This window comes from Ovis canadensis, chromosome 9 (genome assembly GCF_042477335.2).
Source record: "Ovis canadensis isolate MfBH-ARS-UI-01 breed Bighorn chromosome 9, ARS-UI_OviCan_v2, whole genome shotgun sequence".
NCBI lineage: Eukaryota > Metazoa > Chordata > Mammalia > Artiodactyla > Bovidae > Ovis > Ovis canadensis.
In genome coordinates, this window is record NC_091253.1 from 86,104,464 (window position 1) to 86,176,552 (window position 72,089).

Genomic DNA, 72,089 nt, shown 5'->3' on the forward strand with positions numbered 1-72,089 from the left:
ATTTAACCTGCTTTTTTAATGGCTTTTAAAATTTTATTTATTTTTAATTGAAGGATAATTGCTTTACAGAATTTTGTTGTTTTCTGTCAAACCTCAACATGAATCAGTCATAGGTATACATAAAACCCCTCCCTTTTGAACCTCCCTCCCATCTCCTTCCCCATCTCACCCCTCTAGGTTGATACAGAGCCCCTGTTCAAGTTTCCTGAGCCATAAAACAAATTCCTTTTGGCTATCTATTTTACATACGATAATGGAAGTTTCCATACTCTCAACATACATCTCACCCTCTCCTCCCCTCTTCCCGTGTCCATAGGTCTATTCTCGATGTCTGTTTCTCCATTGCTGCCCTGCAAATAAATTCTTCAGTACCATTTTTCTAGGTTCTGTATATATGTGTTAGTATATGATATTTATCTTTCTCTTTCTGACCTAACTCCACTCTGTATAATAGGCTCTAGGTTCATCTACCTCATTAGAACTGACTCAAATGCATTCCTTTTATGGCTGAGTAATATCCCATTGTGTGTATATACCACAGCTTCTTTGTCCATTCATCTATCGATGGACATCTAGGTTGCTTCCTTGTTCTAGCTATTGTAAATAATTCTGCAATGAACAATGGGATGCATGTGCCTTTTTCAATTTTGTTAACCTGCTTTTTTTAAACAATTGTTTATTTTTTAATGTTTTGGTTTTTTGGCCCTGAGGCATGTGCGATTGTAGCTCCCCAATCGGGGATCAAACCCACACCCCCTGCATTAGAAAGTGAAGTCTTAACCACTGGACCACAGGGAAGTCCCTAAAAAAGTTATATGTGGTAAAATAGATACAACACGAGGTTCACTCTCTTAATCACTTTTAAATGTTTAATTCAGTGGCATTAAGTACATTCACTGGAGAAAGGGACGACAGAGGATGAGATGGCTGGATGGCATCACTGACTCGATGGACATGAGTTTGGGTAAACTGCAGGAGTTGGTGATGGACAGGGAGGCCTGGTATCCTGCCATTCATGGGGTGGCAAAGAGTCGGACACGACTGAGCGACTGAACTGAACTGAACTGAACTGAAGTACATTCACAATGTTGTAGAACCATGACCACTATCTATTTCCAAAACTCATCACTCCAAACAGAAACCCTATAAATATTATACAATAACTACCCATTCCCCTCTCCCAGCCCTGATCACTTCTACTTTCTGTTTCCATGAACTTGTCTATTCTAGATACTTCATATAAGTGGAATCATACAATACTTGCTTTTTTGGGTCTGACTTCTTTCACTTAGTATATTTTCAAGATTTACCTGTGTTGTCACATATTCGAATTTCATTTTTATGGCTGAATGATATTCCACCGTATGTATATGCCACAGTTTATCCATTCGGCTCTTCATGAGCGCCTAGGCTGTTTTCACATTTTAGCTGTTGTGAATAATGCTGCTCCTATTAAAATGCCTAGCAACTCTGTGCTGTGTGCGCTTAGTCATTCGTTCATGTCTGGCTCTTTTCAACCCCATGGGCTGTAGCCTGCCAGGCTCTGTCCATGGGGACTCTCGGGGCAAGAATACCGAAGTGGGTTGCCATGCCCTCCTCCAGGGGATCTTCCCAACCCAGGGATCAAACCCAGGTCTCCTGCATTATAGGCGGATTCTTTACTGTCTGAGCCACCAGGGAAGTCCCTAGCAACTCTAATTGTCTTAACTACAAAAGAATGGTATTTAATCTGCTCTTATAATTCACTTTTGTCACAAACATTCCAATTTCTTATAAATATTTACATGGAAATTACATTCTTTTTGAATCAGTTCAGTTCAGTTCAGTTCAGTCGCTCAGTCGTGTCCGACTCTTTGCCACCCCATGAATGGCAGCAAGCCAGGCCTCCCTGTCCATCACCAACTCCTGGAGTTCACCCAGACTCACGTCCATCGAGTCAGTGATGTCATCCAGCCATCTCATCCTCTGTCGTCCCCTCCTCCTCCTGCCTCCAATCCCTCCCAGCATCAGAGTCTTTTCCAGTGAGTCTTTTTGAATAATCGGCTTTAAACAGAATATCAAGCTAGCCTAATTTTATTTTGGACTTTCCTGGTGGCTCAGACGGCAAAGTTTCTGTCTACAATGTGAGAGACCTGGGTTCAATCCCTGGGTTGGGAAGATTCACTGGAGAAGGAAATGGCAACCCACTCCAGTACTCTTGCCTTGAAAATCCCATGGACGGAGGAGCCTGGTGCAGGCTACTATCCATGGGGTCGCAAAGAGTCGGGCACGACTGAGTGACTTTATTAATTTTATTTTAACCTTAGTCCAGGATTTATTTGAGAAAGTTTAAAAAATACAGAAGGATCAAAATAGGCTTATTAAAAAAAAAGAGATTTAGAGAAAACAAGGATGGCATTGTGAAACAAAGCCAGGAGTAACACACAAAAATATAACATGCCAGAGATTATTGCAAAGTTGATAGGCCACAATTCCTAAGCTTCCCAGTGACCAAAGAATCAGTCATAAGAGTCATAGGGTCTATAAGATAAGCAAGCATTCATTAATGAGGTGCATTTCAGGGCAAGTGTACTGATGTCTACAACTTAACTTAAAATTCATAACAAAAATAAGGATGGACTAGGACTTCCCTGGTGGCCCAGAGGCTAAGACTCCACTCTCCCGATGCAGGGGCCGTGGGTTCAATCCTGGTCAGGGAATTAGAGCCCACGTGTGGCAACTAAGGGGTCACATGCAGCAACTAAAGACCCTGAATGCTGAAATGAAGATCAGAGATCCTGTGTAGCGAAACTAAGACCCAGTTCCGGCAAAATAAACAAATAAATAAGTACTTAAAACATAAGGATGGACAGAGGGTTAGGGGTATGCGTGATATTTGACAAAGCAAGTAAAGTAACACGTGAATGGTGGAATATCCGTGGGGATAGACAGTGATGTACTGTATAAGTCTGTCAGCTTTCCTGGCTGATTGAAAGTTTTTGCCTTTAAAAAACCCCAAAGAAGTCAGAAACTTTAACCAAGACTCTTATCCAAAGTTATGACCACCCTATTTCTGCTTAGAAACAGGCCAAAGTAAAAAAAAAAACAAAACCACACACACGTAACAATAATAATTCTTTTAAAAAGAGTCTTAAAAGAGACCTAGGTATCTTTGGGATGGATTTTTATTACTAACCCATGATGGGCTCTAAAAATGTTTATTAACAGTGTTTGTCAGTCATTTGGAAAAATTCAAATGAGATCAATCATAAAACGTATATACACGTCAGCGGACATGTTCATACAAAACTACTGCAGTGTTACGGAAAATCCACCAGGGGGCAGAGCAATGGAATCATGGAAAATGTGCACGCTTCTAATTTAAGTGAATAAGGGAAAAAATCTTACTTCTGTTAACAGAAAAGCTTTGCAGGCTTTTAACATGAAACTCATTATACAAGACACAGAACTAAATGTGCAGTCTAAATCCAAACTCCAAACTATGCCTGAGGATGTTTGCTTTTTTTAAAAAAATGGTTCTTATTCTAATTTGCTATGCTCATTGGCACAATTTCCCTCTCTTTCAAAGGTTATCTTTTATTTATGTGCGAGAGAATGACTATGCAGTTATCCTTTCTCACTGCTCACATGAGGAGCCAAGCGCATCCATCACCCTCAATTGGTCTCACAGCGCTTTCAGCCTCCCCGCTATCACCAGAGCCTCGGAGCTTCTAAATTCTTTACCACTGTTAACAGATCTTTAAATACTCAGCCTCCCAAATGCTTAACCTGCTGTGATGATGATTTCAAAGTGCCTATATAAAGAGAAAAAGAAAAAATACTCCCGCTGGGGGAAGGGATAGCCAGGGAGTTTGGGATGATATGTACATTTAAAATGGATAACAAACAAGGACTTACCTTGTAGACCTCTACTCAGTGTTATGTGGCAACCTGGATGGGAGGGGAGTTGGGAAGAGAATGGATACATGTATATGTACGTATGTATATATATGTGGCTGAGTCGTTCTGTGCACCTGAAACCATCACAACATTGTTAATCAGCTACACTCCAATATAAAATAAAAAGTTTTTTTTTAAAAATACTCTCTACTTGTACTTGCAAAGAGGCTAATATGTAGACTAGACAATTTGAATTATTCATAGAAATCAACATGCATTTTATATATAAGATCAAGCTCCTGATTCCATTTGAGCAGGCCTTGATTTGTCTTCTGTAATTTTCCAGAGGGATTTTTAATTGGCCTGCACACTGAATTAAGACAATCCTTCTCCATTTCCCTCCTCTGATGTATGCTTTAAGATGGCAACGAAAGCAATGATGAGTTAAGAAAATATCAACAGTTGCCTAACATTTTTTGTCTGGAAGGAAGAAGAGGATGAATAAGAAAACAGAAATAAGATTGGGGAGCCAAGAATTCTGTTTAGCAAATAGGCTGATCCTCTTTTTGGAGGATGGAAAATGACTCTTAGTAATTCTGCTGATGCATCACGTTACCAGGATGCTCAAGAGATTTTTGACATAAAGGAGTCAGTGACATGGCCTGCAGAGTATTCAGCTATGCATGCATGCTCAGTCACTCAGTCGTGTCCAACTCTTTGTGACCCCATGGACTGTAGCCTGCCAGGCTCCTCTGTCTGTGGAATTTTCCAGGCAAGAATGCTGGAGTGGGTTGCCATTTTCTCCCCCAGGGATTGAATCTGATCCAGGGATTGAACCCACATCTCCTGCATTGCAGGCAGATTCTTTAACACTGAGCCACAGGGAAAGCCCCTGAAGTATTTAGTTTAAAGATGCAAAATATCAACCAACTGCTCTCTAAAACTAACTGCACTGATACCACCAAAACTCTGTTTCAACATTAAAATCCTATAGCCTATTTAATGTTTAGATGAAAGTACATCACAGGCTTTTTTTTTTTTTTAACCTGACAAATGCCGTCCTCTGGGAACAGAAGGTGAGAACATTCTCACCATCCCAGGGCTTTTGAGTCTCCGTTTGACTCGTCTAGCAAGTCGACTCATTCCTTTCCTAACTAGGCGGGAACCAGACATATTGGTGTTATTTAGAATCACACCCTGCTTCAAATGCTTGTTCAGCTGCATTTCCAATATTTGGACCTGCTACTGTCAGTCACATTTCAATACGTGTTTAGGATCTGCAGTTTTTCCTCTGCCACGTCTTGGTCACAGTTCAGGCTGGAAATGCTGCGCCAGCTGGAAAATACACTGTAATTACAATAATAATATAATAGCAAAAGATAGCTTGTCTGACAATTAAGAAACTTAGGATCATCATGTTACAGCAGATTTTATTGAATAGCAAGAAAAATCAGGGATTAGAATATGTAGATTTCCTCCAAACCTTTTGATCTCAAACTATGAAAAATTATCTTCCTATTTCTCTCCATTTCTTTCTCTTTCTTTCTCCGTATCTTTTTCCCCCAAAACTTAAAATAGTCCTTTAAAAAAAAAAAGCCAATTTTCAAGTTTATTATAATTAAGTTTTATTCTATACAACTGTTTTTTAACATTGTATTCTGTATTTCCCTCCAGTTAATTTGGTTATTTTGTAAACCAGTCAACTACTTGCAGTGACTATATACCATCAGACAAAATATTGGCTTCTGCTAAGTATCACAGAGATGTTATTATACATGCGAAAAAATGTAATAACTGGGACTTCCCTGGTGGTCCAGTGGCTAAGACTCTGAGCTCCAAAGCTGGGGGCCTAGGTCTGATCCCTGTTCAGGGAACTAGATCCCACATGCCACAACTAAGAGTTCAACTAAAGATCCTGCATGACTCAACGAAGACCCGGCACAGTCAAATAAATTTAAAAAAATTTCTAATCTAATGACAAAACATAATGAGGTAGCATGACTTGCCCAGCTGATGAAAAAAAAATTACATCTCCGAAACAGACTGATAAGTAAGGGTAATTGACTAGAGTCTAAGGCTAAGGGGACAAGGCCTTGCATCTAGTCCCCTGGAGGGCCACATAATCATGCACTATCATGATCACGGTTTCTAGTGAGCCAAACATCTGACACGTGTAAGCCATAAATCAAAAGATGGATGAGGGAAGAGAAGGATCTATGTATATCCATCCATCCCCACTGACAGCAAGAGAGCTGATAGCTCAAGTCCTACTGAGGCCAAGCGGAGGTGAGAGGCCACACTAAGGAAGGCTGATACGAATACACGTGTACCTTGGAAATTTCAACTATGCCAACTATGATGAAGTGTCCTGATGACTACACTGGATGAACCCACACATCATATTGCATTTGTCCCAAATGACACATCATTTGTTTATTAAAGACATCTTTCTCTTATTTGTACTTAAAATTCTGAGCCACTAAAGATAGCTCTCTTTAAGGTTAACCAATTCATGTTCCTTGTTGCCTTTCTGAAATTATAAGAAGAAAAAAAAAATTAAATGTCAGCTAAATAAAACTAACAGTTAAGTATTTGGGTACTCCAAATCTACTTTGGGAAAAAGACGTGTATAAAATATAAATTTTCTCATACATCATACTTAAAGTTATAACCCTATTTTAAAAATCCAACTGTTACTCCAAGTCCCTCATTTTTTTCAGATTAAGAAACAAGAGCCAGAGATGATAAGCAATTTCCCGGTGCAACCCAGATGAGTAACAGGGTATGGTCATAACAACAGAAAGAACCGTGGTGCCCACGTTAGCCATTGCAAGTCGAGGCCTGGTATCAGCGGTTCTCAGCCAAATGGAAGAGGAATTCTCCACCCTGGAATCCATTCCTGGGTATGGCGTGGGGAGGCAAGGCCAAGTTTGGAAGCAGATAGATAGGGATTCTCACTCCTAGCTCTTTTACTTACTAGTTCTCCTTCTGTGTGATAATAAGAAAATTAATTTCTTGGAGTCTCAGGTTCTTCATCAATAAATTGGGACAATCAAGGATTTCCCTGGTGGTCCAATGGTTAAGAATCCACCTTCCAATGTAGGGGACATGGGTTCAGTCCTTGGTCGGGGAAGTAAGATCCCACAGCAGGATCTTACGAGCAACTAAGCCTGTGGGATGCAAACTACAGAGTCCACGCGCTCCGGTCCCATGTGCCGTAACTAGAGACAAGCCCGTGCACAACAAAGAGCCCGCATGCCACAATTAAGACCTAAGGCAGCCAACAATAAAATTTTTAAAAATTGGACAATCAGACATACTGTGAAGGTCTGATGTGAGGATTAGAGCCACACAGCATGAGCCCAAATTATAGCTGTTGTTATTTGTTATCACTAAGAGGCTTTGAGCAATAACAAATTTTGTGTGGGAAGATAATCCTGGGGACCCAGCTTCGGTAGGGCTTGTTCTATGGCTATTTGTTCCAGGAGAAACATAGCAGAGCTGCAGTGATTACCTGTCCTTCTCCTCCCTATCACCACATGCCTTTGTAACCCTGTTCTATGAGTCATTTGCTTTGAGCATTTGGTCTAGTCTAGGAGTCTGGTGTGTGATCATGAAGCAAAACTACACGGTCCACATGGGGACTGAGCTAGAAGTCTGGGTGATCCTTCATAAGGTGTCCTAAGCTAGTGAACCAACCAACCAACCAGTGCTCTATGGAGCATGTGTAATCAGGAAGAACATTTTGTATTCTACTGCAAACATTTTGTATTCTATTACAAGTTAATCACTAAAGGGATGTTGCCTGTAAGCTTTAATCATACGTAATGGCCCATCTCTGGGAACTCTGCTTCCGAGGTAATAAGCATTAAGCTAAAACATCTTCCTTTAGCTCACATGAAACATACTGACCAGGACCACCTGTGGATGATGGCAGGCAGGAAGAAATTAACACACCTTCTGGAGGCTGATGGAAACCAGGAAGTGTTTGACTTTACTCCCTCCCTTTTTTGCATAAAAGAAGCCTGTTTTCTAATTCAGGTAAGATGGTTCTTTGAGGGTCATGAGCCCACCATCATCTCAGGTTTCCTGCTTTCTTAATAAAGTCCTTATTCATTGCACCAACTGAACTTTCAATTATTTCCTGGTGGCGCAGTGGAAAAGAATATGCCTGCTAATGCAGGGGACACAGGTTCGATCCCTTGTCAGGGAAGATTCTGCATGCCACCGCGGAGCAACTAAGCCCATGAGCCACCACTATAAAGCCCACACTCTAGGGCCCATGAGCCACAACTACTGAAGCCCACACGCCCAGAGCCTGTGCTCCACGACGAGAGAAACCCACGCGCTGCAAAAAAGAATAGTCCCCTCTGGCCGCAAAGCAATGAAGACCCACCGCAGCCAAGAATAAAAAAGTAAATAATTAAAGCAGGACAAGCTTAGACTTGGTAACACGTGGAGGACGTGGACCACCTTCCTCTTCCCAGTTCACACAGACAACAAAACTGAATGTACATCACTATCTCATTTGTACCTCTGGGCTTTTTTTTTTGTTTTCTGTTTTTGTTTGTTTTTAGAATTTATATGTGATGTTTCTTTAAATCACATAACATTAAAATTTCTTTGGATTTTTAAAAATGTTTTTTGATGGATTCATTTCCGTCTGTGACCTAAGTGAATTCTATGCTTATAAATCTATTGACCAACTTAGAACAACTGGAGTTTAATTTTTTTCAACAAAAATACAAGAAAATATCAGCCGTTATGAAACTACAGGGAATGTCACACTGAATACATACTTTCATTAGCAATCAACAGTTACTACTTCAAACACTAGTTTTTTCCATGGGATTGTAATTTATAGAGGTGACGGAATAAAGATACAGAGAGGTCAATGCCATTGAAAGAACTGATTACTTACGTCTCCAGGGAGCACAGGGCATGCCATAGCACATGGGGCTACTTAAGGATCACTTGATTTTTGGTCAGGAGGCTGAGCAGGAGCAAGGGGTGGGTGTGGGGGTGGTGGTAGCGGAAAGTCTAGGCCGGAGTCCTCAGTGGGGTTTGCGTGGGAATAGCAAGGCAGGGCAGAGGGGACATGTTAGAATTAGCCGGTATGAACAATTCTAGCAGACTCTGGGTGAGAGGCGTGGTCTCTAGTTGCCTGGTTCCTGGCCCTGGGATGACTTAGGTTGGGGAAACATTGGTTTGGTGTGTAATTTAGGGAAGAGAGTGGTTGAGGCTGTTGCATACAACAGGCATACTCCTAGGCAAGTTGTTACTATCTTTGGGAATTAGCCCTGGGAAGTGCAGTCCTGTAGCTGGGGCTAGAAGGCCCCCCAAGTATTAAAGCTTCGTAGTATACATAAAATAAAACATGATTAATACAGTCATGGAAGTTTCAAGCAAGTATTTTCCCTTTCATACTACTTTTTACTCATCACTTAGTGCTCTCCTATGGTATTTAGAAATTAAATCTTCATTTTGTATGTCAATAGCAAGCAGCCTTGCTTTCAAATTTTCATCTGGATGGAATTTGCAGTGATTTTTATGTTGCCTTTCATAAAGACTTCTTTTAAAAAACCCTGAAGTTCCTGTTGAGTCCTTAAGTTCAAAAGCTAGAAGGACTCTTGGACATCACTCAGACTAGCTCTTTCATTTTATATCTGGGGAATGAGTCATTAAAAATTCTTCTGAGTCTTAATGGCTTTACTACTATAAAGTCAAATTTAGACTATAATTATCATGTAATTAAAAGCATTAGTAACCATTCTCAGCCCAAAAGTGGTTAAATTTCAGAGCGTAAGTAAATTTTTTTTTTCTTTTTCTTTTCTTGTCTTCTCCAAAGATAGTTCAAAGTGGAGACATTAGAAAAAAGTATCTGCAGATCATTAGAAGTTAGGAAAAAACTACAAAAATTATTCTTAGGACAGACTTCTCTCTATGGGATCATCCCAACATCACTAGGGCACTCAGCAGACTTCAGACAACATCAAGACCATGGACCACACCAGAAGAGCTTTACAGCTGAAACCAAAGCAAAGGCCCTCAATCAATAGGTAATGAATCTGTGTCTTCAGAAGGACTCACTCTATTCTTGACTCTTTGTTTTATTTTGGTTTTCCCCCTGCATAAGAGTAATAATGGAAAGACAGCAGGCCAGGCACATTAAATTTGGATACTCTTTCTCCTTTGCTCATTCAGCTGTTCTGGCTCATTCAGAGTCTCACGATAAGGATGGCATGCAGAGAACTAGAAAAATGAAGTGGGGCAACCTGGGGCATGTCCTCACGGGGAGAGAAAAACAGACTAACTGCAGGAGATGCCAAGGGTACTTCTCATTCATTCCTTTTTCTGAAGCACTGTGATGACAAACACACTGCTTGAAAACAAATGTGGATAGGAAAATATTTGAAATAAAAATCATTACAGAGTTTTTGTTTTAGCACAATAATATATGCACACAGTTTAAAAATTTCACTAGTCCTACAAGACTGGTTACGAAAAACAGCATTTTCCTACCTGCGAAATTGTCTTTTCAGCCACAGCTACGTGTAATTCTTTCAGCTGATTCTTTGGGTATTTATCTCTATATTTCTGAATACTTATCTTATACTACTATTTCTTAGAAAGTTTTTTCCCCAGTTTTGGGCATTATCTAGGGACTTGAGAATTTCATTCTCTTTCAGCCCGTCCCCCTACATGGCCTCACTACACAGAGCTTTCTCATTCCCACATCTTCCCAGGAAAGTTACATATGCATCGATAGTCATAACTGTGATTTGATCCATATTTACATTATTATTGTTTTTACATAAATGCTATTCATAGTTCTCTCTCTGATACTTAAGAGGGCTCCTAACAGAGTTTGGAGGGATCACCCAGGCATAGATTCATTCAACAAGTATTTATTGGATGCCTACAGCATGCCAGACACTATGCGCAATGCTGGCTACACATGAGGTGAGGGCGGCTGGGGGGATGGGGGTGAAAATAACTCATGGAAAACCTGCCCTTATGGTGCAGGTCAGTGGCCCACTCTGTGTGAGGAATGGCAGGAGTCACAATCTAGCTTTTCCACTTCCTAGCTATGTAATCTTGGGTCATTTACTTAACTATTTTGAACCTTAATTACCTAAGAGTTGTTGGCAGGATTAAATGAACCCAAATATCTAAAGCCTGTGTAAAAGTGCCTGGTAGATAGTAGGAACTATTGAATATGTAAGTATGTTATGTTTTTATTATTTTAGGAGTCACATGGAATGGAGATATTTTACGTATATTTTATATATATATATACACATCCACACATTTACACATGTGCCTGTATAGATGTATATACACATATATATTCACAATATATCGCACAGTGTAAGTCCTAAGGATGAAATGTAAAGAGTGTTATGAGAGCACTAAACAAGAGGAATCCTCATCTAGATGGGGGCTCAAGGAAGGAAGACTTCTCTGAGAACATGACATTTCTGCTGGGAATCAAAGAGTGACTAGAAAGTAAACAGAGCACATAGAATCATATTACAAATATCACAAGAGCGTAGAGCAGATCTCGAGTCCCCAAGATCGGAAAGAACTTGGTCAGGTTGAGGAACTGAAAGACCACTGAGGCAGGAGCACAGCAAGAGAGAAGAGTAGCAAGAGGCCAGACACGGTTTTGTGAGCCATGATGAGAGCTCAATTTCATTCTTTGGGCCATGGACAACCAGTGAAGAGTTTTAAGGCTAGAAGTATCCTGAGCACCTCATGACAAATAGACGGGAAAACAATGGGAACAGTGACAGACTTTATTTTCCTGGGCTCCAAAATCACTTCAGATGGTAACTGCAGCCACGAAATTAAAAGACACTTGCTCCTTGGAAGAAAAGCTATGACAGCCTCAGTTCAGTTCAGTTCGGTCGCTCAGTCGTGTCCAACTCTTTGCAACCCCATGAATTGCAGCACGCCAGCCTTCCTGTCCATCACCAGCTCCCAGAATACACTCAGACTCACGCCCATCGAGTCAGTGATGCCATCCAGCCATCTCATCCTCTGTCATCCCTTCTCCTCCTGCCCCCAATCCCTCCCAGCATCAGGGTCTTTTCCAAAGAGTCAACTCTTCGCATGAGGTGGCCAAAGTACTGGAGTTTCAGCTTTAGCATCATTCCTTCCAAAGAAATCCCAGGGCTGATCTCCTTCAGAGTGGACTGGTTGGATCTCCTTGCAGTCCAAGGGACTCTCAAGAGTCTTCTCCAACGCCACAGTTCAAAAGCATCAATTCTTCGGCGCTCAGCCTTCTTCACAGTCACTCTCACATCCATACATGACCACAGGAAAAACCATAGCCTTGATTAGACGAACCTTTGTTGGCAAGGTAATATCTCTGCTTTTCAATACGCTATCTAGGTTGGTAGTAACTTTCCTTCCAAGGAGTAAGCATCTTTTAATTTCATTGCTGCAATCACCATCTGCAGTGATTTTGGAGCCCCAAATATTAAAGTCTGACACTGTTTCCACTGTTTCCCCATCTATTTGCCATGAAGTGATGGGACCAGATGCCATGATCTTCGTTTTCTGAATGTTGAGCTTTAAGCCAACTGTTTCACTCTCCTCTTTCACTTTCATCAAGAGGCTTTTGAGTTCCTCTTCAGTTTCTGCCATAAGGGTGGTGTCATCTGCATATCTGAGGTTATTGATATTTCTCCCAGCAATCTTGATTCCAGATTGTGCTTCTTCCAGCCCAACGTTTCTCATGATGTACTCTGCATAGAAGTTAAATAAGCAGGGTGACAATATACAGCCTTGATGTACTCCTTTTCCTATTTGGAACCAGTCTGTTGTTCCATGTCCAGTTCTAACTGTTGCTTCCTGACCTGCATACAGATTTCTCAAGAGGCAGGTCAAGTGGTCTGGTATTCCCATCTCTTTCAGAATTTTCCACAGTTTATTGTGATCCACACAGTCAAAGGCTTTGGCATAGTCAATAAAGCAGAAATAGATGTTTTTCTGGAACTCTCTTGCCTTTTTGATGATCCAGCGGATGTTGGCAATTTGATCTCTGCTTCCTCCGCCTTTTCTAAAACCAGCTTGAACATCAGGAAGTTCACGGTTCACATATTGTTGAAGCCTGCCTTGGAGAATTTTCAGCATTACTTTACTAGCGTGTGAGATGAGTGCAATTGTGTGGTAGTTTGAGCATTCTTTGGCATTGCCTTTCTTTGGGATTGGAATGAAAACTGACCTTTTCCAGTCCTGTGGCCACTGCTGAGTTTTCCAAATTTGTTGGCATATTGAGTGCAACACTTTCACAGCATCATCTTTCAGGATTTGAAATAGCTCCCCTGGAATTCCATCACCTCCACTAGCTTTGTTCATAGTGATGCTTTCTAAGGCCCACTTGACTTCACATTCCAGGATGTCTGGCTGTAGATGAGTGATCACACCATCGTGATTATCCGGGTCGTGAAGATCTTTTTTGTACAGTTCTTCTGTGTATTCTTGCCACCTCTTCTTAACATCTTCTGCTTCTGTTAGGTCCATACCATTTCTGTCCTTTATAGAGCCCATCTTTGCATGAAATGTTCCCTTAGTATCTCTAATTTTCTTGAAGAGATCTCTAATCTTTCCCATTCTGTTTTTTTCCTCTATTTCTTTGCACTGATCACTGAAGAAGGCTTTCTTGTCTCTTCTTGCTATTCTTTGGAACTCTGCATTCAGATGCTTATATCTTTCCTCTTCTCCTTTGTTTTTCACTTCTCTTCTTTTCACAGCTATTTGTAAGGCCATTTTGCTTTTTTGCATTTCTTTTCCATGGGGATGGTCTTGATTCCTGTCTCCTGTACAATGTCACGAACCTCATTCCATAGTTCATCAGGCACTCTATCTATCAGATCTAGACCCTTAAATCTATTTCTCACTTTCACTGTTATAATCATAAGGGATTTGATTTAGGTCATACCTGAATGGTCTAGCGGTTTTCCCTACTTTCTTCAATTTAAGTCTGAATTTGGCAATAAGGAGTTCATGATCTGAGCCACAGTCAGCTCCCGGTCTTGTTTATGCTGACTGTATAGAGCTTCTCCATCTTCAGCTGCAAAGAATATAATCAATCTGATTTCAGTGTTGACCATCTGGTGATGTCCATGTGTAGAGTCTTCTCTTGTGTTGTTGGAAGAGGGTGTTTGCTATGACCAGTGCATTTTCTTGGCAAAACTGTATTAGTCTTTGCCCTGCTTCATTCCGCATTCCAAGGCCAAATTTGCCTGTTACTCCAGGTGTTTCTTGACTTCCTACTTTTGCATTCCAGTCCCCTATAATGAAAAGGACATCTTTTGGGGGTGTTAGTTCTACAAGGTCTTGTAGGTCTTCATAGAACCGTTCGACTTCAGCTTCTTCAGCATTACTGGTTGGGGCATAAACTTGGATTATGGTGATATTGAATGGTTTGCCTTGGAAACGAACAGAGATCATTCTGTCGTTTTTGAGACTGCATCCAAGTACTGCATTTCAGACTCTTTTGTTGACCATGATGGCTACTCCATTTCTTCTGAGGGATTCCTGCCCACGGTAGTAGATATAATGGTCATCTGAGTTAAATTCACCCATTCCAGTCCATTTTAGTTCGCTGATTCCTAGAATGTTGACGTTCACTCTTGCCATCTCTGACCACTTCCAATTCGCCTTGATTCATGGACCTGACATTCCAGGTTCCTATGCAATATGGGCTCTTTACAGCATTGGACTTTGTTTCTATCACCAGTCACATCCACAGCTGGATATTGTTTTTGCTTTGGCTCCATCCCTTCTTTCTTTCTGGAGTTATTTCTCCACTGATCTCCAGTAGCATATTGGACACCTACTGACCTGGGGAGTTCCTCATTCAGTATCCTATTATTTTGCCTTTTCAACCTAGATAGCATATTAAAAAGCAGAGACATTGCTTTACCAACAAAGGTCCATCTAGTCAAATCTATGGTTTTTCCAGTAGTCATGTATGGATATGAGAGCTGGACTATAAAGACATCTGAGCACTGAAGAATTGATGCTTTTGAACTGTGATGTTGGAGAAGACCCTTGAGAGTCCCTTGGACTGCAAGGAGATCCAACCAGTCAATCCTGAAGGAAATCAACCCTGAACACTCATTGGAAGGACTGATGCTGAAGCTGAATTCCAATACTTGGGCCACCTGATGCAAAGAGCCAACTCACTGGAAAATACCTTGATGCTAGGAAAGATTGAAGGTAAGAGAAGGGGTGACAGAAGATGAGACGGTTGGATGGCATCACTGACTCAATGGACATGAGTTTGAGCAAGCTCCAGGAGAAGGTGAAGGACAGGAAAGCCTGCTGTGCTGCAGTCCATCGGGTAGCAAAGAATTGGACACGACTGAACAACAAATCCTGAGCAGATCTTTATTTTAGAAAGATCATTCTGATTCCATAGAACTGATTGTATTAAAGGGGAGCTGGACAGGAGTTCTTGGCAGTCCAGTGGTTAGGACTCAGTGCTTTCACCACTGTGGACCTGGGTTCAATCCCTGGTCAGGGAAGTAAGATCCCACAAGCCACCTAACATGGCCTTTAAACAAACAAACAAACAAAAAAAATGGGGGGTTGTAGCTGGAGAAGTTCTCAATTTCCTGGTAGATTCATGCTCCAGACAAAACAGATGAATAATGGTGATTTCAGATGTTCAAGCTGGTTTTAGAAAAGGCAGAGGAACCAGAGATCAAATTGCCAGCATCCGCTGGATCATGGAAAAAGCGAGAGAGTTCCAGAAAAACATCTATTTCTGCTTTATTGACAACAACAAAGCCTTTGACTGTGTGGATCACAATAAACTGTGGAAAATTCTGAAAGAGATGGGAATACCAGACCACCTGACCTGCCTCTTGAGAAACCTATATGCAGGTTAGGAAGCAACAGTTAGAACTGGACATGGAACAACAGACTGGTTCCAAATAGGAAAAGGAGTGCATCAAGGCTGTATATTGTCACCCTGCTTATTTAACTTCTATGCAGAGTACATCATGAGAAATGCTGGACTGGAAGAAACACAAGCTGGAATCAAGATTGCTGGGAGAAATATCAATAACCTCAGATATGCAGATGACACCACCCTTATGGCAGAAACTGAAGAGGAACTAAAAAAGCCTCTTGATGAAAGTGAAAGAGGAGAGTGAAACAGTTGGCTTAAAGCTCAACATTCAGAAAACAAAGATCATGGCATCTGGTCCCATCACTTCATGGCAAATAGATGGGGAAAGAGTGGAAACAGTGGCTGACTTTATCTTTTTGGGCTCCAAAATCACTGCAGATGGTGATTGCAGCCATGAAATTAAAACATGTTTACTCCTTGGAAGGAAAGTTACGACCAACCTAGATAGCATATTGAAAAGCAGAGATATTACCTTGCCAACAAAGGTCCGTCTAGTCAAGGCTATGGTTTTTCCAATGGTCATGTATGGATGTGAGAGTTGGACTGTGAAGAAAGCTTAGTGCCAAAGAATTGATGCTTTTGAATTGTTGTATTGGAAAAGACTCTTGAGAGTCCCTTGGACTGCAAGGAGATCCAACCAGTCCATTCTAACGGAGATCAGTCCTGGGTGTTCACTGGAAGGAATGATGCTGAAGCTGAAACTCCAATACTTTGGCCACCTGATGCGAAGAGTTGACTCACTGGAAAAGACTCTGATGCTGGGAGGAATTGGGGGCAGGAGGAGAAGGAGACGACAGAGGATGAGATGGCTGGATGGCATCACTGACTCGATGGAGGTGAGTCTGAGTGAGCTCTGGGAGCTGGTGATGGACAAGGAGGCCTGGCGTGCTGCGATTCATGGGGTCGCAAAGAGTGGGACATGACTGAACTGAACTGAACTGAATTAGAATAGTGGCAGTGGAGGCAGTGAACAGTGGACAGAGTCAGTGTTTATTCTGGAGTAAGAGCAACATGATGTGGTGACAGATTGGAAGTGAGGGCTTAGGAACTGAGAAGTATCAACACACAAAATAAGGATTTTTAAATATTTGTCCCAGTGAATGGCAGTGCCTTTATTGAGGTAGGATAGATAGATGAGAAGGAGATTTAAGCATGGCAATGGAAAGAATATTGGACTTCATGCTTTTTATTATTCTAAAACAAGTGGATTTTCAATATATAATAGCTTTGCTGCTGCTGCTAAGTCACTTCGGTCATGTCCGACTCTGTGCGACCCCATAGACAGCAGCCCACCAGGCTCCCCCATCCCTGGGATTCTCTAGGCAAGAACACTGGAGTGGGTTGCCATTTCCTTCCCCAATGCATGAAAATGAAAAGTGAAAGTGAAGTCGCTCAGTTGTGTCCGACTCTTAGCGACCCCATGGACTGCAGCCTACCAGGCTCCTCTGTCCATGGGATTTTCCAGGCAAGAGTACTGGAGTGGGGTGTCATCGCCTTCTCCTATAACAGCTTTACTGAGATATAATTCAGATACTAACCACTCAAAGTGTACAATCCAACGGTTTTCAGTATATTCACAGGGGTGTGCAGTCATCATCATCGGATGGTCCAAGGACTCAGTGCTATTACTGCCATGACCTGACTTCAGTCTCTGGCTGGGGAACTGAGATCCTGCTTCAAACCACGGCAGACTGAGACCACCCAAGATCACTAACCACTGGACTGCCAGGGAATTTCCAATTATAGCCATTTTAGTAGGTGTGAAGTACTATCTCAATGTTTTGATTTGCCCTTCCCTGATGGCTAACGATGGAGAGCATCTTTTCTTATACATGTTGGCCATTTGTTTATCTTCTTTAAGGAAATGCTTAACCTGTTCTGTTGCTCATTTTTTAACTGGGTTATGTCTTCTGTCATCAATGCTTTAAGTGTCATATCTAAGAAGGTTTTGCTTTATCCACGATCATGCAGATTTACTCATATATTTCACTAAGGATTTTAGAGTTTTAGCATACACGGTTGGTTTTGTTATCCATTTTTTATTAACTTTTGTATATGGTACAAGGCCGTGAAACCATGCACCTATGACTGGGATTTGAACTCGTGGTCTTTTAACTAAGATCACATACTTGGTTTCAGGACTTAGTGAAGCTCAGGTTCTTGAGGTCTCTTTGCAGAAAGAATTCAGTGAGAGACATGTGATAGGTAAGAAGGGGATTTATTTAGAGAGAAATGCACTCCAGGGTGTGGACCATCTCAGGAGACAGCAGCCTCAAAATACGGTGTGGTTAGTTTTTATGGGCTGAGTTATTTCAAAGGTTAATGAGTGGGAGGATTATCCTAATTATTTTGAGGAAGGGGTGGGGATTTCCAGGAATTGAGCCACTACTCAGTTTTGGCTTTTGACGGCTGGCCTCAGAACAGCTGAAGTGACTTAGATGCATGCACCCACGCCCCAGATATGCAGGTTTTACAAACATGAAGAAATTTTGCTACACCAGATAGGTATCCTATGCGCTAAGTTTGTTCAGTCATGTCTGACTCTTTGCGACTCTGTGGACTATAACCCACCAGGCTCCTCTGTCCATGGGATTCTCCAGGCAAGAATACTGGAGTGGGTTGCCATGCTCTACTCCAGGGACCTTCCTGACCCAGGGATCAAGCCCACATCTCTTATGTCTCCTGCATTGGCAGGTGAGTTCTTTACCACTAGCACCACCTGGGAAGCCCAGTGTATCCAACAATGTAACTCAACTCTGACACTATCTACCTGTTTGTTATTGTTCAGCCACTCAGTTGCATCTGACTCTTTGCGACCACATGGACTGCAGCATGCCAGGCTTCCTTGTCCTTTACTGTCTCCCAGAGTTTGCTCAGATTCATGTCCATTAAGCTGATGATGCCATCCAACCATCTCATCCTCAGCCTATTAAAAAGCAGAGATGTCACTTTGCCTACAAAGGTCAATATAGCCAAAGCTATGGTTTTTTTCAAGTCACATACAGATGTGAGAGTTGGACCATAAAGAAGGTTGAGCCCCGAAGGACTGATGCTTTCGAATTTTGGTGCTGGAAAAGGCTCTTGAGTCCCTTGGACTGCAAGGAGATCAAACTAGTCAATCCTAAGGAAATCAACCCTGAATATTCATTGGAAGGACTGATGCTGAAGCTGAAACTCCCAATACTTTGGCCATGCAAAGAGCCAACTCATTGGAAAAGACCCTGATGCTGAGAAAGACTGAGGGCAGAAGCGGATGACAGAGGATGAGATGGTTGGATGGCATCATCAACTCAATGCCATGAATTTGAGCAAACTTCAGGAATTAATGAAGAACATGGAAGCCTGGCAGGCTGCAGTCCATGGGGTTGCGAAGAGTCAGACAGGACTCAGTGAAGGAACAATAAAATTATCTAGGTTAACAGTTATTATCGTTATGGTTACTATTAATAAGCTACATCTTCATGATGTGTCAATAAAAGTCCTTTTAATTCCTACCATGTTTTATATGCTGCTAAGCATTGGGTATATAGTGGCACAAATGAGCTTACAATTGAATACTGGAGAAATATTGATTTGAACATGTAACTTAAAACTGCAATATGGAAGGGAGGGCGTGAAAAGGCAAGAGGAACCGAAATGAGGGTGAAAAGGAAGGACTGAACAACCAGATCCTTGTCTTATGCTACCTAAATGCCATCAGCAGTTAACTCCTCCCTAAACAATTTTGTGATTATACATATCCCAATCCAGGTAACTTGCGTTGTGTTTATGTTCAACTAACATTTCCCTGCGCAGAGACAAATCTGGGGGAGCGGAGGCTATGGGCAAGGTGGGAACGTCAAATGCAAAGTCTTCTTTGTTGTTTTATCTGTAGTTCTAACTAGAAACCAATGTGTGTTGGGGGAAGCAGAGGGCGAGGGGAAAAAAAAACACCAACGTCTACATGTCTTTCCCAGATAAACTTTAATCATCGTTACAAACGCCATCGCTCGATTCAGATATTAGAAATTACCTGATGTGGCCCATAAATCAAGACTCCCCGCCCCCGACCCAAAATCATCTCAACCATTCCCTTAAGTGTTACCAACTCAGTATATTGTTAAGTAGTCAGCTTGCAACAGTCAGGGAGGTCTAGCCGGCAGTTCTCAGTGAGACAGTCAGGCGTGAATCGTGAACTCACTAAACCCCTCAGATTGGTCAAACAACTGGGGTTTCCGTGGGAACGAGGTAAAAGGCAGCTGGTGAGAGAACAAAGGCTGCGCATCCCAGGCAAGGGCCTCCGGCCCGCTGGCCTCACTGGGGGCGGGGGTGGCGGTGCGCCCTGGTGGCTGGCTCCCGGGTCGGTGACCCACGCCGCCGCGGCGCTGGCGCGCCTCCCTGGGACCCCCACCACCACCACCACCACGCCTCCGCCAGGCCGAGGCACAGGAGGACGCCGCCGAGACTGGAGTCTCGTGAGAAGGAAGAGGCGCGGGGGCTGAGGCCGGGCCGCCGCCAGAGTGAGTGAGCAAGCGACCTGTGAATCACACTGCAGGCCATCACCCGAAAGGACCGAGATCACGCGGCTCCCGGGGCCGGCTGAAGCCGCCTAGAAGGGAGCACGCCGGAGGGGAGGGGCGCCGGGGACAGAGCGCGACGTCCCCTGCAGTTCCCATCTCTGAGAGGCCGCCGTCCCGGCCAGGCCCCGCCCCTCGCACTTATGTAATAGGGACGCGCTACCATTGGCCCGCGAGACCGGAAGAGGCGCAGGCGCGCGTGCGGGTGGGGCGATGGGGAGGCGGGGCGGGAGGCCGGGGCAGGAAGGCGAGTGGGCGGGGGCTGCGCGGAACAGGCGGCGCTGGGGAGACTGGGAGAAGTGCGCGGCGTGCGCGAGCACGAGGCGTAGTGGCCTCCCTCAAGGCAGAGGCGGCGGGCGCGCGCGGCGGCGGCGGGTGCGAGTCGCGGGCTGTTGTGCTGCCGGCTCTCGCCTTTCCCCTCCTTGGCGGGTGGAGGAGGCCGAAGCGGTGCTGGGCGCGCTCCCCTTCCTCTCCCTCCGGCCACCTCCCCCCGCAAGCCCTCTCGTGCTGCGCGGTCTCTCCGACGCAAGACTGTCCCGGCCCGGTGAGCGGCTGTGGGGGCGGCGCTGACGCCGCAGGACGCCCGGGAGCCGGGGTGGGGGGCCTGCCGGCTGGGTCGGCGGGGGCCGTGATGGGGCGGGCGGGTCAGCGCGGGTCGCGAGGGGCCGCCGGCCTGCCCCGCCTCCTTGGGGGCCGCCGAGCCTGCCCTGTCCCGGCGCGGGCCGCCGGGAAGGAGGGGAAGCTCGGGCGCCCGCCAGGCCCTGCAGGTGGCCGGCTCGCAGGCCGGCCGCGGCGGCGGCGGAGCGGTAACCTTACCCGCTGGCGGCAGCAGCTGGTCGGTTTCCCTCAGCTTGAGCTCCCGGTGGCCGAAGGGGCCGGGTTTCGGGCAGCGGAGGCCCCCGGGAGGCGTGTCTCGGGCCGGGGTCCGTGAGGAGGGGCCGGTAGGTAGGGGTTTCGGTGGCCGAGAAAGAGGAGGAATTCTTTTCCAGGCGGGAGAGGCCGGTCTGGGAAGGAAGGTGTGCCGGGCTTAACAGCCGGGCTCAGCGAAGTGCTGGCGAAGATAGACCTAACTGCCGGCCCTTTCATCCTCTCTCCTCTCCGAAAGGGACTTAGTTCACTAAAAAAGCCAGAGTCAAGTAGTTGTTCACTGCCCGGGCCTCTTCGTTTTCAGATACTTAATGGAAAATGATCCTACTTCCTGGATCCAAAAATTTTTTCTTACTCGTTTGTTTTGGTTTTAGGAGGTTCTTTTGGGGCAAGGCTTATACTTGGTACCTCCTGTAAGAGCCCCTCATATTGTAAGAACTCATTACTCGCTTTACTTACTTCCCTCTGTACAGCCCCCTCGGAAGACCATACAAAATAAAGAGTTATAAGCCAGCTTTTAGGTATTTGTAAATGACTTCTTGCCCCTCAGTTCGCTGCTTTTAATCAAGAAGTTATGCGTAGTTACGCTTAAGATTTTGTGGAAAACTCAGTTGGCTTGAGAGCAAGCCCTAAGTTGAGCTGTCCAAAAGCAGGTGGTTTGTTCGTTTGCATTTCTGCTTTCAAAAAGGAAATCAATGCAAGCGTGTCGCTAGAACTTAGGGGCCTGTCTTACGCATTTAGACTGATTTCAATTTCCTTTGCCTCGTGTTTTCTGTTTTAAAAATAACAGCAACCACAATCTTTTCTTTATTAAAGCTGTTATGTGTTTTTTGTTACTTTTGTGAGATGACAATGAGAATGGGAAAATGTATTGTTAATGTTGTATTTTATCAGCAGTGGTAACGGCAAAAGTTGCTTGTTTCAGATCACTGCGTGAATATTTTAGCAGAACAGCTAATAACTTCTAGATATCAAAGAAACTTCTAGAATTAGTAGCTTACCATTTTATACAGGGTAAAACAGTTAAGAGGTTACCTCCATAATCAGTGTATTAACATACATGTCGTACATCATGTGGAAGAGTTCAGATCCATGTGAAGCCTGAAGTATTCTGACTTAAGGTACTGATACTAAGACATTGAGACACTAAGAATGTTATAAACATTGAGATATCATAAAGGTTGAATACCTATCATTCAAATAATGCAGAAGTGTCCAAATCTGTTTCCATGGGAATAGGTTTGTAAACTTGCCATAAATACACTTTTTAAAAAAGCATTTCATTTGACTTGGAATTAATAAGGATTTGGTTTTTAAAAAAATAACAAAAATGGGAGTTTAGTCTTGAGTGGCTAACACATCTGATTGTATATACCATTATTTGATGGGAATGGGGTTCCTATATTAGGCTAGTCATACTGAAAAATTTTGTGATTTTTTTGAAATGCTGAGCTGGCTTCCTAGAAAAGGATTGATCTTCCTTTGTATTTTGACTTTTAGGTTTGATGTTTAATGCTAGTGGGAACTTGTCCTATGGGTGTGCTTTTTTGTTGTTGTTGTTCCCCTTTTTCTTTTTGGGAGAAACTGGGGTGTTTCAGTGACTGTTTTGACCTCTTATCTAGTTAAGGTTCTAGTCAGAACAAGCTAACACTCTTTCCTGGTGAAGTTAATAAATGTATTGTGTGTTCATGTCCTGAAATGACTTAAAAGTGTAAAATTTAATTGCAGTGCCAGTCAAAACTATCCATAGGGATTCTACTTAAATCCTATTTTAAAGATCCTATTTTAAAGTATTTAAAAACCAGCTCCAACTTATTATAGACCTTTTATGAATAGGTTTAACTTGTTGTCTTAAAGAAGTCTTTATTGAAAAAATAAAAATGTTTCCCCTAATTTTTAACCCATGTTAATTTCAGATTGCCAGTAGTAAAAAGGGGTAGCTTTCATTTTTGTAAAAGTACCCTTATTGTTAACGGATATGAATTTGAGCAAGCTCTGGGAGATGGTGAAGGACAGGGAAGCCTGGCGTGCTGCAGTCCATGGGGTCACAGAGTCGGACATGACTGAGCAACTGAACAACAACCCCTTTAATCTTAATAATTTGTCCAGCAGTCATATGAAGACCAGTTTTTTTTTCTTAAAGAATTGCACAGTAATTTTATGAAACCTAAGTATTCAAGAGGATGGTTCCCACTGCTCCTGTGAATTTCTTTAGAGGCACTGGATGACAGCTTTTATTTCTCTTAAAAGTTCTAAGAATCTCAGGTCAAAGGGGAAAGTACTTTTGCAAAATGATCAAGTGATTGAGGAAGGAGCTAAACTGTCTTAGGTAAACTTTTGAAGATTACATACAGGAAAGTGTACAGTTCTTAGGTGTATAGTTAAGTGAATTTTTACAAGTGAACACACTTGTATAACCATTACCTGGATCAAAACACAGAACATTATCGGCACCCCAAAAATCTCCTTCATGTCCTTTTTTTCCCATTGTTACTTCCTGGATTAATTTTGACTGTTCTAAGCTTTATGCAACACAGGTTCTTTGTATCTGGCTTCTTTTCCTTTAACACTGAGATATAACCATGTTGTTGCTTGTAATAATCCTTCCCTTTGAGTGCTGCATAGTAGTCCATTGTAGAAGTCTGCCACACATTATGTGTCTCCTTTACTATTAATAAGCATTTGGATTCTTTCCAGTTTTGGAAACAGATGCACTGAGCATTCTTGAACTGTACCTTTTGCTGTACAAAAATGTATTTGCATTTCTATTGAATATATACCAAGAGTGGAATTGTGAGATTATAGCGTAGGTGACTAGTTTTCTACAGTGGTTATATCAGTTTATCCTCTAGTAGCCTTGTATGTGAGAATTTGAAAATCCATACATTTTGATTGACTAGTGTTTCTATAAAACAGCTGTCCAGTTCTTGAGGTGTTACCGTACTAAGATTTTGCTCTAATGTCTCAACTCCTGTTTTCAGATATGGCTCGTGGACAGCAGAAGATTCAGTCTCAGCAGAAAAATGCCAAAAAGCAAGCTGGACAAAAGAAGAAACAAGGACATGACCAGAAGGCTGCTGCCAAAGCTGCCTTAATATATACCTGCACTGTCTGTAGGGTAAGGGGAACTGAAAGACATAGCTTCCTACAGCCGTACCACCCTGAATGTGCCCAGTCTTATCTGAAAGGCATGGCTCTCTCATGGACAGTTCTTTCATTAGGGATTGGTTTGTATAGGTTAAAATTTTGCAAACATAGCAAGAAAAATGCTTTACTTGAAATAGATTTGAGAGGTGATTGTGTTAGGAACCCATCTTCTATCTTCTATTCAATGATTTATATATATGTGTGTATGTGTTTTGTCTGTGTCTTGAGGCACAGAAGAATCTTAGTTCCCTGACTAGGTTTTGAATCTGTGTCCCCTGTACTAAAAGCACAGAGTCCTCTAACCACTGAACTGCTGTAAAACTCCCAACAATTATATTTTTGGGATAGCTCCTCTGGCCAGACACAGTTTTCTTGGTGTTATTGAGAAGGAATGAACAAAGCAAAAACCCTTTCCTCATAGAGAAAAAAGATATCTTCTTAAGGGCAGATAATACACTTTGAACTTCATAAGAAAAGTCAGATTTACATTCTTAATTTAAAGCTATGTAAGACACCTCTGGTTATATACTTGGCCTTTTTTTTTTCTTTGCTAAATTTGTAGTTATGTCTACAAAACTAGAGTATATTCACGTTGAGGGCTTTGACTAGCATTAATGTGTTTTATTCGATTGAAGAAGAATCATAACAGCTGCTATTGAGTGCTTACGAGGTGCCAAACACTGAGCCACATGTTTTCCATGTATGTGCCCATTAATCACACAGCTCCTCTATGACATAAAGTACTTTCATTCTTATTTTACAGAAGAGCAATTGAGTCATGGGGAGTTAAATAACTTGTGCTGGGTCACCCAGCTAGTATGTTGGAGAGCTGGGATCTGAACCCTGGAGGTCCACCTCCAGAGCCCATCTTCTGGACCACACTGCTACGAAGAAGTTTTCCTTAAATTCCAGGCTAGGGTCTTTTTTTGCCTATTTAAACTCACTACTTTTTCTTCTTAGTATTTTTATTTTTGGCTGCGAGGGGTCTTTGCTGCTGCTAGTGGACTTTCTCTAGTTGCGGTGACAGGGGGATACTCTGCAGGCTTCTCATTGTGGTGGCTTTTCTTGTTGAGGAGCACAGGTTCTGGGGCACAGGGACTTCAGTAGTTGTAGCACTCAGGCTTAGGAGTTGTGGGTTGCAGGCCCTTGCGTGTGTGTGTTCAGTACTTGAGATTCATGGGCTCTAGAGCTTGGGCTTAGTTGCTCCATGGCATGTGGAATCTTCCCAGACCAGGGATTAAACCTGTGTCCCCTGCATTGGCAGGTGGATTCTTATCCACTGTGCCACCAGGGAAGTCCCCTAAGGTCACCACCCTTGAAGTTATTAAATAAAAGTGCCAAAGGAAAAGCGCATGGTGAGGAGGTTTCAGTTACAACAGACATTTTTTTTTTCAGTATGTCTGGGTAGAATTGGTAGTATGGATGGGAAGTGGCTCAGTTGCTCAGTTGTATTTGACTCTTCGCTGGGATTCTGCAGGCAAGAATACTGGAGAGGGGGTGCCATTTCCTCCACCAGGGGATTTTCCCAACCCAGGGATCAAACCCATGTCTCTTACATCTTCTGCGTTGGCAGGCAGATTCTTTACCACTGCACCACCTGGGAAGCCCATGGTTGGGAAGGGATATTGATAAGACTTGATTGATTCCTGGACTAAAGTTAATCTTTTATTGAAGTCATTACCAATGAAAGAATTCCTGACTCCTTAGAAGTTCTCATTAAGAGAAGAAATCTGTTAAATTAAATAACTTGTTTTTATTGAGTTTTGATATACACAAAATAATGAGATTGAGCAAGCTTCAGATTCTGTTTGGAAAGAGACAAGGTAAAAGTAAATTTCAACTAATGAAAAAATACTCTGAGTATTTTTCTGAAAATGCTAGAGTATCTCATATAGAACTCACAGCAACAAAAAATGTTTGTTTAATGTTTTATCTAATGTAATGTGCTTAAATAATAAATAATTGAATGTCTTTGCCTAGTTAAGTCGGTGTAGTATAGTATTTGAGGTCTGAAGTATCTAGTACTAAGTTAAACACAGGTACTGGACAAATTAAACTGTAGGTTTTAGTTTCCTTAGCACAGAAAATGCAGATAGTAAAAACTGATTTAAGATTACTGGAAGATTCTGTGAAAAGTTTGGTAACAATGCTTAACATATCCAGTAAATGTTATCTATTGTTTGCTATTAATCAGGTAATATTCTCTGTGACCCATCCCTTTTTTATATGTGAAATGTGGGATATGCTATGAATTTCTTTGCTACAAAGTCCTTTTCATGTGTCAGCCAGTAAGTTAAAGGAATTTAAAAGTGTTTTGCAGTAGTTGTTGATCATGAGTAGGCTTAGGATTTTAAAAGCACACTTTTGTTTCATGAATCAGGTCTAACTCTTCTTTTTTGCACAATTTTAAAAATTAGACACAAATGCCAGACCCTAAGACCTTCAAGCAGCACTTTGAGAGCAAGCATCCTAAGACTCCACTTCCTCCAGAATTAGCTGATGTTCAGGCATAAAGTTGTTTACAGGTAATTGACATTTTCTTTTGTTAATGTCAGGTTGTATACAAGAGCAGAATTATCTTTTGTAATTGTAAAATTGATTTCTATCTTCTAGCTGAGACTTCATTACTGCCCTCTTTTAAGTTAACATTTAACTTTGCAATTGTTAGAAGTCCATTTCCCCAGACCATATCCTTTCAATGCCTTTGAAACCTCTAAGTTTTTTACCACTGTAGCCAAAAATGGGATGAGGTGATGCTGGCCAACTCTAGTCCAAGAATGGAGGAGTTTTCAGTTTAAAGAAAGTGACCATTATAAAAGTGTTTGAGGATCTTGCTCCCAGAAATGATGCAGACCATAGTCTGTGAGTGCCTTTTTGTTGGTATTTGACTTAGAGTGCTTAGCAGAGTACGTTAAAATATAAGATAGGATGTAGGCATTCACTATAAACTGGACAGTCACTTGAAAATAAGCAGTTGGTACTTTCTGTGTGGTTGGATTTTTTTTCCTAAATGGTAATGGTATATGTATGAGAATTATTTCTTTTTATATTCATCAAAGATCTGTTTATAAAACTTAGTTGACAGATCTGTCAGGCTAACTTCATAGCTTAGGCATGTTTTGCTTTTTTTTTAAAGACACCTGAAATACGTGTAAATCATATTTATGTAATGCTCACATTCACTGAACATCTTATGTTTTATAGGTGAATACGTGACACCTTTGATTCTTCTACTGTCTCAGACCTTAGGTAACAAACCTGCAGCTGCTTTTCTAACAAACTGTTGATCAGCAAAATAAAGGGGCTACAGAAACACTCATTTTTATGCTGTTCCCTTTTGGGCTTCATGCAAAGACAATTCTGTGTAAATGTACAGTTGACTCTGATTTGGAAATCTGAAAATCAGTCCATCCTTGTTATAAAAAATTTTTTTACAATTGTAATTATATTGATGTTCATATTGTATAAAATAACTCATTTAATAAAGTAGTACTTTGATTTTACAACATCACAGGATAAATGGTTTTAGAAATTCTGTTCTTTCTACATTATTTGCCTTATAAAAATCTAATGAATTCATCAGCTGAAATTGCAAGCGCAGTTCTTAGGTCCTTTTCTCAGTTCAGGGGCAGGTTCATAGTTAAACCAGAGCAGACTCATTCACTAATTTGTGCACAGGATTTTATTGGCAGTTGCTGACCTAGGTGAAGAATGACTTACCTGCTGCCTTAGTATATTGCAATCGTGTCATTTTTCCCTCTTCCTGTGATTGAGGTTGGACTATTTGAGCTTGCTATGTGACCTGGCTATACCTGCCAGCCAGGTAGAGCCTGTAGATAACTAATATATTCTTCAGATTGGTTGGATTGTCAGTGAGCCCTTCTAAAAAATTACGTTCTAAAGTATACGCCACATGAAATAAGCAGTCTGTTGTATAATATAAAATATGGAACATTTGTGAACTGGTAAAGCACTATCTTTTATAAATTATACTTGATTCTTTGAAAATTGTTTAAGTTCTTTGATTTGAAATTGAAGTTCGTAATTTTGGAAGGGGTTTTTGGAAGTTAATAACAATTTGGCCAATTTATGAATGGATTTTGCAGTAACGGAAGGATTGGAATGACTTGTGGCTGGATTAATTCCCAGAACCGTCTCCTTTCTTTCCTTTTTAAGTTAATAGTTGATTTTAGGAGTTTACTTTGTGCTGGTTCCTAAAATCAAAGACTGTGTATAGTATGACTTCCATGTGAACTAGAAAAGTATTAAAATAGGCCAATATCCACATTTTTCTTTTTTTACTCTTAAGGATGGGGAAGTGGGTTGGTTCCGATAAATGCAGTAAATCCTACCCAATTAAAAAAGACTAATTTTAGATTTCTTCTAATTTGCTTTTGCCAACTGTTAATACTAAGTGAAACCGCTGTAACTCAGTTTAAATTTTAAAGTTGATTTAATAGGAAGAACATGCAAATATTTACTGGTATTGCTTAGAGCCGCAAATCTGATCCTGTGGATTGATTACAAAATGCATTCCCTCTTTCTGCTGTAACTCATCACTGCATTTGTTTTATAGCTGTGCATTTTCTGCCCACCTTGTTTGTCTTTAGTGTAAGTTTAAAATAAGATATTTCCAAGAAAAAGCTTCAGTGGTGATAGTTTCTTAGCAACTCCTCTTCTTATACTCTTACTTTAAAATAGTCATTTTTTCCATGTACTTAATTTCCTCAGTTTCAGAGTTATTATCTGTTAATTCCAAATATGTTGGTTACTAGAATATTAGAATTTGCCTAATTGCTTACAGTGGGTATTACAGAAGTTATGGTTAAATTACAGTTTTAAAGTTTTTAAAAGTGCTTTGAGCATATGTATGTTTATGTTAGTAACAGATCATTTACAAACCTTTTACAAGTTTTTGGGTTTTTTTTTTTTAATTTGCTTTATTGACTGTAATTCAGAATAAAAGCATTATGTTCTTGTGTTTAACCCTTTTTTATAAGCAGCTGAAGACACCATATTTAATTAGATCTCAGTGATAAGGAAATGGCTCCATTGATGTTGATAAAACATTCTTATACTTCATGTGAGGATTATTAGTGCAGTCCCCTTTTGTTTGGCTTAAATCTACTAGAAGGGGAAGATTTTCAGCATCTTCATCATTTAATTTGAAGATTCTTTAACAGATGACAGCTTAGTTCGTTATAAAACTGTTATGGTGTCTTCGAAGACCTGATAAAATACACAGAATTGCTCCTATTGTATTCTGTATTACCATTAGTTGCCAAAAGGAATGGGGTTAAGGTTACACTTGTTTCCATTCTCTTTCTTATGGATCTACATCCCCATGTTTAACTGACACATTGGGGGCTCAGTTGTGTGCTGTAATGTCTTATTAAAGAAGATATTAAAGAAAACTAAACTAGTCTAATTTCTTCTACATTTTGGGAGGTTTTTATATTGCCTCTTCCCAGTTTAAAAACATTTCTTTTCAATTCAGAATTGCCTCTTGAGTGTAGAATTGGTAGTTCTAAGGGTGACAGATTTCTTTCATTTTTCAGTGTTTTCCCTTTATCTATTTGGGATCTATAGGATACTTAAGAAGAAAGAAAAAAGCTTTGCTTAGAACCTTGCTATATTGAATTAGTAGAGGAAATAATCGACTATTAATCTAAAAATAATATACAAAAAATGCTTAGATCAGTTAATTAAATTGGATAAGTCCTTAAAGACATAGACTCAGATTTGAGCTAACACTTTTTGTGTTATGTTAAGCTACTGTGTAGCGGATTAATCACGTCATAATTAAACCCTGAGATGTATGTATCACGAATAAGGTAGACTTTACCAGCATTACTATTTTGCCCCTCCAAAACCTTTGTTTTTCATTTTTTAAGAATGTGGATTGTACTGTACCTGTTTTAAAATGTGGTTAATATAGAGGGCTTTTTCTATAATACAATGACCCACCCACCACAGTCCAAACTATAACTGGAATATATTTAAACCTCTGTTTCTGCATTAACTCATTTGTGCTAGAATTTTCATTTGGGGGGCAGTTTTTGGTATGGTTTAATTTTGGTCAGAGAATATACTAAAGAGTGTATCACAATGAGGATCAACACTAGGGGGTTGTATTTACTGTGACTTTACATTCTGAGATCTTTCAAGCTAGCTTAATTTTATCTGTTAAAGTTTCAGAAAACTCTTTACTCCCAGTGTAAAGATTTAATAAAACATCTGTTTGGCTGAGAAAATAGATGTTTTATTAATGAAAGTACAACTTGTCTTTATTAATTGTGGATTACCATATTAAACTGAAAATTAAATGTCTTCTATTTTAAATGTTCTTTGGCTATACTGTTTACTAAGTTACCATCCTTTGGGAGTTTTTTAACCATTGTTTAGCTCCAATTTTTTGTATATAATACAGCTCCAAATTTAAAATCTACTCATAGACAGACTTCAGTCATTTATTTAGATCCATAAGGGTATATCTGTATTGTGAAGTAATTCTGTTAAAATCGTATTCCTTTCTAGTCATTTTTAAATTTATACAGTATCATTGTTTCTTACATGATATTAATAATAACAGCTTAGGGTTTGGTAGACAGAAGTATTTCACTTTATCACCACTTGTGTTGTAAAATTCAGAATGGGACCTGCATTTTAGGATTCTAATTTATTAAAATTTTAATTAAGAAATAGGCCATCATGGTATTTCCTCTAACAATGTTAAGTGTTTCTCAGAATGAGATCTATAGCTAAGGGTGACCATCTCTGGTTTGCCAAAGATACCACTTTGGCTTAAATTTTGATTTCATATTAATTTATATTTAATATCAAAGTAATATTGTATGTAATCTACTTCAAAATCTCAATATTGCCTCCTTCACTCATATCAGTTTCTAAGGTCACTGGCCACGCCCCCACAGCCTGTAGCATCTTGGTTACCAGACCAGGCATTGAACCTGGGCCCACAGCAGTGAAAGCCCTGAGTCCTAACCACTGGACCACCGGGGAATTCCCTGAAGTGCTTTTTGTAAATGTTAAGTTTATTTTATTTTTTAAATGACTATGGTATCCAGAAATTCTTGAATGGAAATGTGGGATACTGGCAAGGTTTGTCTTTCAGAGGCCTTGAATCTGTTTTATTTAATTATTTTAATATATCCTACTGAGACTTAAATATCTGGTAAAATTAACTAGCTTTTAAAACTCCGAAATGCCTCTATTCACAGATAGTCATATAAACTTTATATTGTTTGTACCATATTATTCAGACTTTTGATTCCTGCTCATCGTTTTATCCAAAGGGCTTAGGGGAAGTGGTCAGATGGGTTAAGAGGTGCTGCCTGTTAGTATAGAACACTTGTACTGAGGAAGGAAGGGAAGTCTGTAGCATTGACTGCAAGTCAGACATCCTCTGGGCTAACCACATTGAAAACTTCTGATTTTGATACAGGATGCTTCTACATGTTACTTGATTTGGATCTCTGAATTTTTGTTTGTTTTTCTTCGTGGTGAAGAAGGTTTATCCAGGGAAGAAACACTCCATATGCAGAATGTGGGCCATCTCGGAAGGCAGGAGAGGCAAGAGCAGCCTCTGAAATTTTTCATGAACTCTTAATTTGGGGATACTTGAGAAGTTGTAAAGGTAGTACTGGAAAGTTCTTCTATCCCTACACCCAATTTCACTTTACCCTGATATTATAATCTTACATTATTCTCTCGGTCAGCACTAAGAAACCATCGCTGGTATGTTACCAGCTGCAGTTTATCTGTAATAGCCTTTTTGTGTTCCAGGATCCAGTCCAGAATACCACGCTGTGTTTAGTTATTTCGTCTTTTTTGGCCTCCTGTGGCCTATGATTGTTTCTCAGTCTTTGCCGTATTCTTTATGACCTTCACAGTCTGGAGGTGCATGCAGGTATATTGTAGAATGTCTCAGACTGAATTTGTCTTTTTTCTCATGGTTACGTTGGGGCAACAGGTGTTTGGGAAGAAAACCACAAAGGTGAAGTGCCCTTCACCTATCATCTTGGAGATGAATGATCCCCACATGACATCACTGGTGATGTTAACCTCTGTCCCTCGGTTAAAGTGCTGTGGGTCAGGTTTCTCCACTGGAAAATCACTAGTTTTTTCTTTCCATATGCTGTCTTTTTAAAGTACTGGGATGTCCAGCCCTTACTCAAGGGGAGTGGGGATTTAGCTCCACCTGCTGGAGGGGAAAATATGTACATTATTTGAAATTATAAGAAGGATTTGTTCTCCACATTTGTTTATTCAGTCGTTTATTTATATCCATATGGATTCAGTACTCTTATTTTGCTATTCAGATTATTCTGGCTTTGGCCATCGGGAGCTCTTTCACTTTGTCTCACATGTTCCTTTGATATGCCCCGTTCGTTTTTGAGCATTTCCTTATTACTGTGGGAAGCTCCGGGCTAATCTTGTGTGTTCCCTGCACCAGCCCTGGAAGGAGCTATTTCTCCAAAGAGACCTGATTTCTTTTATTGGAGAATGGTATTTAGAAACCAAGACTGGATATGAGGGGGTTTGTTTCTATTTATGAAATGTTCAACTGTTTTCTACCATTAAAATTATCTGTGGGTTGTGGGGAAGAAAAGTATTGTTCTCCCAGATCTTTAGGCAGTAGACTGTGAATGAGTAGTTTTCAAAACTGCACATCATTACTGAAGCGTGCTCTTTAAAAAATTTTTGTCGTTTTATTTTTTTGCTTTTGTTTCTTAAAGCATTCTGTTACTGACATTTGTTGAGAATAATATATGTGAAGTTGTTCTATAAACTGTAAAGTGTTAGTCACTCAGTCATGTCCAACTCTTTGCAACCCCATGGACTGTAGCCCGCCAGGCTCCTCTGTCATGGGGTTCTCCAGGCAAGAGTACTGTAGTGGGTTGCCATTTCCTTCTCCATACAAATTGTAAAGCATTATATAAAAGCAATGAATTATTATAGAAAATGTAACAAAGTTCCCTAATCTTTAGAAATTAAAATTGTTTTAAGGGTTATCATATTTATATAATTTTAGGCTGTATTAAGTGCTCTGCATGTCTTAGAGACAGTAATGTCGACAGGAATACATAGGAAGGAGATGGTGCGTGGGTTGGAGAGGTTGGCCTGTGCTGGGGAGGAGCAGTGCACGGGGGGAGCAGAGTCAGGGTGGCTGGGTGAGCTCAGGCAAGGACAAAGTTGCTCTGACAGAAAGTGAGCAGGCAGCCAGAGCAGCAGGCTTGTGAATGAGAGCCTTTGAGTCCACGGCTCAGAGTGGGAGCAGGCATTCGAAGGGGAGCAGATTGTGCGACGTGCGTACCCTGCAGTGAATAGCTCATTTTACTCCCAATACCACGGGGGCCCTTTCAGGGTTTGGGGACAGGGAAGTGACATGTTACTAGGATTAATATTCAACAGTGAGATATGGTGTTGGTACTGTTGTGATAGAGATCTTTTTACAACCTCTTGCACTTTCCCTGTCCATAATTGAATTTGGGATTATTCAGTGTCATTAAGAATGCAAATTTACAGGTAGACTTTTGTTCTGCTATAGTGCGGTGGTACTGTGAGGATCCAAAAACCTGTGTTTAGGGAGGTTTGCCTCTGCTCTAAATGGCCCCCGACAACAGCAAGTCTGATATTTGGGTCGGGAATATCCCTGGAGAAGGCAATGGCAACCCACTCCAGTATCCTTGCCTGGAGAATCCCATGAATGGAGGAGCCTGGTAGGCTATAGTCCACCAGGTCGCAAAGAGTTGGACATGACTGAGTGACTTCACTTTCACTATAAAAGTAATACATTTTCATTATCTGTGGAATTCTGGGGAATATAGTAAAGTTGAATATTAAAACATCATAACAGAAACTTTTTGGTGAATATTCTGTCTCACATACACACATATATACCTGTGCATACATGGCAAATATATTTAAGTTAATACACGCTTGCATGTGATTCTTTGCATATTATGTTTTTGTGCTGTGCCATTTCGCTAACATAACAAGTGGAGTTTTCTTCATATAAAGTTCGTAAGTGAATTTTTGTGGAGTCAGTCCCTAGGTTCGAAAGACCCTCTGGAGGAGGGCATGGCAACCTACTCCAGTATTCTTGCCTGGATAATTCCGTGGGCAGAGGAGCCTGGCAGGCTGCAGCCCATGGGGTCACAAAGAGTCGGACACGACTGAGTGAGCACGCAGCACAATGATCCAAAGGGTAGATTTGCTGTAAGTTTTTTTGGTCGTATAATAATTGCCCTGTTGATCATTTAGATTTCTTCAAATTTATGCAGAAGGCTTTGTTTCCACATTTAGAATTGAGCATCATAAACTTTAAAGCTCATGCAAGGAGGTAGGTCATGATTCTGAAGAATATGTTGTACTTTATTAAAATAGAAGATGAGAAAGAGCCTGAGCAGAAGGCTGGTAGCAGAGGGGAGTGGGAGCATGCTATGCTTGACCTTGAATATTATTGCATCCACTTTTTGGATACTAGCACTCTTCCTTGAATTTGGTAGCTTAAGCATGGTGTATTGTATTTCCTTAATTTGTTTTGGAGCTTGAGCATCTTAATTATATGAAGTACAAAAGTTATAGGATCTGTCTATACTACTTGCTGGACATCTTAACAGATAAAGTGTAAAACCATGGTTTGCATATAAGGCATATTTTTTATTCAAGGATGATGAAATTTGCTTGATTTATTGATATTCTGCCTATTACAAAGAAAAGGACAATAATTTTTATTATGTGAGTTCAATTTACAGTAACAATAGGCTTTTGTGTTTCTAGATCTTTTTAGATTTCTCATAAAAATAGATAAATAGATTTCTCAACCAAACAGACTGTATTTAAGCATGGGTTTGAGTAGCCAGTATTTCTGATAGGAACAGAGTTCCTTAAATAGAATAGGAGGTTGTTTAAAGCTATACTTGAATGACCCAGTGAGAAAAAGGACAACATCCAGGTTCAAATTTGGCTCTGCTTTTCCCTAGCTGAGTGAACTCGGACAGGTCACTTCACCTTTCTGAGCTATGGAATCTTCAGTCTCCTTACAAAATGTAGAAACCTAATAACTGACCTTAGAGGATTGTTCTGACTTAAGGAGTGAATGACAGCCTCAATATGAGTCCCTTCAGTCCCTGATGCTAAGCACTGGTGCTCAGTAACTTAGCTTTCCTCCCCTTCTCTCCCTTTCCCATGCCCTTCTTCTGAAATACAGTGCATAATGTGTCTCATACATACCCTTCTTATTTTTTTCCTGTTTCTTCTTGTGCTTTTTCTCACTGAAATGCTTTCTCTTCTCTTCATCTAAGCCCAGGCTCGTGTGGATGTAATATCCATCCTTCAGGACTCTACTCAGGTGCTGATTATTTTTTTTCCTTGAAGATAAGCATTTTTAAAAAATGTGCTAAATGTGGAAAAGAGGAATACATAATAAACATGCCTCAGTTCAGTTCAGTCGCTCAGTCGTGTCCAACTCTTTGTGACCCCATGAATTGCAGCACACCAGGCCTCCCTGCCCATCCATCACCAACTACTGGAGTTCACTCAAACTCACGTCCATTGAGTCCGTGATGCCATCCAGCCATCTCATCCTCTGTCATCCCTTTCTCCTCCTGCCCCCAGTCCCTCCCAGCATCAGGGTCTTTTCCAATGAGTCAACTCTTCTAATGAGGTGGCCAAAGTATTGGAGTTTCAGCTTTAGCATCATTCCTTCCAAAGAACACTCAGGACTGATCTCCTTTCGGATGGACTGGATCTCCTTGCAGTCCAAGGGACTCTCAAGAGTCTTCTCCAACACCACAGTTCAAAAGCATCAATTCTTTGGCACTCAGCTTTCTTCACAATCCCAACTCTCACATCCATACATGACCACTGGAAAAACCATAGCCTTGACTAGACGGACCTTTGTTAGCAAAGTAATGTGTTTGCTTTTTAATATACTATCTAGGTTGGTCATAACTTTCCTTCCAAGGAGTAAGCATCTTTTAATTTCATGGTTGCAGTCACCATCTGCAGTGATTTTGGAGCCCCCCAAAAATAAAGTCTGACACTTTCCACTGTTTCCCCATCTATTTCCCATGAAGTGATGGGACCAGATGCCATGATGTTCGTTTCCTGAATGAGCTTTAAGCCAACTTTTTTGCTCTCCTCTTTCACTTTCATCGAGGCTTTTTAGTTCCTCTTCCGTTTCTGCCATAAGGGTGGTGCCATTTGCATATCTGAGGTTATTGATATTTCTCCCAGCAACCTTGATTCTAGCTTGGGCTTCATCCAGCCCAGCGTTTCTCATGATGTACTCTGCATAGAAGTTAAATAAGCAGGGTGACAATATACAGGCTTGACGTACTTCTTTTCCTATTTGGAACCAGTCTGTTGTTCCATGTCCAATTCTAACTTGCCTTCCTGACCTGCATATAGATTTCTCAAGAGGCAGGTCAGGTGGTCTGGTATTCCCATCTCTTTCAGAATTTTCCAGTTTCTTGGGATCCACACAGTCAAAGGCTTTGTTGTAGTCAAAGCAGAAATAGATGTTTTTCTGGAACTCTCTTGCTTTTTTGATGATCCAGCGGATGTTGGCAATTTGATCTCTGGTTCCTCTGCCTTTTCTAAAACCAGCTTGAACATCTGGAAGTTCACAGTTCATGTATTGCTGAAGCCTGGCTTGGAGAGTTTTGAGCATTACTAGTGTGTGAGATGAGTGCAACTGTGTGGTAGTTTGAGCATTCTTTGGCATTGCCTACCAACTATTAAAAATAATGTTAAGGAGACTAAATTTTAGAAGGGTAGAGTTCCTGAAAAGCAGTAAATAAAAATAATTTACTTGTTTCAGTTAAGTCACAATAACAAGGAATGGGTGTTGGGTAGTGCTGCCTTAGCAAATCCTATTGATACGCCATATATTTTGTGAAAGTCTCACTAGAAACGAACCCATGATAATGAAATACTAGAGGGACACGTGATCTCATTGAATGTTAAATTTGGCCTTGATTATAATCACAACTCAGCTGTATAAATTTACAAAATTTGATACTCACATCTGAACTGTCATTCTAGGATGAGATGCTACCCAAGTGAGAAGCTGCCCAGAGGCTATTTGTGTCTTGATTTTCAGAAAACACAAGAGAGAATGTTAAAGAAAGTGCAGGATGGGAAATGTGCTCTTAGTCTCTAGGTAAATGTGTACACCATCTTTTTTACTGTGAACCTTCCTTTTCCTCGCTTGGACTAATGTCCTGTGTAGTTGAGTCACATCCCCATCTCCTGAAGCTGCTAGGTGGGGTCTCCATTGCCCAGCAGGCGCACGCACACACCTGGGCCGTGGCTGAGTCCTGCACCTGAGGCTGCAGCGCGTGCTCAGAGCCTGCCCCTTCCACTGCTGTATTTGACGCCATGCTCCTGCTGTGTGAATTACTCACTGTCCTGAGTAACTCGCCCTACCCCTTTCTTGCCTCCACATAGTTTTTCTGCCTTGTAATGAGGGTGTCAGCTTTCTTCTCCTCTGTTTTTTGAGGCCTGTCTCTGACATCCTGATGCGTTCCAGTTCTCTCCTAGCCACCTGGAGTAGTCTTACTGTTGCAGCATGATGTATATGGTTCTTTTAGGGTTCTTAAGGAATTGGCTTATTTTTGTGTCTACCTGAATGTTAATGGCAGAGCATGCAGCTGTTTCCAATGGAGCATTCCCTAAATTGCCAGAAGCCATTCGCAATGCTTTTGTAGATTATTTTTTTTAAAACTTCTTTGGATTTACTTTTTTTTAGGGGGGATTTACTGTTTATTGGTGACTTGGCCCATAAAGAGTACTTGTTACAGGCAATGCTGTACATGTAGAATACTTTATAGTTTACAAAATATTTGTCCTTTTATGACATGCGTGTAAAAATATACTTCAGATCAAGGGGCAGCTTGTTAACATGTCTTAATTTCAACAAGGCAGTGTAATTTATTGTAATCAGGATAGCAAGATTTCATACAGGTAGTAGTACATTTGAGTGGACTTTAATTGTGAACTTCTGGATTGATGGGATTAATAGATATGTGTCAACATGTCAAATTCCATAAAGCCCTGTACTGTCCAGTGTAACCTGTGTGTGTGTGTGTTACATGCATATGTATATGCATGTGGTCAGTTTACAGAGGACACACAGTTTGGAGGGAAACTAAAAGAGAGGTCTTACAGGCTGAAACACAAGTCTAACCAAGAAGAGGCAGTTTAAGTGGGAGACATGTACATCTAGTTAGGATTTATAGAAATTGCCTTTGCAAGCCCAAAATTGGCACAGGAGTCTGTCTCAGCATTTATGTTTTTTTTCATGTGAGAACCAGTGTGTCAGTTTATTGTAGGTTTTTAGGAGTCAAGCATGATTTATCTGCTTTAAAAGATAGAAATGCAACTTTTTTTGTTGTTGAGTCGCTCAGTCATGTTAGACTCTTTGTGACCCCATGCACCGTAGCCAACCAGGCTCCCCTCTGTTCATGGGGATTTCCTAGAGGAGCCTGTCGAATGCGGTCCATGGGGTTTCCTAGGCAAGAATGCTGGAGTGGGTTGCCATTCCCTTCTCCAGGGGATCTTCCGACCCAGGGATCGAACCCACATCTCCTACATTGCAGGTGGATTCTTTACTGCTGAGCCATCAGGGAAGTCTGAACACATTAATCATGCAAAGCCATCTTCGTTCATTGACAGCTGGTTGTCATTTTTAAACTATTTTTGGCTGTGCTGGGTCTCCATTGCTGCAATATGGGCTTTCTCTAGTGGCAGCGATATGGGGCTACTCTCATTTGAGGTATACAGGCTCCTCAGTGCCATGGCGTCTCTCATCGCAGAGCGTGGGCTTGGTGGTTGTGGCTTGCAGGCTCTGTAGCTGGTGGGCTTCAGTACTTTTGCCACACGGGCTCAGTAGTTGTGGCCCATTGGGTGTATTTGCACTGTGGCATGTGTAGTCTTCCCAGACCAGGGATCGAACCCACGTCTCCTGCGTTAGCAGGCAGATTCTTCATCCGCTGCACCACCAGAGAAGTCCAGGAACGTTATCTTCTAAGGAGTTGTGACCCTGGTCTCAGGATTTAATGAAGGTCAGGTTCTCGATGTCTCATTGCAAAAAGAATTGAATGAGAGACAAAGTGATTGGTAAGAAGTGGATTTATTTAGAGAGAAACGCTCTCCACAGAGAGAGAATGGCCCATCTCAGAAGGCAAGAGGCTTTGTTGTTTTTAAATGAAGCATTCCATTCAGTGAAAGAAGAGGTCTGAGATGGAGAGTAGACAGTTGCCTGTGTTAGCGACTTTGCAGGGGTCTCCCTTCCAGTGAGGGGGTAGATCTGAAGCCATGAGTGAGATGACTTCATTGTAAGAACAATCATTGCAGTGCCTGGATCTATACAGTAGATTATGGCTTAGATAATGGATAAGATAATGGCTTGCTTTCTGGAATGCCATGGAATAAGCGTCTCTTCCCCAAAGTTCTTAGCAAAGAGGTTGCCCAGTCATGTCTGGGCAGTGCAACAAGATTTTCAGCACTTGGAAAATCTATGTACTTTCCCTCCTGCTCTTGTATTTTGATCAAGTTTCATCACCAGGAAAATAGAAAACGTAGTGGAAAGAATTGCTCTTATTATTTTAACATAAGTGCTTGATCTTTAGTTGTCCTCATCTTTCTCAGATACAAGTTTTAAATAGAGGGGAGTATTGAGTCAGGATAGGAGACAGAATACCTTGATCACATTTGGATTTGAGAATACCTTGATCACATCTGACAACAGGGTGTATTTATGGTCAGTATTCTAATAGATTCCTAGATATCACACTTAGTGTTTCTTTTTATCACAAATAGTATTGTAATACTGTAAATATTGTTTGTCAAGAACATTCGTCTTGTCAGTGGACTCCACATTTAAATTACAAGTTCTCTTTTAAAAAATCTATATACTACTAATGTATTTATTGATCACATGCGTGTACTTAGTAAATTATCTTACATTAGCACCTGAAATATACATGCCTAACTTTGGAAACCATTGCTCTTTGGCATAGAAGTTGGGCTCTTCATTTCCCATTTGTTATTAAGCTGAAGAGTTTCTGGCAACTTTCAGGTGCCTAGATCTATGTAAATTTGTAAAAGGATATGAAATGTAAAAAGGGGCCAAGCCATGTATAAAATGTTTTGCAAACCATGTGAAAGAGTGTTAGATACTTGCCCTTGAAAAGTGGACTGGTAAGGGGTGGATGGCACCTTCTTTTTGAGTATTTAGTACATATAGTTTGGAACATGATGCTGGACTTAGAGAAGTCAGACTGAAGAGAGAGGTTTGTACTAATATGTATAAAGATGATCTTTGAAACCTTAGAAATAGATCATATCTTTGAGGCAGTATATAGTCAAAAGGGCAAGCAGCTGAGTATAAAACTTAGGAGAGTTTAGAGGATAGATAGAGAAGGAGCTGGAAACCGTAACTGAAAGAGTAGTCTAAGGGGTCCTCGGAGATACAGGCTTGAGGAAGAGAAGAGCGAAGGCTGGGTGGTCAGGGCTGTGTACTACCATTAATTTCATGAGTGCCACTTTGCGCCAGTATGGGGTCAGCACGTTCTTAACCTTGGAATTCATCTTCCAGATGCTGCCCTGCGGTTGAGGGAGTGCCGTTTCAGGACCTGGAAGGGATGGAAGCTGAGTGGCAAAGAAGGGGCAGGTGTAGACCACCGACCGGGAAAGCGAGGCAGTGTCACATGGCCGGTGTCCATCCAGGCCATCAGGGCCTTTATCTGAGCGGCCTAAAGCACTGACAGCTTGGGAAACCTGTTTGTAGCTGCCAGAGAAAAGTGCCAACCATTTAAAAGGAACTGTGAGGACATTCAGTTTTTAGGCCTCATCAGCTTAATTTGTAATTAAAATGTAAAATATTTAGAAATAGCCTCTGAACACATGCTCTTGGATGTTTCTGCCTTTGGGGATGTGTACACTGTACTAGCCTTCATTGGTGGCGAGAAAATAGAGTAACCTCGACGCGGCTACCTGTTGTTGGTTGAACAAGGTAATGCAGACCTTGTGATATCCTCTCTGGCCACAGTTTAACCCCTGAGATCCATTTTACTCTTTTATTTGCTTTTGGCTGCACTGGCTCTTCGTTGCTACACACGGGCTTTCTGTAGCTGCAGTGCACGGGCTTCTTATTGCAGAGGCTTTTCTTGCTGGGGAGCATGGGCTCTAGGCACACGGGCTTCAGTAGTTGTGACTGCCTGGCTCTCGGGCACGCGGGCTTCAGTAGATGTGAGTTGCTGGCTCTCGGGCACTCGGGCTTCACTAGTTGCAGCACAAGGGCTCATTAGCTGTGGCTCAAGGGTTCTAGAGCACAGGTTCAGTAGTTGTGGCACTCGGGCTTAGCTGCTCCACAGCATGTGGAATCTTCCCGGACCAGGGATCAAACCTATGTCCCCTGCATTGACAGGTGGATTCTTATCCACTGCTTCACCAGGGAAGTCCCCGTTTTACTCTCGTAAGTTAAAAAATGTAGCAGTGGTTATTTTCTTGAAAAACTCCTGGGCGTAGACTTTTCAAAGTATACACGCTAGCTCTCCATCAACATCAGTTACAAGGTCATGTGTCCACAATGTTTGCCTGGGGAAGTGGTGGAGGGGCTGTGTAGAAGCTCTTGGCAGCACTAAGAAGAGTTTTTTTTTTAAGTAGATTGAAGTGTTTTTGTTTAGGTATAGAGCCCTTTGAATGGTGGGTGGTGTGCATTGTACTAATGTGTGGTTTCCAGCTGTGAGAAGCTAGTTATTAACTAGTGATCCTGTTACATACCAAAATTTGTAGACTGTTTATGAATTAGGATGGGTTCAATCAGGACCATCCCCCACAGGAACCCCACTTAGTTGTATTTCAGTGTGTGCTCTCCAGAGGGAAAGAAAGCCACCAAGAGTCATATGTGTCAGACATGGGAATGTCCAATGGCATGTGTCTAGAAGCAGGAAGGAAATACTTTGGAGTCACTGATCTCAGCCTAGAAGTAAACCTGGGTTAAAATCCATCGCTGTCATTTAGAATCTAAGTGTCTTTAGTAAACTCAAGTCATGCCCCTGAATCCTCACAGTCCACCTCTCTAAAATGAGAGCGAGTTGGGCAAACACAGTAGAAATAAAACAGAAGCATCTCCTGTCAGCCACCCCCATGGCAGCGCACCCTGGGAAGGCAGCTGTGCAAGTGTGTTGCTGGACGAGGCCGTCTGTCTGGATGGGTGTGGGTGTTGCAGATATTTGAAGATTGCAATATTTTGAATGAATAGCAGTGGGAAAATTCTTTAGCTCTTAAATGCTTTGGAATTTTTCTTCAAAGTCATCTAATTTTTTCTTAGTCGTCTTGGGGATAAGTTTTAGTTCTTGATGGTAAACAGGTCAACTAATACATACAGATATAAGAATAAGTAAAATTCCTTATTTTTTAATCTATACAAAGTATGCAAATGGCTTGCCTTTTGTTCTGGTTTTGTTGGCTGGTGGGTTGATTAGTTTGTGTTTTGCTTTTCAGATTCAAAATGGTACTGTTGTTTTTAATGATTTGTTTGCATTGTGTATAGCTAGAAATGACCGGTGGTCAACTTATTGACAACAATGACAAAGACTCTGCTCCTAAACGAATCTGGGTCACTGTGGCATAAAACACCTTGCAAGCTCTGACTACGAAGCCCACCAACTCTATGTAAAACCAGACTTGGCTTGTTCTAAAAGGTTCTGATAAGAGAGACTTCCACTTTAACAAAATGCCACCAACTGCTGGTATGAGCGAAAGCTCCAGTATGAGGGAGGCCTGCAGCATGATGTCACAGCTCAGCTTTCACTGCCATTTCTGTAAGAATGTCAACATGACCATAGAAAGCGAAATTCACTAGTATTTTTCATTTGGTTCTTGAAAGTCTTCTAAGTATAGGCCTAAGAGAATAAATCTTGTTGTGGGCTGTTGTGACAACCATCAGATTTCTGGGAGAAGACAAATTAAAAGGAAAATGCATTTCAGAGACTTCTGTGCATCAAGACAATGAAGTGATCTTCAAGCCCAAGTATAGCGGTTTTGCGCGCTCATATTCTAAGGTAATTCTTCATTAAAATAATTTAAAAGGAAAAAGTCCAGTATCAGACATTGCCACTTAAAGGGTTCAAACTAGTTGGTGCCCAATTAACCTGTGTCCAGAGCTGATTTTTAGCTGTACCAGCCAGTATGGCCCTGCCAGTGAATCAGTTAGGAATAACCACTGGCCTGTGATGCCCACTGCTTCAGCCATCCTGTCCTCAGCCCCCACCAGCCTCCTCACGTTGGAGCGCTGGCATCTGACTCAGACGGGGCTTGTTAGACTGCATGCCAGCACCCGCCTGGGGTCTGGTCTGATTAGCCCATCCCCTACTAGCTGTTACATACCTGACTTGGAATGTTCATCCCTTTCTGTGTCAGGGATGCCTGAATGGCACAGCAGTGGGTAATCCAAAACCCTCCGTTTGGCAAGTTTTTTGTTAGCACTGAATACAGAAATGTGATGTATGATTGAAACGGTCAAGTGCAAAACTGCTGGGCACACCGAACCTCAGGCAAAACATCTCATGCTTGCTTGAGTCTTCTGCCCTACCTTTTCTCTCTTAAACACAGAATTATTTTTTTCCCACTGCATCCTGGGAGGACACCGCTCGTTTTGTCTTTTTATCGTTTGATCTTGACGTGGTACCTTAAGTCATGTAGTGTCAGTGTCAACAGAATGCTGTCAGTGAAAGATCGCTGTCAGATTTGGTTTTCCCAAGCTTCTGTCTTGACACTGACATCCATTCACTTTTAAGGAAAGGTGAAGTGTAACTGCCCTGTGGTTTACTGCTTCTATCAAACCTTTTTCACTGGTCTCCCAAAGATGTAGCAATCTATTGTTTAAAATTCTGACCGTTTGGGCGAGGGGCGGGGCAGAGATTGTTGTCATTTGGAATGAAGCAGTATGGTGTGAGAGTTTAGAACATGAGCTCTGAACTCACCTGTGTTTGAGTTTCAGCCTTCCCCTTTCCTGTGTGACCTTAGGTGAGTCTCTCAACCTAGCCATGAAATAAGGATGATAATATTGTGCTGAGTTAATTACCTCTTAAAATATGATAGAAATGTGAAGAGCAGTGTGTGCCCTCAGTCACGTCCAACTAGGAGCCCAGGCTCCTCTGTCCCTGGGCTGCTTCAGGCAAGAATACTGGAGTGGGTTGCCATTTCCTGCTCCCAGGGATCTTCCTGACCCACGGACCAAATCTGTGAATCCTGCGTTTGCAGGCAGATTTTTTTTTTACCACAGAGTCACCTGGAAAGCCCATAGAGCAGAGTATTTGATAAACGTGAGGCCAAGCACAATGAGCCACCTAATTGTCTGACCCCATATAAACTGTTTCAATATTTGGTATCTGAATTGTTGGAGAGTATCAGGTGACTTTGGGACCTCTTGATCCTTCTGAGTTTCAGTAAAATGCAGATAATACCTCCCTGCCAGTGTTGTTTTGAGGCTTAAATGGGATATCCCACATAAATGGGATAATGTGAAAGAACCTATAGGACAGTTTCCTCAACAAATAATTACTGAGTGGCTTTATAGGTACAGCACTGAAGCAGATAGTTGTGGTATCCATGGAGTTTGCACAGAGTAAGACTGAATCTTAATTTTTCAATCTGTGAAGGCAGAGAAATGCCACTTAGACACTTGTATATACTTCAAAGTGTTAGCCGCTTAGTCACATCCGACTGTGTGTGACCCAGTGGACTGCAGCCCACCAGGCTCCTCTGTCCCTGGGATTCTCCAGGCATGAACTGCTGGAGTGGGTTGCCATACAGGTTATAAAAGCACACATGCTCCTCCTCCCTGAGGAGAGCATGTTTCATTCTCACAAAATTACTAAAGCTTTCTGAACACCAGCTGCTGCAAAGATTATGTTACTAGAACCAAAACAAGGGGCAAGAGTGGTGACTGAGGGACTCATAGATGCCTGAGCAAGGGCCTGAGTTGTGCCAGTCGGTCATGTCTGCAACTCCTGTGGAGACAAATGTCAAGTGAAATCCAGACTGTACAGCTAGTGATCCGGAGCCCTGGCAGCAGGGGTCGAGGAGGGGCAGGGGGGCGGGTGGTAAACCAAGGCTCCAGGGCACAGCTGGTATTTTTTAATCTCTCCTAGTTGAAGGTCATGCCTGGAAGGGGTATGGGAAGTGAACAGATGGTTTTATATGTATTGTCAAATAAGAGTGTTTTTTTCTGGGCCTTGGTTTATAGTATCAATAGTTCAGGGTTCTGAAGGGGCCCCCAGGAAACCGTTGCCAAAACAAGATTGGAACTTTTGTAACAGGTCAGGATGAGAGCCTGTGAAGAATAAAAGGAGAAGGGCAGGAACAGGTTATGAAAGCCTTCAGACCATGGTGTGATTCTCAAACCCATGAGGGGAGGAAGGGGAAGAATTAGGTAGAAAACTCCTCAGATTGCAGTGCAATTTGGAGAAAGCTTCTCCCAAAGCTTCTCCCAGACTGATGGTGTGCCTCCAAAGATTGCCCAGGAGAGGAACTGTGTGCAGGGCAGGGGTGATCCAGCTTTGTACTCTTGCCGAGCTATCAGGGCGGGGGTTGGGGTGGGGGGACAGCCTCGTGTGACGACAATAGTGTGGGTCGGAACAGTCCGTAGCTGGGGCTGCCACTCAGCCAGACTTCCTCGTAGCTGGCTGGTTGGCTTGAAGCCGAGTTTAGCAGCACACTTGCGGGGATGCTACACACCCTAAATTGCATACCTTTTTTGGGAAACTGTGGCAGATGAAGGTTGGCCCTTAAGAATCCTATAGGTGAAAGGACCCACATCTAGATCATTGTTAAATTTTGATTGCCTACATATCAGACACTGGGGTGCCACCCTGAGCGTGAGAGCAGGGCCTCTACCTTCAAGCCGTTAGTAGTCAGACAGGTCTGTGGATGCCGGGAGGGTATCACAGGTATGTGCTCCTCTCTGTAGGGTGGTCACCAGGTTGCTCTCCAGAGGCAAGCACAGGGGCCCTGAGGCAGGGAAAAACGTATTCTAGAAGTGGGAAGAGATTTGTAGGCTGGAGTGAAGCGAATGCTCCAGGGATGGGATGGCATGGGCTGGGGCAAAGAAGCAATCGGGAGGCAAGGCTTTTGTGGGCCGTGGTGAGGCTTTGGGACTTTATTTTAAATGGAAATGGAAGAACTGAAGATGTTCAGAGAGGGAGAGTGACATGTTAAATCTTCTCAAGAGCGTTCTTCCTGCCGTGTGGATGATCATCTGGAAGGTGACCAGTGTGATCGTGGAGACAGATTGGAGCCTATGATTGTAAACCAGATGAGTTGTTGGAGACTTGGACCTGAGTGCAGACGCTAGAGAAGGGGACCAGCGTAGAAGGTATTCTAGAGGTAGGACCGTCTGAGCCTGCTGATGGCTTCTCTGTGGACGGAAGAAAAGGAGGAATCCAAGATGACTGTCAGATCAGCTGGGTAGATGGAGATGCCAGGTACTGAGATGGTAGAGAACATAAAAGAAGGAACAGATTTGGGAGGAGTTTCCCAGAAAATTAACAACTCAGCTTGGGACACGTTTGGCTGATGCACATAAGCCAAGTGGGAACATCACATATATTATACTTGAAGCTTATATGTTAAGGTGGCCATATGATTCTGGGGGAGAAGTTGGGCTGGAGACGTAAATTCCAGAGTTGTCAACCTGTGGGAGGTGTTTTAAAGCTATAGGATTGGATGAAGTCACTGAGGGAAAAAGGTCATAAGCCCAAACCCTGGGAAACCCCAACATTCAGAGGTTAGGTAGAGGAATTAGAACCAGGGAAGGAGAGAAGGACTGGGGAGAGGGGGTCTACCAGATCAGAGAGGAGGGTCCTTCAAGGAGGGGGCACTGGCTGTCCTGTGCCTCAGAGGCCAAGGCCTGCAAGATGAAACATGAAACCTAGCAACACCAGTGTATGTCGACCATCTTAACACATTCTTCACACAGGCATTTTCAAGTGAGTGGTGAGGACAGAAGCAGCTAAGAGTCTTCACCCCACTTTGCCGGGATTAGGTTCTCAAACAAAAAGAAGAAAAGCTGCCACCAGCCATGGGGTGGCGGGGCCCGGGTCAGCAGGGGCTCCGCTGGCTCAGGGCGGTCAGGGTGGCTGGGCTCCGAGGGACTGGGCGGCAGGTTTCCTGTCCACAGGGAACCAATGTCCAGGAGTCCTAGGACGTTGGTCTGAGTGGTGCCTTCAGCTGTCCCTGACCAGGTCCAAGGTGGTCAATCTGAGACCCTAAAAATGTTGACTAATAGTCTGCCTTCTGAGGACTGGAATAAAGGAGGAGCAAGAGGCCTCCTCCCATTTAGCAAATGTGAGCAGCAGCTGCAGGAAGGACACAGCCAGCCAACACTGGGGGCTCGGGAACGTTAAGACTGGCGCTGAAACCAGCAGCAAGGTCTGGCCCTGAGATCCAGCTACCCCGAGGGCCTCCTGGGCGCAGGGCAGAAAGCTCCACTGCAGGTCAGCACAGTGAGGCGGGAGCCCAGACCATCTCTTGTGATCTTTTTTGGAAGGGTTTCCCAAACTCTTGATTGCCTTGGGCAAGGAGATAACCTGAGGAACAAGCGTCATGCCAGAATGAGGGACTCCTGGCAGGGACCAGGATTCTCCCTGTGAAGGTCAGGGAAGACTTGTCAGAGATGCAGTCAGTTCACCAAGAAGACTTAAGTTGAAATTTGAGAAGGTGGGAAAACCACTCAGGTGAAGCTATAGCCTTGGCTATTTATTCATCAGAAAAGAGGCATGACATAGCGAGCAACCCCTTAATTTGCATGAAAAAAGTAGGAAAAGAACGATTTCAAGTTAGGAGATTGTATATTAAGCAAAGGGAACTTGGGATGCTAACACCTGGAAGAAATCAGTATTTCCCAAATACTGAAACAGAGGGCTCAGACTGGAATATGGAAACCCTGAAATAAAAGGAGACAGAGGGGCAGGGAATGTCAAGAAATGCTAAAAGTACCGAGAAAGCCAGAACCCTGCATGAAGGGCCATGGGGAGTATTTGGGTGGAGATGAAAGGAGAGAGGATCAGGAGAGATCTCACCATGGGGGCTCTATAAAACTCACACCGCAGGCCAGTACCAGCGTCTGTAGGCCCTGGCTTCCTCCTCCTGAATCTGAAGGGGGTCCAAGATGTGGTAAAAATAAAAATGTATTTCAGCTCTTGAAACCCTTACTAGAATGTTCAAAAGAGTGCATTTGCTGGGTTTTTGAAATGTTGTTGGTTTCATCTTTGAGAAGACGAGTGAAAAATGAGGGTCAACTATCTAGATACACTTCTCATCAAGAATAAAAAAATGCATTATTGTCTAATTCACAATGACGTAGAAAGGTACCGGGACCAACAGTGTGAAAACTTCTGTTTTTGTTTTCGTTTTTTTTGATGTATGGCAAAACCAATACAATATTGTAAAGTAATTAACCTCCAATTAATATAAATAAATTTATATTTAAATAAACTGTTTTGAAAACAAAGAACAAAAGCTGTGCCCAGCTTCTGGGGAGAGCCTGATACGCAGAGACCAAGCTCCAGCACAAGATGGCATCCAGCTCTGTGGTCTAGAAGCTTGCCTTTCACGGAGTGTGGATTACAAAGCATTTGGAAAACTAGAGGTAGGACTTCATAGCCCAGAATGGAAAGGGTGCCAGAGAGATGGAGCCCTGAAGAAGGCAGTTCTGTCACATAAGCACATGACTGAGGAGAGGAGGAAGTGACTCAGGTGCTTCAAAGGCCCTGGGGCAGTGATGGCGCTTCCAGCAGACAGAGGGAACCAAGCCAGTGAGCCTGAGACTTCCCTGGCGGTCCAGTGACGGAGACTCCGCACCCAGTGTGGGCTGGGGGTGTGGGGGCGGTTGATGCTGGTCAGGGAACTAAATCCCACAGACCTCAGCTAAAAGATCCCGCATGGCACAGCAGATATCCAAGATCTCATGTGTTGCAGCTAAGACCCGGTGCAGCTCAAGAGAGAAAGAACATAGCAGTCCAGCTGTCCAAAAGGTTAACTCATGAGCAGCACAAGCCAATGAGTTTTAATCTGTTTCCTGGAAAAATTGCAGAATGCTTAACTGAAGAGACAATTTATGAAACATCGGTAAGGAAGGGTAGACTATTCCTATTTGGGTTCATTGAGGGGTGCTGGTGTTGGAGGTTATCCCTGCATCTGACAAGGTTATTCAGAATATCCTCACTGTGGGATGGAGAAATGTAGATTGAGTTAGTGTGCATTTTGTGTGAATTCACAGCTGCTTGAACAACTGTATCCAAAGGGGTCAGTCGTCATCCTAAGATTCTTTGAAAGCTATATAGTTAAACTCTTTATTATGTAAATAAATTTTAATGTGAAGAATATTGTACAAAGTGATATACCCTAAACTGAAATACATATATATATATGTATGTGTGATTGCTAAATTGTTTTAATTGTGTCCAACTCTTTGTAACCCTATGGACTGTAACCAGCCAGGCTCCTCTGTCCATGGAATTCTCCAGGCAGGAATACTGGAATGGGTAGCCATTCCCTTCTCCAGGGTATATTTCCCACCCAGGGATTGAACCTGGGTCTCCTGCATTGCAGGCAGATTCTTTACCATCTGAGCCTCCAGGAGGCCCCATATATATGTTTGTGTTTATGCACGCTGCCGCTTTAGTCATGTCTGACTCTGCGACGCTATGGACTCTAGCCCAACAGGCTCCTCTGTCCATGGGATTCTCCAGGCAAAAATGCTGGAGTAGGTAGCCATTCCCTTCTCCAGGGGATCTTTCCCACCTAGTGATCAAACTGGAGTCTCCTGCATTGCAGGCAGATTCTTTACTGTCTGAGGCACCAGGGAAGCCCCATATATATGTATATGTGCGTCTATATGTATATAGACATGCATATATGTATATATATACACATTTGTGTACATATATAATATGCACACACACGTATATATACATATATGGTGGGGGCTTAGCCCAACACCTGTTCTACTTTGCTCCTTTCCGAAACTTCTCCCTCTCTCTATAGCACTGTAAAATAATGTATAACAGACTTGGCTTTGGCTTATTAGTCCAACCTCAGCTGTTGTTTTTCAGCCTTTAACTTTTGGTGTCTCACTTGTGCTCTTATCCAGATACTGTGGAGAGCCATTTCAGCTCCACCGAGTTGAACTCCCTTCCCCTACGGGTGTTCAGGGCCCAGCCCACTATCATGCATGTGCTTCCACATTCTCCATCTCTGCGCAGGCTTACCAACTCGTCACTGAGCGGATAGGCACTAAGGGCATTCTGAAGATGTGTGTAGCTTAGATGTTTTGGAGATGTTTGCTTCCCAGTCTCCAGTGAAAAACATCATTTTTATCCCCTCTTAAGTAGCCCAATTTTCCAATCATGTGAATTTGCTGGAATATTTTTGGAGGAAACCAGATTTATTGATGAACTGCCGGGTTCTTAAAAAATGTCTTTACCCCAGATGTAGACAAAGTTAAGTGAATTCTCTGAATATAAATCATCAGAGTAAGAAGGTGTAGCTGAGGAAGGTGCATTTGTTAGACTGTTGGTTCCGCTGCCTTGAACAGAGACCTACTGTTTCAATAGCTTAAGCAATATGGAGGTTTTGGCCACCTGGGACTTCTGTGGGGGCTCCAGATGTCAGAGACCCAGGCTCCCCTTGTCTTACTGCTTCATCGTTCTAGGGGATGGTCCTCACCTGCTTTGCCCAGATGGCCACATCCTTGGCCCAGGCAGGAGAGAGAGGCAGGGCATCCCGCTCCCCAGAAGATGTGCCCGGCACTTCCACACCAGCCACAAGGAAAGCTGGGAGATGTTGTCTTTGTTTTGGGCAACCAGTAAAAACAGATCATATTAAGAGAGAGAAAGAGAACAGACATTGGGGAACAACAAGTAGTCTCTCCAGCATATTCCTGGAAAATAGAGCATTTCAGAAGGGGGAGTGGGCGGGCCAGGGAGGAGGAATCATTACCTCATCCAAGGAATGACATCTGGCTTCCAGTATCTAAGTCACCATCAGAAAGGCTGTGCTCCCTTCACAAGAGCTCTTCCTCCTGGGGACTCTGGCCCGGTTACTGACCCACCCCCGATCAGCCAGCCCAAGGACCCCCTTAGGACATGACAAGGACCACAAATAAGGTTCAGCTGGGTGAATGATCAGGCGCTTGAAAGAGGAGATTCTCCCAGGAGCAAAGCTAATTAAAAGGAGATGCCTGTTTTCCGTGAGCGCGTCTTCAGTATTCGTGCATTCTGCCCTCTCATCATCATTACCTGCCTCACGTGTTACCAAGGCATTTGCAACCCATTCCTGGGGGGTTTGCTTCCACCTTTAGACGCTGCGTGCTGCACGTCCTTTCCTCAGTGCTCCTCCCTTTATTCCTCCAGCTGCTTAAACCATCTTCTCGAGCATTTGAACAAACCTACGTACACTCCCCTTCCCTCACTATTCTTTTTTAAACAAAGAGAATTCTGCTTTCTGTTACAAAAAAACAAAACCCAAAGCAGAGACAGTTCTGTCCTTTAGGTCCACGTGGCGAATGTTTTTCTACCTGTGTGGAACTTTAATTAGTTTGGGTGGGAGGTCTGTGCCAAGAAGCGGCACTGTATCGCTGTTGGAATGGGCAGAGCAGATTCTTTCTCCTCTTAATACTGCTATTTCGAACTGAATCCTGATTGCAGTGTTGATACTGACGATGTGTGTTACTAGACAATAGCTCCTAATCCTTTCTAGGCTGGTAGAGACTGTGAGCTGACGGACTCCACCCACACCGGGACAACCCTGTGTGGTTTACAGAGCATTTCATATGCATGATCTCATGCCAGCCTCATGCTCACCCTGGCAGTAAATAAGTAACATCACTCCCATTTTGGTGATGGAAAAAAACTGAGGCTGGGAACAGTTGAGTGACCGAGAGTGAACTAAAACTGGGTCCAGTCTCTCTGTGTTGCTCATGTAAGATGCTGCAGAACTGCCTATGGTTAAAAGAGAAGGAATATCTATTTTTAACAATGTTCTTTTCTTCTTGCCACAGTTCAAGATTGTTCCAGACTTTGATTTGATAGAAGCATTTTCCACAATCCGCTAAGTCAGGCTTTGAAATTCTTTTCTGTCTCTGGTCTTGTTTTGCTTTGAGGTGAGAATGGCAAGCACGGATCTTTCTTACATAATCTCTAGGCCTTATATTGTAGTTCTCTACCTGAAAATTTGTAATGCCACTTTGATTCTACCACAAAAAGGAAAGCAACCTCTTACTTCTGCTATTTAAAAATTAGATATCTAAGATTAAAGGAGCTATGTATAAACATGGCTTATCTAGAAGCTTTTTGAATATATCCTGTCTAATGGAAATGCTGGATGTTTTTAAGCAACATTATCTCTTACAAAACAATTTGAAAAGGAAAACAACCACATGATAACAAAGACACTTTTTTATTAAAAGACAGTTTTCACAAAACGTATTGCTGTCAGTTTTTAAGGCTGCTAGAAAATGGATTTTGTATTAAAAATAGCTAAGAGCATAGTCATTGTTTTGAAGATGTGTTAGGATGGGAGTAAATGTTCAGTAATTTTTTTTAACATGTATTGACATGTATCTCGATGAGCTTTTTAAAAGAAAAATCACGTTTTATAAAATCTAAGAAATTTTAAAACTGTGTCATTTATAATGTAAAATTAATGTGGTTGAAATTCACTGGTTGACTCATAGCTCCCACATTCATCTTCAGTTCTCTCTAGCTCATATGGTTTTCTTTAAAAATTAGTGATATCAGCTAAATGGGACTATTTTCCACTCCTACCCACAGAGAAAAGTGCTTTTGTGAACATGTCAGCTCTTTCCCATCATTACATGCCATCGTGGAGTGCAACAGAAGCAGGCTGGCTGTTCTCATCACCAATATTAGTACAGGTTCAGGAGCAAATCCAAACCAGATAACCTTAAAATTTCCATTTGTTTATTTTATGCACATTCGCCACATTTTTAGTACCAAGAAAATTTCTATCTAGACTGTATCTCTCAAGTCTTCCAATCTAGCTTCTTCGTTTTGGATCGGAGGGAACTAAGGCACAGAGAGGCTCAGCAGCTTGCCCAACAGCTGAGCCTAGAACCCAGGTCTGTGTGACTGCAGAGCCTTTGCTCCTGCTACGGTGCTTTACAGAGAGGATTTGCCCCAATCATTTGGCCCATGCCCTTTCCACAGCCCACACCCTTGCCACTCAATAGCGCCCCCCACTGGTGTCATGCTAATTAAGAGGCAATTTCACAAGTGTTCTGTAAAAGCCCTCAGATCTCTGAAGATGTGGAGATGGCCACCAATCTCCCCAGAAATCTCAACTCTGCTCCTTGTAATCATTTCAGGTGTCTCCAGACTAAGCAGTTCTATTGGGCTTCCCTCATAGCTCAGTTGGGAAAGAATCTGCCTGCAATGCAGGAGACCCAGGTTTGATTCCTGGGTCGGGAACCCCTGGCGAAGGAAATGGCACCGCATTCCAGTATTCTTGCCTGGAGAATCTCATGGATAAAGGAGCCTGACAGGCTACAGTCAATGGGTTGCAAGAGTCGGACACAACTGAGCAACTAAACCACTACCGCCATCAAGCAATTCTATCATACCTTCCTGAGACTCTCTTTCTAGTTACTATCTTCCAGACACATTCCAGTTTTATTAAGATGAAAGTGTTAGTCCTTCACTCGTGTCCAGCTCTTTGCAACCCCATGGACTGTAGCCCACCAGGCTCCTTTGTCCATGGAATTCTCCAGGCAAGAATACTGGAGTGGGTAGCCATTCCCTTCTCCAGGGTAGCTTCCCGACCCAGGGATTGAACCTGGGTTTCCTGCATTGCAGGCAGATTATTTACTGTCTGAACCACCAGGGAAGCCCTTTATTAAGGTGGAATCCACCCCAAATGGGACTCCTCCAACTTGTTCCTCCTTGTTTCCAGCGTGCACGAATCCCACTGCCATCATCCCCGTGTCCCCGTCCTTAAAATGCAGTAGCCTTGCCTCTCCTCCTTCCCTCCCAACCCCCAACATCCAAGCAATTGCTCCCCGTCCTGGATTCTGGCTCTGTGGTCCCTGTGTGGCTTTGGGTTCATGATTTACACCTTTGGCCTCCATTTCTCCTCTATAAAATGAAGATGTTGAACATGACAGGCTCTAAAGAGATGCCTCCCTTTCTTATCTGCTGTGTGTCTCCCCACTCCAATCTGCTTAACAGACTGCTCCAAAGAAATCTTCCTAAAATACTAATCTTTTCTTTTTTTCCTGCAAAATCCTTCAGTTGCCACCTCCTTTCACATAAATCCCAATCTCCTTAGCCTGGCACAGAGGGAACATTGCAGATTGGTACCCAGCTCCTCCCTCAGCGCTCCTGCTCTTCACGAGCCCACTCAAGCTAAACTCAGCTACTCCCCTTTCGTCAAGCTTGTACCAGCTCCCACCTCTTTGCAAATGCTTTCCACCTAGGCTGTGGGTGGGACACGTGCCACGTCTTTGTAAGCTCCTCGCAAGCAGGGGCCACCCTTTCCTCATCCTCATCTCCCACACAACATCTTGTGCTTAGTAGGCAGTCAATAAGTGCCTACTAAGTTCTTGAGTAAATTTATTCAGCCCGGAATTGCTCTAAAAATTTTTGGCCTTCTCATCGTATTCTTGACTCATACTGGGCTTCCAGTCAAATAAAAATCCTTAAGCCTTTAAAAAATATAATCTTTAATTAAGCTAGTTTTCTCCCATTCTTCCCTTTTACCCATTTTCAAACTGGTAATTCAGAACTTCATGTGTTAAAGTTTAATTTTCATCCATTGTTCTTTTCTGCACAGATCTTTTTGATTCTTGATTCCTTTGTCTACTTCATTGGCCTCCCATTGTGTTATCCACAGGTGTGATGGGTATGCTGACTATTTCATTGCAGTTGATACAGATGTTGGACGGGATGAAGACCAGTAGGTTGCCAGTTTGGCACCTCATTCTCTAGCATGACAGTGACATCTTATCTCACTGCCTTTGGATATGGTTATTAAATCTCTCTATAAAAGTATGACTATATTTGGTTGTAATACATCATGCACGTAGACACTGAAGAACAGTCTATGCTTTCCTTTGATTCGTTTTTTGACAACCAGTCAGGTGAAGGCAGTGTGCTAAGCTTTGTAATATAGAATATAAAGGGATGATTAGGATTTGGCCCTTTGTCCTCTTTGAGCTTCACAGAGCAAATAAAACTTGTGCAGAGACCAATGCAGGACAAGATAGAGTGTAAGGCCCAACACAAGAGATAAATCAAAAGGCTCTGGGGTCAAAGGATGCACAGGCACATTCCTGGCTGAGAAATGAGTAGGATTGTCTTAAATGGAGACGAGGAGATTAAGGCATGGCTTGTTGTTCAGTTGCTCAGTCATATCTGACTCTTTGCGACCCCACGAACTGCAGCACGCCTGGCTTCCCTGTCCTTCACCATCCCCTGGATTTTCTCAGATTCATGTCCATTGATTCAATGATGCTATCTAACCATTTTATCCTCTGCTACCACCTTCTTCTTTTGCCTTCAGTCTTTCCCAGCTTCAGGGTCTTTTCCAGTGAGTCTGGCAACCCACTCCAGTACTCTTGCCTGGAAAATCCCATGGCTGCAGTCCACGGGGTTGCTAAGAGTTGGACACAACTGAGCGACCGACTTTACTTTCACTTTTCACTTTCATGCACTGGAGAAGGAAATGGCAACCCACTCCAGTGTTCTTGCCTGGAGAATCCCAGGGATGGGGGAGCCGGGTGGGCTACCATCTATGAGGTGGCACAGAGTCGGACATGACTGACGCGACTTAGCAGCAGCAGCAGCAGCATCTGCTCTTTGCGTCAGGTGGCCAAAATATTAGAGCTTCAGCATCAGTCCTTCCAATGAATATTCAAGGTTGATTTCCTTTAGGATTGACTGGTTTGATCTCCTTGCTGTCAAGAGTCTTCTCCAGCACCACAATTCGAAAGCATCAATTCTTTGGCACTCAGCCTTCTTTATGGTCCAACACTCACATCCATACATGACTACTGGAAAAACCAAAGCTTTGACTATATGGACTCTTAACAGCAAAGGTATGCTTTTTAATATGCTGTCTAGGCATGTCATAACTTTCCTTACAAGGAGCAGGCGTCTTTTAATTTCATGGCTGCAGTCACCATCCCCAGTGATTTTGGAGCCCAAGAAAATAAAATCTGCCCCTGCTTCGACTTTTTTCCCATCTATTTGCCATGAAGTGATGGGACCAGATGCCATCCTCTTAGTTTTTTGAATGTTGAATACAGGCTAAGCTGCTCTGAGTGTTGAATACAGAGGTTTTACCACCGTGATAGCTCATTTCTCTCTCTCTACTTGAGGTGGCAAGTGGTTCAACCCATGTCACAACGTCCCCAACAAGAGGCTTCCACTTGTAGGTCCGTGGTGACTGCCCCAGCCTCCCCATTCCCAGCCAGAAGGAAGGAAGATAGAGGCCAAGATGTACGAGTCAGTCACTTTCAGGACCTTACAGGAGGTTGCTTATATGGCTTCTGTTCATATCACTCTGGGCTGCACTCAGTCACATGACCACACCCAGCTTAAAGGGAGTCTGAGAACTGTATTCTTTCACTGGCTGCCTCATGCCCAGCTAAGACCATTACTTTTGAAGGAGAAAATAGATATTGGGAAGACAATTAACAGTCTATAAGAGAAAAAGAATTCCATTTGAGGAGAAAAACTCCAAAAGAGGAAGTCAATTGATTAATTCTATTTCAGCTGATTGAAAGTTATCAGAAACATCAATTTGGATTTAGAAGAAAAAACTAAAGCTCTTAAAGGAGGAACTGGCCATCTTAAGAGAGTCCTCCACCTCTGAAAATGGTCAAGAAAAATGGTCAGAAGAATTAACAGAGGAGGATGGATAAAAGGTCAGCCTTTAAGACTCAGTGGCTGTGTCATTATAGCCAAGATGGAGAGGAAAGTTTCCTATAAACTGTCAGAAAATTGCAACACTAGCCCCGGCGTGGGAAAAGAAGGGTGGGAGCAGTGAGAAGGCTCTGGAAAGAACAGATGTTAAGAGAGAACAAAGAGCTTGGCTGTCCACGTGCGCGCCTCTCGGAAGGCGGCTGGGGGCAAGGATGGACAGATGTGGGGAGCACATGAGCTTGGCCACCTTAGGGATGCAGAAGGGCGGGCTCCAGAAAGCCCTTGCTTTGCCTGCCAGGCGTGGGTAGCACTGCCTCTTCCCAAGCCCAGGAAATAGAGTCCGGTTCTTCCTCCAGGAAACAATGAACATCACCATAGGCTCTGCTCCCAAAAAGGCATCTTCTTTGTGAACGTGTTTTCTTTTCTTCCTCATCCTGTCCTAATTTTCATTTCTGTTTAAAATCAGTAAAAGCACCACCAACTTCTAAAATCATGTGCTTTTGTTTTCCCCAGTCGCCCACCCCCGCGCCACTCATTTCATCAAAGTTATCTAATCTGTTTGTTTTGAAAACGCAACTGTTCTTTGGATTTTTATGTGTTCCGATAGGAAATGATTTGTGTAACAATAAAAAGCATTCCCTTTGATGGACACCTGTTGTTGCTTTGTGTTCTGTCGGAGAAAGACATTTCACATCTGCTAAATTACTAGCGTTTCCCCCAACTAAGCAGAGTCCACTGGTGGCCAGTTAGTATTGCAAGCCAAGGGAGTCCATACCTTTGTGTCTCTGTTTCTCCTTTGCAACTAAGTTCATCTCTGTGGTTTTTCTTTCCTTTTTTAAACAATTTTTATTTATTTGTTTATTGGCTGTGCTGGGTCTTTGTCTGCGTAGAGACTTTCTCTAGTTGCAGTGAGCTGGGACTACTCTCTAGTTGCAGAGCTCGGTTCTCATTGCAGTGGCTTCTCTTGTTGCAGAGCAAAGGCTCCAGGGCACCCAGGCTGCAGTGGTTGGAGCACTCAGGCTAAGGAGTTGTGGCGTGTGGGCTTAGTTGCTCTGCGGCATGTGGAATCCTCCCAGAACAGGGATCGACCCCACGTTCCCTGCATTGGCAGGCAGATTCTTAACCACTGGACCACCAGGGACATCCTACATCATTTCTGGATTCTACATATAAACAATATGATACAATTTTGTTTTTCTCTTTCTGACTTCCTTAACTCTGTCCTACAGACTCTGGGTCTATCCACATCGCTGCAGATGGCATGATTTTGTTCCCCTTTATGACTGAGTAATATTCCATTGAATATGTGTACCACATCCTTCTTTACCCATTCCTCTGCTGATGGACATTTAGATTGCTCCCATGTCCTGAGCCTAATCTTAACCTATACAACATGAAAAACAAAGGGATGTCTGGTGCATAATAAGCATTGTGTTAAGTATTATTATTATTATTATTTTGTGTTAAATAATGGATGAGGTGAGGCCACATTATAGCAGGGCTTAAAAAATCAAGGAGAGAAGTTTGACCTTAATGTGAAGAGAAGTTTATGTTTGTTACTTCTAAAAAATGACTTGAGAAGACTTAAACTAAAATGACCCATGATCCCTGGGACCATCCCATAAAGATAAAAGATAAGAGCTATGGAAAGCAAGGGAGAGAACTGTACCAGAGCCCTAGGCTAAATCAGGTTATTAAAACGCCATCAAGTTTAGCTCTTGAGTTGCCGGACTGCTTCAGCTCTGAAAAAAAAAAAAAAACAAAACAAAACACAAGCCTTTGCAGGAAGCCAAGAATTAAGTGATGAAGGATAGTGGAGTGAGAACCTGGAAACAAATCTGGAAGATGACTCAAAGAAGCCTACAAGGGCTTGGCAAGGAATAGCTGTGAGGATAAAGGAAATACAAATGTGGGAGATGACTGAAGTTACACATCTGAGCCATTAGAGTATCAGGTGTCTGCTGCTAAAATGCTGTGTAACAAATGGTCCCATAATCTCAGTGCAATTCAGCAGAAAGCATTTATCTATTGCTTACGGATGTGTAGACTGGCTGCGACTCTCTTGCATGGCTGGAACTGAATAAATTCGGCTCCAAACTGCCAGTTGGGTGCAGGTCTGTTCCAAGTATCTCCTCATTCTGGGATCAGAGGCTAAGCAGGCAAATTTGTCTTGTGGCAGATGGCAGGAGTGCTGGAGACCAAGCCAAGCCATAAAAGCATGTTTAAAGTCCCTGCTCACATTACCCCCACTAATGTTTCTGTTAACCCAGGCATGTCAGGTGGCCAAGTCCCAAAACAATGGGGCATGGAAGTAGGCCAGCTCTACCAGGAGGCCCTGCAGCACCGCACAACAGCGCCTTAGGCTGTGCCTCGGTGGGGAAGGTTGGATTCTTGCTCCAGCCTACCGCAGCAGCTGAAATACAAGGGATGCCCCAGACACGGAAACTGGGAGTGGGACGTTGGGTTTCTTAAAGCGAGACACACCTGGGATGTGAGAGCCATGTGTTTGGTGCACAGGGGTTCTGACAACTGCCGTCAGGAGATCTGGGTTCCAGATCCATCTCTGGTGCATCCTCAGCCTTTCTCTCTTGCTGTGCTCTGCCATAGATGTTAACACTAGACCATTTTCCCCCTTGCATCTATCATCCTGTTCCCTTCCCAGGTGGCACTATTGGTGAAGAACCCACCTGCCAGTGCAGGAGACCTAAGAGGTGTAGCTTCAATCCCTGAGTCAGGAAGATCTCCTGGAGGAGGGTTTGGCAACCCACTCCAGTGTTCTTGCCTGGAGACTTTCATAGACAGAGGAGCCTGGTGGGCTTCAGTCCATAGGGTCACAGAGAGTCAGACACGACTGAAGCGACCTTAGTGCACACACATTGTGGGTAGGATCCTGTTGTACAGTTACTCCGGAAATAGCCTAGCGACTGACGTTAGTGGATTGTCCATAAATACAGCTCTCAAAAACCGGCCCTGCTCCTAGATACAGAGACTAGAAAGAAGTATTCCAAGATGGTCCTCCTAGGGATGAGGCTTCAGGCTATTTTAGGTCTTTCTGTATTTTCCAAAGGTTCTCCAATGAGCATATATACATTTGATGATATCAAGGAATTTTATAATGATTTTTTAAAATCTCTTGTCGCTGGCTCAACTCTATTTCATTCATCCTTTACCCTTAAAAGTCTACCTGAAGCATTAGCACAGAGGACCTGCCAAGCTGTGCTTCTTTGAAGGAACACACTCCTCAGCTAACACAGGGCAGTGACTATTGCTCTAATATAAATTCATTCCCCAGACATGGTTTGGGTTGTTTTTTTCCCCCTGAATTTGATAGCGGGGGCGGAGGGGGTATAAGGGGCGGAGGAGTGGATTCAGAGGGGATTTTAAATTTGAATCTATAAGAGCAAATTGAGTTTTCCGCCTTTTTCTTCACTTAGTTGTTGTTTTGGTTTGGGGCCTACCTAGAACCAAGTCAGGCCAGAAGTAGGCACAAGAAATCCACCAGCTTTTGTTCTTCTGTCAGCTTTCCAAACGTCCTCAGCCCCGCCCGCTCAGAGGGGTATCTGACTGCAGGCAGAGCCTTCAACCTGAAGAGAATACTGTTTGTGCCAGGGCTCTCTTCACCAGTCAGACCCCCAATCTCCCTGGGCACAGGAAAGCAGATTTTGGTTTGTTTGCTTTTAAATATTTATTTATTTATTTGGCTGCACCGGGTCTGAGTTAGGAACGTGGGATGTAGTTCCCTGACCAGGGGTGGAACCCAGGCTCCTTACTTTGGGAGCACAGTGTCTTAGCCACCGGACCACCAGGAAGTCCCAGAAAGGCAGATTTTGAAGGGAGCATGGTCTCTGGGTCAGCTAATCCTGATTGAAGCTACTAAAATCACCCCTCCTTTGACCCTGCCCCTCCTGTCTAGTTTCCAGCTCTAGTTTCTCATTTAAAACCTCCCAGAGCACCGCCTCCTCTCCCGCAGCCCCAGGTGCTCCGCACTTCACACAGCTGGCTTCTGTCTTACCCTCCCTCCAAGGATGCTACCCCACAGATCATCAACAGTCTACTGGTCAAGTCAAAGTTCAGCCCCTTGTTTCCTTTGGTCCCCTGCTTATATGTGAAATCTGCAAGTATTCATTCTTTAAACGCACATTCCTTTGGTCTCTATGAAATCACACTCTCCTGGGCTCTCTCTGACCATTTAAATTCTTGTTTCTTGCTCTCCCAGTCTTTACTTCTTCTCCTGGATTTCGCCCTCTGCCCACCTGTATTCTTGCCCCTGCACTCTCTCAGTGGTCTGATTCATTCCTAGTCACAATCATGATTCATATGCTGATAACCCCAGCCCAGAACTTTCCCTTCTGATTCACATTTCCTGGAGGTGCTGGTCTTCACGTGGCGGTCACATGGGCATAAAACCCGCAGCGTCCAGAGCTGAATTAATCTCTCCTTAGTGCTCTTTGGGTATAAGCAACAGGGAGTGATCCTGACTAGCCTATGCATAGAAAAGATTAATTGGAAGCGTTGCAAGGTAACTCCTAGAGTCAGAGGAATCACTGAACAACCCAGTGTCTGGAGGTGAGAACGAGGTCACTGCATAGATTCAAGTTTCCAGGAATGAACTTGGCACAGCTAGCTTAGATCATAGCTCTCTACTTCTTGGATCTGTTATTGCATTAACATGGAGCAAGAAACACAAAGGGGCCAGACAAATAAGACAATAACGATCATGTCTCTGCCTCCCAAATCAGCTTTTTCTTCTGCATTCTCCATGTCAATTGGTAGCCCAGCTATCCATCCACCGGCCACCTAGACTGGGAAGAAGGCGCCTTCTCCTTCCTTTGTATACAAAGGCAATAGCTCACTGCATTCTGACACTTTACCTTTTAAAGCAGTTCCCCAAACTGTTGCCTCCTCTCCATCGCTTGGACCTTTGACCTCCTTTGGGTCTTACCATGTCTTGCTTTGATGACAGTCAAGCTTCTTGAAAAGTCTTTCTCTCTCTACTCCCATTCCTGTCCACCTCAAATTTGTCCTCTACTTAATAGCCAGAGTGACCTATCTAACACCCAGGTCTGACCATGTTGCTCCTCTGTTTGAACTCTTTACCTGGAAGGTAAGGTATAAGACTTGCAGTCCACGTTTCTTGATACAAAATAAAATTCCACCAGAGACTTGGCCCTCCCTGCAACTCTCCACCCACAGCCCTTGCTCTGTAGTCTTCCTTTCTCTTTTCACTGGCACCCCTTCTGCCCAAGATCCCCTGCTCTCTCTTACCTCCAGCTTGGCTATTCGCAACTCCAAAACTCAGTTGAGGCCTTCCCTTCCAAAAGTCTTTCCCAACATCTCTTTTGAGGTTAAAGTTCCCCTCATCCCATGCTCCCTTTTTGCCCTGAATACATCGCTGACTGTACATGACGCGGTATTTGATAAATATCTCTCTGCATACCTCTCTCTCCCACTATCTGTAAATTCTAAAAAGTAGGGACAGGGGCAGGCAGGTGCTTTTTTCGAATGGTTGCTGACCTTGGTAAATCAAATAAACTCTTTGGATTTCAGCTTCCTCATTGCAGAAGAAGGATAACTTGTGTAATTAAATGAGATTATGTGAGTGAAATGCCTTACCCAGTCCCTGGCACAGTATTCAACTGACAGTCATTTCCTTCATCACCACTCCTCCTCCTGCCGCAAAAGTTTTTTGTTTTCTGTTTTTTTTTTTTTTTTTGTGGGTGGGGGGGCCACATTACGTGGCAAACAGGATCTTAATACCCCCAGCTAGCTCTCTTACAGTGGAGGTGCAGTGCCCTAACCACTGGGCAACCAGAGAAGTCCCCACAATTTTAACTAAAAAGGAAGGATGTTTCAGTAGCCTTTGTTAGGTGTATCTCTCCCCTACTGGAGCACAAACTCTGTGAGAAAATGGGGCCAGGTCTGTATTATTTATTGCTATGTCTTTTGCATATGGCAGGTGCTTAACAAATATTTTTAGGGTAAATGAATAACTGCTCTATATGCTTATTTGACTTATCATTTTCACTTTCAGTTGGCATAATGTTCTTGTTTCCTTTTGCCCATCATATAAATCATCGCGTTCTGCTTATTTAGTGTCCACTGTTTCCCACTGCAAACCGCTTAAGGAAGAATGGAGGCTGAGCTCCTGGACAAGCCAGATGGCAGGCCAGTTGAGGCGGTTGCTGGCCACTCTGCCCCCTGGAGAGGACGCTCAGGGAAGGAGTTCATCCCTTTTTTTCACCTGCTGACCCTTTCAGAGCACACAGCTCGCTCATTTACACGCACTGGCTCATTTCATTCCCATCGCAGTCCCAGGAGGAAGGAACGGTTTTCCTACTGTGTTAGGCAGGGGCCCAGAAGGGAAGAGATTAGCTCACTCAAGCTGAGGAATAGAGGCATGTCTAATAAAGGGATTTTATAAAAGTGCGGGCAGAGTTGAAAGAACCCTCCAAGGGATCGTGCAGTCCCTGGGGCTGGTGACAGCTGGGAGTCCTGATACCTCCTAAAGGGAAGAGAGGGGCAGCCAACCTGCAGCTACCCAGGAGCGGGCGGGGGGGTGGGGGGCGTGGGCGGAACAAACACCTGGCCTCACTCTTCTCCTGCAGGGGCTTCCCAGTGTGCAGACGCAACCACGTGGTCCAGAGGGGTGAGGCTTCGGGCCACAAGCAGGGTAAGAAAAGTCAAGAATGACTGGAAGCCCAAACATGACCAGGCCAGATGGTTACCCAGTACTAGGCGAGGGATCCCAGCAGGTCCAACTTTTAGCTACTGGAGTTTTCCATGAGGAGCCAAGAGATGGTCATCTCAACATGTGACAAATGAGTACTCCCCAGAGGAGAAAGGAAGGCAGACTCCCTCTTTATAAACACCACCCCACCCCTACCCATGCTGTTCTGTGAACTGACAAGCACCTCCTAACTTAATTCCAACACTGTGGAGAATGTTTCAGTGATTTACCTCAACACAAGGCCCCAGCAGCAGGTGAGACCCTAGACTCGGACATCAGACAGGCCAGGACGTGAATCCCAGCTCTGTCATGGGCTATGTGAATTTGGGCCTCATCTGTAAAAGGGAAACTGTCATACCGGGGGAGGTGGAGTAGTTCCTTAGGATGACATGCAGTGTGCAATTCGCTTTATAGTCATGAAACATTATTGGAAAACCCTATCTTGAAAAACCCTACAAAGCTACATTTATAGCTTTGTACTACTGTAAGGTTTTGACCTGATGACTTACTTATTCCAACTTTCAGAATCCTTTAAGAATGGACTTTTCCATACTGAGGAGGATAATGATACTACACAGAGATTTATAGTTTTTTAAACTGCTTTCCATTAGATTAGCCAAGGAGATGATTAAAAACAAACAAACAAAACCCAGTGAGAAAGGCTACAGAAACATTACTCTGCCTCTTTTAAGGATGGAGAAACCGACACCCGGAGAGGCGAAGTGGCTTGTTCAAGGTCACTGAAAAGGCAGCGCCCGCTAGCCGGCCTCCTAAAGGCAGGCGGAAGCTGCAACTCAGAAAGGGCACCAAGTGCGCTCCCATCACCGGCAGCCCGCTTGGCTGCTGGATGCTGCGTCATTGAACAATGCGTATTCCCCAAATGACGATTATGGCCTTCGTTTGCAACAAAGATCAGAGCCACCTCCTCCTGTGAGCCTGCGAGTGGAGGGCGTGGCGAGTGCCAGTGGCGGGGTCGGCTCACCCCGCCCACTGCCGCTTGGGCTTCCACAGCACCGACCACCCCTCCGGCCTCTCCTGGCAGAGAGCTGCGTGTTCGCTCTCCCGCCCTTTTCAGGGCTCTTTCTGCGGCGGGGGCCAAGCGCAACTGCCTCCCGGCTTCACGTACTGGAGGCGCACGCTTTACAGAGAAGCCCATGTCTGAAAGCACAGCATGCATTAGCATCCTCTCTTTCAGAGAGAGCTATTTTTGTATTTCGTCGTCCGAGACTGTTCCAAAGTAGGGGATGCAAGTATCAGGAGGAGAGGCAACACGAGCCAATGTCTCCTGCTCAGAAGAGAGGGAATCACTGTCGTTTCCTCAACAACATAACAACAACTGCGGCAGCAGTAATGGAGAACACACTGAGTTGGAGTCGAGCTGCCCTTGGGCACAGGACGACCAGCCTGCCCAGATCTCTTTCTGTGGGATTTCTTTCCGTACACTTCACAGGAATGAGGTTCGTTGCCATGGTTACTAGCAAATCACATGGTATAGCCTCGCTCCCTAGAAGTGCCTGAGAACAGCAGGCTCAGACTGTGTTGGGGAGAGAAGATGCCTTCCTCCCCAGCATGGTTGCTTTTCCTGAGCAAACCGGTGCAGCGGTTTCCCCGTTCTGACCAGCCCACTTAGGGGTCAGGGCCAGCTGTTCTTTGGGGCGTCAATTCACCGCTTTCCTAATGAGATCAGCAGCGCAAGTTTCCTCACGCACTTTTCCTTCTGGTTTCAGGAACCCGTCTCCCCCTCTCCAGTCCCCTCCTTCTTTGGATACACACACACACACACACACACACACACACACACACACACACACACACACGGGTGCTGTACTGAATTGCTGAGTTGATTGTGGGGTGGAGCGTGCAGCCTACACCACTTGAATAAGCTCTTTTAAAATCCGAGGATGGCATGAGTCAGGGAATTTTGAAGCTGTGATACAATCAGGACACTGATGCCTCAAGGGGGTAGAGGGAGGGAGTATGAACTCGCCCAGATCCTAAAGAGACCCGGCAGGGTCGCCTTTCCCAGGCCCAACCTCGATGGGGATTTGTGACCCTCAAGCCTCAGAGTTTTGGAATTGGGTTCACTCTGACCATGTCTGTTGGGGTGGGGTGGGCGTGACCCCACAACTGTCGCCTTCCAGGGAAGAGAAAGCCCTGCCCTCAGAGAAAGCTCTAGAACAACAAAGCTCTTTGCCTCTGCACTTCACCGCCCCTGCCCTTCCCTACAGAACCAGGCCAGTTAGCTCAAGTTCTGTGGTGCAGGAGCAGGCTAGAAGGGCACATCTTTTTCCCTGACAATTACAGATTGCCTACCTCTTTGTGTTCAGATTGTATCTCATCTTGTCAATTCCATCAGATTTTCTGGTCTGCTTTCCCTATTGCAAAAGCAAACTCTGGATGATAAAAACACACACAGAAGAGTCAGCAGGTATCAAAAGCAGGGCCAGGAAGGGACTCTGCCCGAGGTGGGCAAGGTGGTGCAGAGGGCTTGCTCAGGGCCCCTGCCTCAAAGAGCTAAGTGTATTCAGGGAGAGGAGGCAAATAGCCTCTCAAAGGTACCTAACCCCATGGACACCATGAGACTAGGGCCAGGGCTAAGAGGACCAGAGGGTTCTAAAATTAAGGGGGCCAGGGATGCATCCTAGAGGTATGTGAAACCCTATCCAGTGGGGTACAAGAAATATTAGAATTTCCATTTATTTTATCTCTTCTTTGCTATACGTATTTTGGTATGTGTATTATAACATATAAAATTTTATTATGTAGGGTCAGATTTGACTGAGATTAAGAAAGAAGAAAATATCCAAAACATCATGGCTTAAACAAGACAGAAGTTTCTTTCTGTCTCATGTACTTGGAGTGTGGCGGTAAGCCACCCAGAACTGATAAGGTATCTTTTCTGATTGCGCCATCTCTTCAGCGTGTGGCTTCCACTCCATTGTCCAAGGCTGTTGCTTGTGGTCAAGCCATCCTGTTTGCATTCTAGAGAGCAGGAAGGAGAAAAAAGGGAAGAACTGCATGTTTCTCTCATGGAGGACACTTCCTGTAAATTGTACCTGACACATCTGACAATTCATTGGCTAGAATTTAGTCATGTGATCACATCTAGTTGCAAAGGATCCTGGGACATGTAGTCTATTGCAGGATGCCATGTGCCCATTAGGAAATGCTACACTAAGGAAGTAGGGAAGGATGGACGTTGGGTGCCACTATCAGTGTTTACCATAGTAATACGTTAGTAGTCAAATAGCACATGTGAAAGTGAAAGAGGAGAGTGAAAAAGTTGGCTTAAAGCTCAACATTCAGAAAACGAAGATCATGGCATCTGGTCCCATCACTTCATGGCAAATAGATGGGGAAACAGTGGAAACAGTGTCAGACTTTATTTTTGGGGGCTCCAAAATCACTGCAGATGGTGACTGCAGCCATGAAATTAAAAGATGCTTACTCCTTGGAAGGCAAGCTATGACCAACCTAGATAGCATATTCAAAAGCAGAGACATTACTTTGCCGACTAAGGTCCGTTGAGTCAAGGCTATGGTTTTTCCAGTAGTCATGTATGGATGTGAGAGTTGGACTGTGAAGAGGGCTGAGCACCGAAGAATTGATGCTTTTGAACTGTGGTGTTGGAGAAGACTCTTGAGAGTCCCTTGGACTGCAAGGAGATCCAACCAGTCCATTCTGAAGGCGATCAACCCTGAGATTTCTTTGGAAGGAATGACGGTGAAGCTGAAGCTCCAGTACTTTGGCCACCTCATGCGAAGAGCTGACTCATTGGAAAAGACTCTGATGCTGGGAGGGATTGGGGGCAGGAGGAGAAGGGGACAACGGAGGATGAGATGGCTGGATGGCATCACTGACTCGATGGACGTGAGTCTGAGTGAACTCTGGGAGTTGGTGCTGGACAGGGAGGCCTGGCGTGCTGTGATTCATGGGGTTGAAAAGAGTCTGACACGACTGAGCGACTGAACTGAACTGATACTTACAAAGAAATACATGTGCTGGTTGGGTGCATAATCAGGACTGGGGCTTTTGGGGTAAAGTTAAAAGATCACTGATGTGGATTATAGCACTCTAGAAGTACATGCAATTAATTGAAAGAAGGAATAGAGGTTTTTTTCTTCTATCAACCAACTAAGTTTGAAAATCAGGTGTCTTCATGTTGCTGGCCAAAATCCTGGCCCTCTCTGCCCAATGAAGCCTAATGAAAAAATACAGAGACAGAGTCTGGAGGAAGTAGAAAGATGGCTTTAATTCTCAGCCAATGGAGAGGGGAACACAGTAGGGCTCATGCCTCAAGAACTGTGGCCCTCCCCCTGCCCGCCATGAGGAGTCTAGGGGCTTATAAGATGATGAGGAACAAAGGTTTAGGATTTTGATTTCTTCCTCTTGCATTGTTGCAAAGACAATCATAGACTAGCGTCAGTAACCCAGTGATTGAGAATGGCAGTTCGGTGGCTCTGTGAGCTTTCTGAAATATAACTACAAGGGGAAGGGTGTTGTAAGAGTAAACACCAGAAATGGGATGTATTTAGCATAGAGTCAAAGGAAAAGAGATACAAAATGTAGCTCCTGCAGAGTTAAGGGGCAAAAAAGTAAACTTAGTTACAGACCTTAGGCGCTGCTGCTGCTGCTGCTAAGTCGCCTCTGTCGTGTCCGACTATGTGCGACCCCATAGACAGCAGCCCACCAGGCTCCCCCGTCCCTGGGATTTTCCAGGCAAGAACACTGGAGTGGGTTGCCATTTCCTTCTGCAATGAGTGAAAGTGAAAAGTGAAAGTGAAGTCACTCAGTCGTGTCCAACCCTCAGCAGCCCCGTGGACTGTAGCCTTCCAGGCTCCTCCGTCCATGGGATTTTCCAGGCAAGAGTACTGGAGTTAGGAGCAGTTAAAGTAAAAAATATATATATATATAGGAGTGTTCAGGCTGGCTCACTGTTCTGTTTATCTTCTTTGTTCTCAGGAAAGGGAAAGAGAAAAACTCCTTCTTCTTTTTTCCTTTCCACTGCAACATTCAGTTAATAATCCATGAGTCAAACAGCATCCCATTTAGAAACGAGAAAGGCATTCCCAAGGGATTTTTTTCCCAACCACCTGATATCCATTCATCCTTCTCCTGGTAAAATGGAGAATTTTATGTAGGGACTCATCATTCCCCCACTTTGTGATGCCATTGTGACAAGGCCCTAATCAACTCTTCCCATCCACTTGACCACAGGGATTAGAGCAAGTTACCAATTTGACTCTTAAAAGGGAGACACTGGACAGAAAGCTAAGAGCACATGGAGTCAGGAGCTGCCCAAATCTTCCTGCGACCACGATGGGAGAGCTTATGTGAGACTGAAACCAACATCCAGAGGAGATGGAAGGCATGCTGAGAGAGGATCGGATCCTGGTGATAGCACTTAAGTTCCTGTATCAAGCTACACCTGAACACAGCATGCGTTGTGATGAGGAGCCATTTTGGACCAGAAAGCTGAGGTCAGGCCCCTGGACCTGGCAGAGCATCTAGGTGGAAAGAGCCTGAGATGGGATGACTTCCTGGAGCAGAGCTTGGCTCAGTGTGTACGTGAAAGAGAAATCCATTTCCATCTGGGATAAGTGACTGCCTATTTAAGTCTTTGCTCTAGCAGCCAGGCTATACCTAACTAGTACATATGTTATGATTTCATTTCATTTTTTTCTTGTTATTTATTTATTCATTTTCTTTCCCGTTGTGCTGGGTCTTCATTGTTGCACTCAGGCTTTCTCTGCGTGTGGTAAGCCAAAGCTACTCTCTCGCTGTGGCACTCAGGCTTCTCATCTTGGCGGTTTCTCTTGTTGCCGAGCACAGGCTCTAGGTACTCAGGCTTCCGTAGCTGTGGCCCACAGGCTTCATTGCTCCCCAACAGGTGGAATCTTCCTGGACCAGGGATCGAACCCATGTTCCCTGCATTGGAATCAAATTCTTGTCCACTGTACCACCAGGGAAATTCTCATTTCATTTATTTTTAAAGATCTCGTGTGTGTGTGTGTGTGTGTGTGTGTGTGTGTGTGTGTGTAGTGTGTGACTTGCAAATGCAGCTGCTTGACTGTTTACTAAGGAGCAAATCCCCTGCTCACTTGAGGCTGCAGAAAATCGCTGACCCCCACTCCTCTGCTCTTAGAAGATTGTAGGAGGAGCCATAAAAAGGCAAGATGTGCACGTTTAACGATCTCACTTAATCACCCAAGGCAGGTGCAGCAAGTGGGTGCAAAGCAAGGATTTGAACCCAAGACTGCCTGACCCAGGAGTCCATAGTGTTGCCACCACTTCAGCGCTCCACTCCTGTGTCCTCTCGGCTAAGCCTCTTTCCTGCTTAGGGTTGAGTGGAGTCGTGGCACTTTACAATGTGCCCTCGTTGCATCTTTGCACTGAAGTGCTTTGGGGCCAGAGGCTGTGTTCTTCCCCTTCGCATCACCCAGGTCTGGCTGGGGCGTGGCCCTTCATAAACGTAGACCAAAAGAATGAATACTAAATGGTCCTGCTGAGCCTCAGAATGTCTAGCAGGCTACTGCAGGATCAAATGAGATAATGTTTGAGAAGACGTTTCGAAAACTACAAGCTAATATATACACTTGGGTTAGCCCGCTCTCCTGTTAGGAAATTCTGTGTGTTTAGGGCAGGAATAAGGCTGTTTCCATGCTCTACTCTGGTTCTGTCTTTTGGTGCTTTCCTCTGAGAAACAATCCTCCCGGTCATGTCTCTTTCAGTGTTGGAGGACACCTAGACACCACTCAGACCTGCCTCCTGGGGCCTTCTCACCCTGACCCCCGGCAGGGTCCACTCTGTGATGTTTCCACTGAAAGGTCAGTAGGTCAGTAGCCCTTCTAACAACTGGGCACTGTGATCAAAATGTGACTCAGCAGTGCAGCACAGGAGACAGGCACTATGCTGTCCCCAGATGTACTATGAGCCCTCCTCCACAATTCAGAGTCCTCTTTCAAGGTCAGGTTCAAAGTCATTTGCTCGGTAGAAGTCTTCCAAGTCCAGCAGAAACACTAAGTTCTCTTTCTTTCCTGTGGTGTCATTTCGCACTTTATTCTAAGCCATATCACATTATAATATTATTTGTACTTTTTTATAAACCTCACTCAATCACTCCTCCAAACTATCACCTCCACCCCTCGTAAGTGAGCTTTTTCAGGGATAGAGACTGTCTTACTCTTTGATGCTTCATCACCTGCCTCAGTGCCTGACATTTACTGATAAATGTAATAATGCTTGTTGAAAGCATAAGTGAGTAAAAGCATGAGCAGAGGGGCTACCGCTTTCTTTCTGTCATTAGACAAACTCATGTCTAAATCCCACTGATCGACTACACCCATTGATTCATGCATGCACTCATTCATTCAATCACTCTTGTGTTGAGTACTTATATTCCAGACATCCTGCCAGACACTAGCATTGGACAATCAGGAGGCCAGGGTCCCTGCCCTCCCAAGCTTATATCTGAATAGCGGAGACTAAATAAAGCGGCACACCAGTAAGTAAACAAGCTATCTACAGATTCCAACACATCCCATGAATGACATGAACAGGGGGAGTATGGCAGAGGAAGTGAGGTTGACAGTGGAGCACTTGAGATGAGAGAGATGAGGCAGGGAGAGACTTACTGGGAACCTTGGCACTGAGTCCTGAAGAATGAGTCTTTTAAAGAACAGGAGGGACTTTCCTGGCAGTCTAGTGGTTAAGACTGTGAGCTTCCACTGCAAGGGTCACAGGTTCAATTCCCTGGTTGAGGAAATAAGATCCCACACACTGTAGTTCAGATCAGTCACTCAGTTGTGTGACCCCATGGACTGCAGCATGCCAGGCCTCCCTGTCCATCACCAACTCCCAGAGCCTACTTAAACTCATGTCCATTGAGTTGGTGATGCCATTCAACCGTCTCATCCTCTGTCGTCCCCTTCTCCTCCCATCTTCAGTCTTTCCCAGCATTAGGGTCTTTTCCAATGAGTCAATTCTTAGCATCAGGTGGCTGAAGT

General features: G+C 43.4%; 1 protein-coding gene across 1 annotated transcript; it reads left to right on the plus strand.

Moving 5' to 3' along the window:
* Positions 1-20,577: 20,577 nt before the first annotated feature.
* ZNF706 (zinc finger protein 706) lies at positions 20,578-27,898 on the plus strand. The gene is made up of 4 exons (XM_069600488.1): positions 20,578-20,908; positions 24,213-24,349; positions 26,796-26,903; positions 27,583-27,898. Exons 1-3 carry the CDS (start codon positions 20,578-20,580, stop codon positions 26,889-26,891), a joined length of 564 nt encoding a protein of 187 aa, XP_069456589.1. The 3' UTR covers positions 26,892-26,903; positions 27,583-27,898.
* The last annotated feature ends 44,191 nt before the right edge of the window (positions 27,899-72,089 follow it).

What these genes read in the sequence shown, in the direction of transcription:
- ZNF706 (XM_069600488.1), top strand. Translation starts at nt 20,578, where the DNA reads ATGGGGAGGCGGGGCGGGAGGCCGGGGCAGGAAGGCGAGTGGGCGGGG. An exon ending in CGCAAGACTGTCCCGGCCCG is followed by an intron (nt 20,909 to 24,212) that starts GTGAGCGGCTGT and finishes TCCTGTTTTCAG; the next exon opens with ATATGGCTCGTGGACAGCAG. An exon ending in ATACCTGCACTGTCTGTAGG is followed by an intron (nt 24,350 to 26,795) that starts GTAAGGGGAACT and finishes TTTAAAAATTAG; the next exon opens with ACACAAATGCCAGACCCTAA.